This window comes from Cibotium barometz, chromosome 36 (assembly GCF_041138505.1).
Source record: "Cibotium barometz isolate CiBa-2024 chromosome 36, ASM4113850v1, whole genome shotgun sequence".
NCBI classification, from domain to species: domain Eukaryota; kingdom Viridiplantae; phylum Streptophyta; class Polypodiopsida; order Cyatheales; family Cibotiaceae; genus Cibotium; species Cibotium barometz.
In genome coordinates this window covers 19,117,622-19,189,710 of record NC_141081.1, presented here as the reverse complement: position 1 = coordinate 19,189,710, position 72,089 = coordinate 19,117,622, and positions in this window count along the sequence as shown.

Genomic DNA, 72,089 nt, shown 5'->3' with positions numbered 1-72,089 from the left:
AAGCTTTTGAATATCATCACAAAAGATGGTGATGATGAAGGAAGCTCAGATCAAACAATTAAATGCTTGACGGTCTAACAGCAGAATAAATACAATGAGTTGGTAGAAGTTTTTCATGCTTAGCATTTGCAAAACCATGAATTGGAACAAAAAGCAAAGGATCTAGAGGCCAAGAAAAAAAAATTAGAAGGGGTATTAGAGAAGACAGTCAAACATAGGCCCACCTCTAATTTGGATGCACGTGAATGAGTAAGAGAAGAAAGACCACTTACTACATTGTCAAAAAATAGTGCAAACTACAAACATCGTATACATGCCCAGACTGATAAGCTGAAGAACCTTAAACAAGACAATGGAGCACTCTCACAAGTCTTGTCAAGACAGATGGTGAAGTCTACACTATCTCATTCAAAGTTCAGAACAATTACTAATGATCATGTGCATGCAGGATTGCAAGATGTGAAGAATGCATTTACTACTGCTGAAGGTCAAGGTATTTGTGACAAAGTTGGTTTAAGTAGAGAATCCCGCAATGATCTATAGACAAATGGATGCAGGTTTTAAGTCTGTGTTGTAAAACAAAAGGGTAACTCCGTTGTCGTGTCCTTTTAATATCAGAAAATTAAGGCAAGAACTGAATAACAATGTCCTTGAGAACTCATTGGTGAGCCTAAACACATAGTTCACTCGCGTGTATTCAAGCATTGTTCTAAACAAGTGACCTTTGATCTGAATGCAAATGACAATTATGTCTTGAATGTGTGTAAATTGAAAGCTGCAATGGTGAAGTTCTATGATCTGTCTGCTCAAAAATGTGGTGGCACACTGAAATTTGTCTTGAAGTTTGTACTAAAACTTGATGAGAGTTAAATTGTGAAGAATCAAAAGATAGAAAGAGTAAATTTGATATTGATGAACAGGGCATTGGATCCTTCCATAAAGCCAGGTGATCCTAAGTACTCAGTGTTAAAGCTAAAAATGAAATTTGGTGGTTCACAACATTTGAGGTTCCAAAAGAGGACCATGAAATCCTAAAGATGTTTTTCAATCTAAAAAAGATTCCTACTATAGTTAAAGGTGAAAAAGCAAGTGAAATTCTACATGTGGATGGTTTTGGAGACTACTCAATGGAATGGCATCTTATAGGTGAGCTAAAGACACTAAAGTACATGTTTGGTGTCTCAAATGCTGCAAATGCAGAGTTTGCTTGTTTGTATTTCATGCACTCAAGAAAAGAGGGTAAGAATGAAAAAAAGAAGTGTAATATAAATACTGGGAAGAATGGTGCACCGACTCGTGATTGATCAATTCATATGGGATGGTAGAACAATGGTTAGGATGGATCCAAAGTGGGACCCTATACTTGGCATTCCTTTAGCATGAGTCCATCCTTGTATACTACATGCTGTCTGTAGAATTGTGAAAATTTTGGTTTATGAATATATATGTTTTGCATATCAGATACAACCAATGTTAGAGACCCAAGCATTGTGTAAGAGAGTGGAGGAGGTTCTTTCATGCATGGTTCTACACAAAGGGAAAGTGGAAATGAAGAAAGACAAGAAGTGGTCAGGTGCAAGTGGAAATGTGCCATGCAAACCAAGCTTAGGTGGAGCCAAGGCTAAAAAATGTTTGTCACCACCAAGGAACCATGAAGGCCATTTATTTGTTCTTCAACCATATGGAAGTATGAGGCATGGAAAAAGTTACAGTTGGTTGTCCCCAGATTGTAATAGTAATAATGGCAAGACTAGAATTGCAAAGGCTAATGTATGGATTACCTTTAATAAGGTTACTACCCTTCTACAAAAATTAACATCTAACGAAGAAGATGCCAATGACTTTAAACAAGCTATGACCACGTTTTACAAGAACATGGTGGAAGCATGAACATCAAGTAACATAACACATTATATGGTAAGATCCCCAATTTTGTATCTTCCTATGTTGTTTAGTGATTCTTATTGAAAATAACCAATGTGCATATGCTGTTGTCATTTTTATTTCGGCACATTTTGGAGGCTCGTGGTCCCTACTTTGCAAATCAGGGAAGCTTAGCTATCTGGACTACCCAAGGCATGGAGCACTCACATTGGCAAGCTCGTTATGGGTTTCAGAAGGCCACCTCGCATGGTGGTGGAATCCATGAAGTCAGTGCATTGATTAAATTACTCATGTGATGGTATAGGAGGATTGCAGTTATAATAGAGGAGAAAGAAGCCAAAGCCATAGAACACATTGAATTCATGGGGCTTAATGCTTTGGATATTGAAATTTTAATTCTTCAATAAACTTCACAATTATAAATCAGTGACTTGAATAAAATTTTGATTCGTTTCAATTTATGCTTCACTATATTCACCACCTCCCATGGATACTTTCAAACTTTTAGACATTCAAAACATGGATATAACAATAGAGCCAAATCAAAAATCCCATACTCTAGAAGTGTCATTGCATTACATTAAAAAACTAATTTTTTACAATGGATGGGAGTGTAGTACTACTCCTAATCCTACCGACTAGCATCCTCTAGTGCGTGAAGTTTTGCCCTCTTTACAGATGGCTTGACATCATCCTACAATCATAAAACTGACGGAACTCTTGGTCTTTTGAATCTGAGAAGCTCCCTTTTGCCATATTCACTTAGCATCTTGGGATCCCTGATCCCACATGTTAATCCATATGCAGTATAGGCTAAGTAATATTTGAGCATACACTTTGGGGCCCTGCCTGAAGACTCGCATTGCTACCTACTTCTCCAAGAGCATGATTTTGTCTGTATTCGACCTGATGAGGTATTCCCCAAGATATCTAGATAATGTTTTGATTGCAAATAATGGGAATTCAACTTTATCCTTTGAAAACTTTTTGTGGAATATAATGACGTGTGGAAATTTTAGCTAGTTAATGTACTCTCCTAGTGCTGAGTCCTTTTCGAGTCCTCCCACTCATGATCCTGATGCGCGCATGAGAAAATCATCGTCATACACCACCTACAAAATAAAGTTGTCCATAAGCAACAAAACAAATGTAATATGAAGCTTCATCCCATGATATTCAAAATTATTATAATTAGACCTTCTTATTCTCATCATTCATTAACAAGTAAATCATTTGTCCATAAGTTGATTGATGACTCGATATCCTAGACAGATGAAGACTCCTCTTTACTTTATGTACTATTGAGTATTCACTGAATTTCTTGGGAAGGTTGGTTTCATAGTGAAGAGCATCCTTGTACATCGTTGATAATATCTGTGGTACTCACTGTCCTTGACATTTGAATCCAATAGAAGATACTTATCTATACTTGGATCGACAAAATCATCATCTTCTTCAAGATTCTAAGTGATGATGGTGAGACGATAGTCCTCCCTGATAATGGTGAGATTGTAGCCCTCCCTTATGTTAAATGCTTGACATCTACGATGATGGTGGGATAAAAGTCCTCCTTGATGTCAAACAATGCTTGAATATCTGTTAAAAGGACATACTGGTTGTCACCTATTGAATAAACAAGGAGGACTGAGGTTTGAATGTGCTTTGTTTCCTCTACCACAGCGGGGTCCTCTCATCAGCTGTAATAAATTGGGTGTCTTCTCTTCTGAGGGCATCAATATCAAGCTACTCTCACTAACTTCCCTCTTTGTTGGTGCAGCCAAGTTTATCTTCTCTTCTGCAACCTCGTGAACCTCATCATCTTTTGCTCTTAAAGGTTCCTTTGACCTCTCCTCAACTCCTTCTATTTAAAGCAGTAGATGCAAATAGCAAATAAACCCGTAGTGGTAGTCAACAAGTTGACATTTATACTTGTGTACTGGGCACTTACTATTATGTGTCTTCATCTTATCCTTCGGCACCTTTGAAATATCCATGTTTACCTTATCTCTTGAGGATAGCTGACTTTGTGAAAGAAATCCAACAATTTCTCATTAGGCATTTCTTCAAACCCAATATCGAGTTCGACCTCGATCTCAAAAGGATGCATCTACAAGTAGAAAAAAGATGTCGAAATGATTGTTAACTACACAGCACAATGAAATAATCATGGAGATTTGGAGTTACAGTGCAAACGTCAGTATAACGCAATTTACAGTGAATGTTGGCGAGTGGAGCTTGATATCGCGTTGTGCTAAATCAAAATATACATGGTCTACATTGCACAAATATGCATCAGAAGCTAGCGATACTATAACTTTTCATTACAACACAACTATGGGCCAGTGATCCCTTGTAAGGTTCCATATTCAAACTATACTAAGTTTACATTGTTAGTAGGGTTCCATATTCGAGCTAAAAAGACCTTATATATTGCAAGTTAGTACAATGCAATTTAGGTTGGATGTTGGTGAGTGAAGTTTGATATCATGTTATGTTGAATCAAAATATACATGGTCTACATTGCACAAATGTGTATCAAAAGCTAGCGATACTACAAATTATTATTACAATACAACTATGGGCCAGCCCCAGTGATCCCTCGTAAGGTTCCATATTCAAGCTATACTAAGTTTGCATTGTTAAAATTTCACCAAACATGACTATGAGACAGAGATATGGAGTAGGGTTCCATATTCGAGCTAAAAAGACCTTGTATATTACAAGTTAATACAACACAATTTAGGTTAGACATTGGCGAGGAGAAGCCTTATATCGTGTTGTACTAACTTGCAATATATAAGGTCTATATTGCACTAATATGTCGAGGAGAAGCCTTATATCACGTTACACTAACTTGCAATATACAAGGTCTATACTGCACTAATATGTAACAACAAACATGCCTCTAAAGCTCACGAAACTACAGGTTTTCATTACAACGTAGGGTTCAGCCATATGGTTTCATGTTGGACAAATATGCAACGTAAGCAATCAGACGTAGGGTTCCATATTCATGCTATACTGACCACGTATATTGCAACTTAGTACAACATGATATAGGGTGGACATCACCGGCGACTAAAGCCTTATATCGCGTTATACTGAATTATAATACCCTAGGTCTATATTGCATAAATATGTAACAAACACTAAAAAGTGACTTCTAAAGCTCGCAAATGTAGCCTATTTTTATTAAAAACGTGAGTATGGGCCAGCGACGATCCCCCATAGGGTTCCAAATTCACACTATACTGACCTTGTATTAGCGCAAGTCAATACATCGCAATTTAGGGTGGACGTTCTTGAGTGAAGCCCTGCATCACGTTGTACTGACGCTCAAAATCATCAATTATACATGATTTGCATAGGTAAAGGAATGACGCTTACAATCATTTTTCAATTATGAAAAAGAACATTCTAAGACCTATAAGACTTAAGAACTCGCCTTAAAATTGCCTTAGGGTTGGAGACTATCATGGATCAATATCGGGAAGATTATATCACCTAGGAGAATTGCCAACAAAGGTCACACCATCTCACACAGAGGAGAAAGCAATAGCAAGAAAATAGTTGCACGGAAAAAAAGCCGAGAGTTTCTAAAACTAATGTAGTACAATGCAATCTATGGAGTTGAATGTGTTGGTTGTCTACATATCACGTTGTAGTGATTTTTACCCAAAAAAATTTCTAGTTAGTCATTTGAGCCATCCATTAGATTTTGTTATAGATTGCACGAACAAAGGAAGACTGTAAGGGCCTCCTCATCAGGATCCTAAAATAGGTCAGAAAGCTACACTAGGTGTAAGATTCCTCCCTCCGGCTTTTGAGGTGTGCAGGTGTAAGAACCTCCCCTTCTGATCTTATAATTATTCCCCTCTCTGAAATAAAAGAAAGATCCTGTTTTACCCTTTTTTGGCCTAGAGAGAGAAAATGTTCTAGAGAGAGGTTTTTAAATTCTTAGATATTTTTAGATGGAAAAATATCTCTTCTTATTAAAATAAATTCCCCCAAAATATAAGCTCAAAAAGAAATTCAGAAGGTGCATTAGAAATAAATTATAATCTGTTCAAAAGGCCTTAGCCTAAGGGTCTTAGCCTAAGGGTCCAAATTTTCTAAAAATTTTAGATTAAGGTTCTGAGGGGCCAATTAGATTAATCCAAATGTAGGGAGGAGATAAATTAAAGAAATAAAGAAAATCCTCCCAAAAATGAGTAAATACTTACATAAGATGAAGAGTTGACTAAGGACAAGGTTATTAGTTAAAAAAGAAGAGATATTTAGAGGAAATGATGCATTTTTTACACCTCAGTGCGGGGGAATTCCCCTCATGAAGGAGGCGCCTATTTCACATGTGAGGTTGAGTTTTAAACTCACATATAATGAGATATTTTCATCTCTCCTCTCTCTTGCTTCGACTAGATCCAAAAAGTAAGCTAAACTAACCTAAAAATGGTTAAAAATTGACCAAACTGATCTGGAAAATTCTAGAATCAGTTTGCTTGGTTAGAGGCTCACTTTTTCCTATAAAAGAAGCCTCCCCCTTTGTAAATGGTTAATAGTGTTTTATGCACTGTTACTCTACTCCCCAGAGCCAAAATTAGTGAATTCATTGATAATTCATTTGTTTTTGACCATTTCCTCTTCAAAAGAATTGGTGGCCACTCTTGTTGCAAACAAGAGTAGATCCCTCAAACCATCAAGCCAAAGGAAAGCTCACAAAACTCCTAGTAAGTTAGAAATACTACTTTTTCTTATTCTATTTTATGGTTTTCTGATTTTTGCTTTCTTTAAAATGAAAATGGATGTTATGCCTTGCTTGAAAGGCTTTTCCCCTTCTCTTCATTATTGAATTCAGCCTTTATTTATCTTAGATGTGTATTCAAATTGATGGAATTAAACTTTTCATATTGTTTACTCTAAATAAAGTAGAAATTGATTAGATTAGAATGATTTAAATCATCTTGGATAATTTCTAGTAAATTTTAGAGTGAAAATTTTGATCAGCCATACAAAGGAGGTTATGGCAAAATTTTCTTAAATTTGGTGAAATAAGTTTTATCTTTTTATTATTCAAAAAGAGTAATCCCCACCGCTTGTGTATTCTAAAAGTGTTATTTTTATTCTATGCATAGAAAAATGCATATTAGAAATATTTTTATTATAAAAGTGTTATTTTCATTAGAATTAATTTCTATGCATAGAAAGATGCATATTGGGAATATTTTGATTATAAAAGTGTTACTTTCATCAAAATTGATTTTTATGCATAAATAGATGCATAAAAGAATTTTTTTATTATAAAAGTGTTACTTTCATTAAAATTGAATTTATGCATAAATAGATGCATTAAAGAATTTTTTTAAATTATAAAAGCGTTAATTTCATCAAATTTTGATTTTATGCATAGAAAGATGTATAAAGAAAATTTTATTTATTTCAAAAGAGATTCTCATCAATTTTGATTTTATGCATAGAAAGATACATAAAGAAATTTATTTTTATTTCAAAAGAGTTATTCTCATCAATTTTGATTTTATGCATAGAAAGATGCATAAAGAAATTTATTTTTATTTCAAAAGAGTTATTCTCATTAAAATTGATTTTATGCATAAAAGATTTTTTTTATTTCGAAAGTGTTATTCTCCTTGAAATTGAATCTATGCATAAATAGATACATAAACAGATTTTTATAAAAGTGTTATTTCCCATTGAAGTGGTTCTTATGTATCAATAGATGCGTAAAGAATCTGTATATCAAAAATAAGAATTCTCTTACATTCTATAAATAGATGTGATGATATGTGATGCAAATTAGATAAATGAGAATGAATGGATGGATGGATGTGATGAGAATGAGAGGTAAATAGATGTGATGAGAATGGATGGATGGATGGATGTGATGAGAATGAGAGGTAAATAGATGTGATGAGATGGGATGCGAATCAGATAGATGGGAAAGAATGGATGGATGGATGTGATGAGAATAGAAGTGATGAGAATGAGAGGTAAATAGATGTGATAAGATGGGATGTGAATCAGATAGATGGGAAAGAATGGATGGATGGATGTGATGAGAATGAGAGGTAAATAGATGTGATGAGATGGGATGCGAATCAGATAGATGGGAAAGAATGGATGGATGGATGTGATGAGAATAGAAGTGATGAGAACGAGAGGTAAATAGATGTGATGAGATGGGATGCGAAATCAGATAGATGGGAAAGAATGGATGGATGAATGTGATGAGAATAGAAGTGATGGGAATGAGAGGTAAATAGATGTGATGAGATGTGATGCGAATCAGATAGATGGGAAAGAATGGAGGGATGGATGTGATGAGAATAGAAATGATGAGAATGAGAGGTAAATAGATGTGATGATATGTGATGCGAATCAAATAGATGGGAATGAATGGATGGATGGATGTGATGAGAATAGATGTGATGAGAATGAGAGGTAAATAGATGTGACGGTACGTGATGCGAATCAGAGAGATGGGAATGAATGGATGGATGTGATGAGAATAGATGTGATGAGAATGAGAGGTAAATAGATGTGATGAGATGGGATGCGAATCAGATAGATGGGAAAGAATGGGATGAGATGGGATGCGAATCACATAGATGGATGTGATGAGATGGGATGCGAATCAGATAGATGGGAAAGAATGGATGGATGGATGTGATGAGAATAGATGTGATGAGAATGAGAGGTAAATAGATGTGATGAGATGTGATGTCATGTGAATCGGGATGTGAATAAATGATAAGAGATGTGAATTAATGTGATAGCATGTGAATTGGGAAGTGAATGAATGATAAGGGATGTGAATGGACGTGATGTGATGTGAATTGGGATGTGAATGAATGATAAAGGACGTAAATGAATGTGTTAGCATGTGAATCGGGATGTGAATGAATGAGATGTGATGTTAAATGGATGTGATAAGATGCGATGTAAACTGGATAGATGTTAATGTATGTGAAGTGATGAGATGTATGGGTAGATGCAAGTGGATGAGATCTGATGAGGATAAATGAGGAAATAAGTGATGAGATAGAAAAAGATGTGCTTAAATGAGAATGGGAATACTTATGAATTTAATGTGGATTGACGTGAATGGATGTATAGATGATGAGGGTTGATGTGTGGATAATGTGGATTGATGTGAATGGATGTATGGGTAATGTGGATTGATGTGGATGACATGGATGGATGTATGGATGATGTGGATGACGTGGATGGATGTGGATGATGTGGATTGATGTGGATGACATGGATGGATGTATGGATGATGTGGATTGATGTGTGGATGATGCGATCGTTGTGGAAGTGAATTGATGTGGGAATGATGTGATGTGATAGGGATCGATGAAGAAAAAAAATATTGTGGGAAGATGAGAAAAGATGGGGACTAATGTGAAAGGATGTGGAGTGATGAGAAAGATGAAATATTGTTGGAATTGTATTTGTATGTAAAATCTGTTTTTAAATGACTGTTTTATGTCAAGAATGCTGGGGAAGCATTTTGACCGTCTTGTGAATGAGGTCATGGAGACCTATCTGTTAAAATTGCAACTGCTGAACGGAGAGTCAACGGAGGACGTCTCACGTAGCAAGGTCCGTCGAGGTCTTGACCAGCCTCAGTTTGATTTAAATGGTGAGCTTCCGATACGGTCGATGAGGGACCAAGGAAGCGGCCTATGAGTGAAGCGCTAGGTCACCTGTGCGAAGGATCCTAGAGGGTGCTAACCATACGGTTGCTCGGGCTCTGGGTCACGCCGACGATACCCACACGTGCATCATGGAAGATATTGGAACAAGGAGTAAGAGTTGTTTTCTTAATTCGGGCATGGATCTGGTTGATTGACCTTGCTGGTCCTCAACGGATGAGTCTATGGCTCTTTTATATGGATCCGTTGATTGATCTTGCTGATCTTCAACGGAGATTCCATTTTGATATGTGAATATATTGCCGGTTACTATGAGCTAGGAACTATTGGACAAGTGGTGGTGAGCGTTCTAGTTGCCAATGATGCCATAGGTACACCAATGAAGGAATGATTGGAAATAAGGATTCAACCAAAGATTTGACGATTATGATTGGAAATAAGGATTCAACCGAAGATTTTGACGATTATGATCAGTGACACAATGGTTTCATTAAAAGATTATTTTTAGAAGATGCTGATTTTGTGAAAAAGGCAATTTCATATTGGGTCTGTAAGTGGTGTGACTAGTTTTAAATTTGCATGAATTTTTGGCTAGGGGGCCTGGGAACTCTTTTCCCTGGTACCCAGGACAAAACCTAACCAAATTCCTAGTTGGATCCCATCACTATAGTGGTTGGGTGGTTGGCTAACCCGTGGGGTTGGCTACACTGATGGATCCCTAAAATGAGACTAAATTTCTGTTGGTACGATAGATGAAGTAAATCCCAGATAAAAATTGTTCTATAGAATCAACGACTGTGCCTCTCAATGAGGAAAAAAGCGTTGGTCTCTGTGACCCAAGTGCAATCTTTCCCTTGATCTGACTATGGGACTTACGGGTTCGGTCAGATGAGTTCAGTTAGTTAAGGCTTTTGACTACGTTAGAGAAAAGTTATCTTGGAGGAATCGCCCGTGCTTTCCGGGCAAGGGACGTTTTTTTCGAGTTTGGTTTTGGAAGAATCGATGGATTAGTCTCTTATCTGGATATTCGTGGGCGAGGCCCCGAGTGTGGGACCCTGCCTCGTGCAAGAAGTGCTACTTTCGCTGCTAGCACCCCAGAATTCGTTGCGCAGCGGGGTTAAGGATCTTACAACTGGTATCAGAGCAATTTGGCTAAATTGGATCAATCGAGAAGCCAAGAATGTCATAAATTTATGAAGTAGCAGTAAAAGGTTGGAATTGTGTGATGAAACTCATACAAATTGGTATTCAGAATGAAATTCCTAATTTGATAATTGGGTCTTCAGATGGAAGTGCTGCAATTGTATGGAGTCCCTGACTTGCTTGAGACCTAGAGATGATGGTATTTACCTTATAATTTGAAGGACTATGACTACCCGTATATACCGAGGGTATAACTGCAGCTCTTTACTAGCAGTATATACGAGTAAATCTAAGATCTTGCTTGAGGCCTAGAGATGATGGTATTTACCTTATAATTCGAAGGACTATGACTACCCGTATATACCGAGGGTATAACTGCAGCTCTTTACTAGCAGTATATACGAGTAAATCTAAGATCTTGAAATTATAAGCTAAAATGCTATCCAGATGATGAATTCGAATGTGGTTGATATGATTTTAAAATTCTGGTTGAAAACTGATGAGTTGAATTGGATTCTGATCGAAAAATGATGATTCCTGAATTTTTGGTTGAAAAGCGATAAACTAAGCAAAACCACAATGAGGATGAATGGGACGAGTCCTTGTGTGATGATGTTCGTAGCTGGAATGACGTTAATGACTTTAGCAAATCACTATGAGATTAGTGGATTGTGCTGGCAGATTGTTGCTGTTAACACTTGACCCAGTGGATCAAGTTAAGGGATGTCAAATTAAAAATCTGTATAATTGAAAATTTCCATGAAGGATTGTTCAGATAGAAATTTCGGTCTAATGGACCATTATTGTGATAAGGATTTGAATGTTACGATCTGAGTAAATTATTATCTGATGATGAGTTTTATATAAGGGATCTTTATCCCAGGATTCTGTTAGGTTCACCACACTATAAGGAACCCCAGAATCAAATAGATATTAAGGAAAAGAGTTCTCCTCTAATTTAGCGAGATGAGGACATCTCGCGTTTTTTAAGTGGGGTAGGATGTAAGATTCCTCCCTCCGGCTTTTGAGGTGTGCAGGTGTAAGAACCTCCCATCCTGATCTTATAATTATTCCCCTCTCTCTGAAATAAAAGAAAGATCCTGTTTTGGCCTAGAGAGAGGTTATTCAATTCTTAGATATTTTTGGATGGAAAAATATCTCTTCTTATAAAATAAATTCCCCCGAAATAGAAGTTCAAAAAGAAATTCAGAAGGTGCATTAGAAATAAATTATAATCTGTTCAAAAGGCCTTAGCCTAAGGGTCCAAATTTTTTTAAAATTTTAGATTAAGGTTCTGAGGGACCAATTAGATTAATCCAAATGTAGGGAGGAGATAAATTGAAGAAATAAAGAAAATCCCCCCAAAAATGAGTACTCACATAAGATGAAGAGTTGACTAAGGACAAGGTTATTAGTTAAAAAAGAAGAGATATTTAGAGGAAATGATGCATTTTTGACACCTTGGTGTGGGGAAATTCCCCTCATGAAGGAGGCACCTATTTCACATGTGTGGTTGAGTTTTAAACTCACAAATAATGAGATATTTTCATTTCTCCTCTCTCTTGCTTCAACTAGATCCAAAAAGTAAGCTAAATTGACCTTTTCTGATTTTTGCTTTCTTTAAAATGAAAATGGATGTTATGCCTTGCTAGAAAGGCTTTCCCCCTTCTCTTCATTATTGAATTCAGCCTTTCTTTATCTTAGATGTGTATTCAAATTGATGGAATTAAACTTTTCATATTGTTTACTCTAAATAAAGTGGAAATTGATTAGATTAGAATGATTTAAATCATCTTGGATAATTTCTAGTAATATTTAAAGTGAAAAATTCTAAAAATGGTCAGCCATACAAAGGAGGTTATGGCAAAATTTTCTTAACTTTGGTGAAATAATTTTTATCTTTTTATTATTCAAAAAGAGTAATCCCCACCGCTTGTGTATTCTAAAAGTGTTATTTTTATTCTATGCATAGAAAAATACATATTAGAAATATTTCTATTACAAAAGTGTTATTTTCATTAGAATTAATTTCTATGCATAGAAAGATGCATATTGGGAATATTTTGATTATAAAAGTGTTACTTTCATCAAAATTGATTTTTATGCATAAATAGATGCATAAAAGAATTTTTTTATTATAAAAGTGTTACTTTCATTAAAATTGAATATATGCATAAAAGAATTTTTATTATTATAAAAGCGTTACTTTCATCAAATTTTGATTTTATGCATAGAAAGATGCATAAAGAAATTTATTTTTATTTCAAAAGAGTTATTCTCATCAATTTTGATTTTATGCATAGAAAGATGCATAAGGAAATTTATTTTTATTTCAAAAGAGTTATTCTCATCAATTTTGATTTTATGCATAGAAAGATGCATAAAGAAATTTATTTTTATTTCAAAAGAGTTATTCTCATTAAAATTGATTTTATGCATAGAAATATGCATAAAAGATTTACTTTTATTTCGAAAGTGTTATTTTCCTTAAAATTGAATTTATGCATAAATAGATCCAGTAGACATAAAGGCATTCAAGGATTGGAACCAGGGCGCAAGGAAAGTCATGTATTGGCTTTCAGTTAGTGTCATAGACACGATGATAGGACACACACAGGATTGGCAGAACCTCTTGTGCAGATGTTTCAAACCAACATAAATAAGGAAATTGCAGCTAACACAAGAGCTGCATACTATAGAAAAGAAAACCATGTCTACCACAATGAGTATGCTTTAAAGATCAAGGGAATTATTGAATCCCTTGGGTCTATCAATGTATCGGTGGAAGATGATGACTTGGTAAGTGTCTGTTTGAATGGGCTTGGCAAAGAGTACAAGCCATTCAAGACGTCCATTGCAGTCAGGGAGAATATTCCCAACTTTTGGGACTTGGTGTCTATGATGCTGATCATAGAAGAAAAGTCTGTAGGTGAGGACTCTTCTTCACAAAGAAAGAACACATTAGAACATGCCTTCTACTTCAATTTAGGTAGAGGAAGAGGTAGAGGTTGTGGTCGAGGCCAAGATGGTGCCGATAAAGAAATCATAATTCTAGACAACAATAGTCCAATGATTTGCAGAGCAACAATCATACACAGGTGGAAGAGGCCATTCTAGAGGAAGGGGGAGTCAAAGAGACCGAGGTGGTTGGCAAAGAAATCAGAATGCAAATAACATAGAGTGCTATTATTGTGGAAAACGAGGGCACATGACAAAGGACTGCTATAAAAAACAGAATGACATTAAAAGTTATAAGTTGCACGGTAGGGCAACTATGCATGATCTAGTAAACAGGAAGGTGATGACACACATATGTGAGCAATTGTTTACGATGCAACACATGCGCAGTTCCATAACAAGAGATGTGTCAAGATCTCAAGATACATAGTATGTAGATTTTGGTGCCTCTAACCACATGACCAGTCATGCTGAGTGGTTTAGATACATGAAAAAAATGGAAAACCCAGGTTATGTAAAAACAGGTGGTGATACTGCACATCCCATTGTGCATGTTGGTAAATTGCCATTGTCTATGTAGGATGGCAAAATGAAGTACTTGGCAGATGTACTTCATGTTTTAAATATTACAAAGAACCTGGTTTTTGTTGGACATATGGTTGAGTAGGGTCTATAAGTAAGGTTTAATCCTCAAGGATGTTTTGTGGAAGACTTCAAAAATCAGTGTCGCTTGGTTGTAAAGGGTAGCAGAAATGGAAGGATGTTTACTTTGGATGTGAATATGCCTGAAGTAAAGGAAGCCATATTTGCACATGGAACAGGTGTCATTGGCAGATATTGACATATGGCACAAGTGCATTAGTCATGTGAATGTACAACGACTGAAGTCTATGTAGGCCCAAAATATTGTTCCAGGTTTGCCAAAGTTTAAGGTTGATGGTATGCACAAAGTATGTGAAGCATTCCAGCTTGGTAAGCAGGCCAAACATGCTTTCCCACATGAAAAGCATGTCAGTGCAAGGCCATTAGATGTCATACATTCAGATGTATGGGGACCAACCAAGACTACAACAATTGTACGCTGTAGGTATTATGTTACATTTATTTATGACCACACTAGGAAAGTGTGGGTTTACTTCATGAAGAAGAAAAGTGAGGTTTTTGCTCACTTTCAGAGATTTAAAGCCTTGGTCGAGAAGGAAAAAGGCATGCAAATAAAATGCTCGAGATCAGATGGTGGGGGAGAATGTTTCTCCAATGAGTTCAACGATTTCCTGAGGAAGCAGGGAATCAAGAGACAGTTTACATGCATATACACTCTGCAACAAAATGGTGTTGTAGAAAGGAAAAACAAGCACATTGCAGAAGTGGCATGTGCCTTGATGTGGCTAAAAAGGATATGCCACATTATTTTTGGGCAGAAGCAGTAGCAACTGTTGTGTACATTATGAATAGGACACCCACTGGCAATTGTTCATGGTATGACGTCTAAAAAGAAGTTTAGAGGCATAAGACCGGGATGTGTCTCACTTGAAAGTGTTTGGGTGTATTGCATATGAGAACAAAGTTGGACCCAAAGGCAGAGAAATGCATCTTTATTGATTATGCTATTGAGCAGAAAGATTATAGATGTTATAACCCTACCACATCGTGAGATGCAAGTAAGCAGAGATGTTGTTTTTGACGAGATGAGTATATGGTATGCACCAATAGTGAAGGAAACAGAAGATGCGGATGTAAGAAGTGCTGATGCTGTACCACATTTAGAGTAGCAATCACAGGTGCTTAGTGGACCTGGAGAGTCCTCTAGCAGTGGATCCAATGTTAGCCCATGATCAAGTGGGTTGAGGATCGATGTAGGTACACATGTATCATGCAAAGGGAAGGAAAAGGTAGATCAACCCTTTGTGCTTGATCTGTCAATAGGTCACTCTTATGTGGATGGTGACTCTAGTAATTCTAAGCAGAGCCTTGATGAGGAGCTTGGCATTCCATCTGTGGTCACTTCTGGTGTAAGGAGAATGAGGCCTATTTTTAGGACACCTGGGAGTGATCCAGGTGTATGCAAGTATACGAGGGTTAGGTACCCTATTGACACGTTGAGATATGATGAATATACAACCCATCATATCCCTTACATGGTTAAAACAATAAAGGAATTGGAGCCCACTTGTTTTGAGCAGGCACTTGGGAAATAAGAAACGGGAAGATGCCATGAATGAGGAGATGGTAGCATTGGATACAAATGCAACATGGGAGTTAGTGCCTTTGCCTAAAGAAAATAAGGCAATTGGATGTAAGTGGGTGTATAAAGTCAAGCATAACGCTGATGTGGTTCAATGAGCAGGTATAAGGCAAGATTGGTGGCCAAAGGCAATGTGCAAAGTTATGGCATTGACTATGAAGAGACATTCAACCAGGTTGCAAGAATGGCAACTGTGAGAGCTATTATTGCTATGGTTGCAGCAAAGGGTTGGTCTTTACATCAGATGGATGTAAAGAATGCCTTCTTGCAAGGTGATTTGCAAGAAGAATTTTACATGATGAAACCACTAGGTTATGAGAGTGATGCACACCCAGATTTTGTGTGCAGGTTATGCAAAGCTTTGTATGGCTTGAAGCAGGCACCCAGAGCATGGTCAAACAAGATCAGGGAGTATCTTGTTACCATTGGATTTTAGATATCCAATGCAGATTTTTTACTTTATGTCAAAAAGGCAGATAGAGGGATCGTGTTATTAGTCATCTATGTGGATGATTTGATTATCACTGGTGATAGTGACGTTGACATACATGATGTCAGGAAGCTTTTGAAGCAAAAGTTTGAGATGAAGTATTTAGATGAGCTGGGATATTTTTTGGGCATAGAGGTGGTGAGATCACCTCATGGCATTTTGTCATTGTAGAGGAAATATGGCTTGGACATGTCCAATTACGGTATGACATGATGTAAGCCTATTTCTATGCCATTGGAGAAGAATGCAAAGCTTTTCATAGATACATGTGAGCTTTTGGAGGACCCCACTACATATAGGCACATAGTGGGTAGCTTGATCTACATGACCATTACTAGTCTAGACTTGAGTTACATGTAGCTTGATCTACATGACCATTACGAGTCTAGACTTGAGTTATGCTGTTGGACTTGTGAGTTAGTTTATGTAGGCCCCTAGGAAGCCACACTTGGATGAGGCTAGATGGATTCTTAGGTACATAAAGTCCAAAGTTGATTATGGAATTTTCTATGAGGTTGGTATAGAGATACAACTACATGGGTACACAAATGATGATTGGGCTGGTAGTGTTGCAGACAGGAGATCTACCAGTGGTTTTATGTTCTCATTTAGGAGTGCTGCTCTGAATTGGAGCAGTAAGAAGCAGTCAATAGTTGCCTTGTCGAGTACAAATGCAGAGTATAGGGGTGCTACTATGGCATCTTGTGAGGTAGCTTGGTCTCAGAAGCTACTTGGTGATATGGGTGAGCCCATGGATAGAGCAGTTGTCATTTATTGTGACAAGATGAGGAGAATATAATTGGCTAGTAACCCAGTATACCATGCTAGAATGAAGCACATTGAGGTGCACTATCACTTTGTGAAGGAGAAGGTTCTATAGCAGGTGATGTAGATTTGGTATATATCAGCACCATAGAGGCTCAGGTGGTTGACATCTTCCTTGGAGTGCCGTGTGTGGAGTTGAGCTCGAGGGAGAGTGTTGAGATATCCACCTCAACTAGTGCTACTGGACATTGATGACCCGCCTAGGTGATAGCTTCCACACTTATGCCACTGGCATGGTTGGTGAGATTATGGTCGATATGCCACCAATGGATGACAGGTTGTGTGACAGCCACTTTGGAGTACTAGAGTTATGGCATAGTTATAGCGCCAGCTCATATAGTCGGGTTCACACTATAGACTGACTACTTTGTATATGTTGTTGTAGGAGAGTACTTTCCCTTTATGTATGTACTCTTATCTTTTAGTTATATGGACATAGAGAAGAGAAGAAGATAGAAGAAAATTCAGCCATCCATCCCTCTTGTGTCTTGCACTCTTTTGTGTGTGTGTGTGTGTGTGTTTGCTTGCAACAAGGAACTCAAGCTCTCTCTCTCTCTCTCTCTCTCCCCCGCATTCTCTTTAGCTCCATCACCCAAAAGCCACACTGAAAGCCAACCCATCTCAGGCCCACCTGACGTTATGGCTAGTGAGGAGCCCCCGATTCTTGTAGAGGAACTACCCCCATCTTGGACAAAGGAGCAGTTTGGTGACTTCCCCAACAACCAGCACATGACCTTGGCATCCTCTCTAACTTGGAAGCCACCACTGGAGAGCCCCTCTCGCTTCCTTCCTATCAAGACCCCCTAAAGGAATTCAATCTAGGCACCCATGAGTATCCATGTCCCATTCTCTTGGCCTCCTGGTTATGGGATCACCCCAAATTACTCGAATAGGCCACCACATTTTTCCACTCCTACAAAGATGTTTTCACCTCGACCTACAAGGATCTAGATGATGTGTCGGCCGACATAGGCGTGTACACCATCCCTCTCCAGGAGGGTACTAGACTATAGTGTCTGGGAAGTAGAGCCTACACAACACTAAAAACCAAGTATGCAGAAGTAGTGAAGGTGGAGCTGGAGAAAATGGAGGCTACCCGCATCATTGCCCCGATAAACACACAGAGTGTCTCTCACCCATGGTGATTACCTTGAAGAAGAAAACCAACAAAAAATCCGAGTCTGTGTCGACTTCCGTGCTCTTAACAAGGCCATAATTAAAGATGGATTTCCGATCCCCTTCATGAACAGGGTGCTGGAAGATGTGGCTAGTCATGCTCTGTACAATTTCATGGATGGTTTCAGTGGCTACAACCAAGTGGCCATCCATTTGGATGACTGTTGAAATATACAAGTGAATAGGGTGTGTGCGGGAACAAGCCCTTGGCTAGAGGCTGTAAAAGAGAATCTATAAATGTGAGAGAACCTGTGAAAAGGTGAGAAGAATCTATTGGGAGAGAATAAAGGGTAGGATGAGGAGATTTAGGAGGTGTGGAGGTATTCTGGGAGAGGTGGAGAGAATCAAGCAAAAGAGGTGGAGTGAATCAAGGAGAAATCAGTGGGATTAGATGCTTGGATGTAAACTCTATAAATTTAGGCATTGGCCTAATGAGAATTTGCTAGTTTTTGATTATCCATGCCTACATTAAGCTATTAGTTAATTGCTCACTAATCATGTCTTAATTATCATCTAATCTCTTTGTTAATGATGTTGATTCTAGCATTTGATCCACCATAGCTCATCACATTGCTGTAATTTTAACATGGTATCAGAGCCTAGCCTAGAATCCATCAATTTGTGAGCCCATTATCTTGCTAATTACTTGGCTGATTAGGATTAGTAGAAAATTAATATTTTCACCTCTTTTTCAACTAACCTTTGCACCCCCAGCCAGTGGAGGAGCTCCCTCTCCTTGTAGGCTCAACATTAGCTCAAATGCTTCTAACCCAACATAGCTAACTCAGTGGTGCTCTAGCCAAGTGAATCAGCACAACAAACCGCCAACCACAGCTCTCGATTTTTGTAGATTTGCAGGCATCATTTTTTCTGAGGAAAAATGAGATCTTGTCTTCTCCAATTGCAGTGGGTCTAATTCCTCTTGGCCCCAGGGGTTTTCAAGCATGCTCTACAAGCTGGTGAAGTCAGAATTTGATTTGATCACGTCTATAGTGAGATCCAAGCTCTTCATCAAATCTGCAGGTGACTTTGGTAAAATAGAGATTAAGCATTCAATGTTTGGTCAAATCTTGTGTTTCTTGGCTTAATCCTCTACTATACTAATTGCTATTTATGGCCTTGAAAGGATTTGAGCTCATTTGAACTCTAAGGCCTCAGATCTGGGCTCCCCGCATACTCTGTTTTTTGCACATAAAACAGAGGATTAATTTGTTAATCAATGATTAATCAATACTAATCACTATATTTTGGTGCAATTGAGGATTCAAATTAACCATTAGGTATCTGATATAGATCCCTATAACTTCAGATTGAAATTCGGAGATGGTTTGATACTCCAACCATTCCGTACAAATTGGTTACCCTTGATTTAATGTAATTTCTGGTAAAATTATGCTGATAAATTTGTGGTAATCATTATTTTGCATTTAACCCTTGGTGAATGCCTGCAAATCACACTCAAATTCAAGATTATTCACACCCAGAGTTGCATTTGGGAATGTGCATAAGAATGAATGCTATATGCATTATGTATTGGGCACATTACATCAATGTAAAAATGGGATCAAACACTGCCCTTGTCCAGAATAAGGCAAGAGGTAAGACCTCCCACATAGATTTGGGTTTGCATTGCATAATGACACAAGATAAACATCAAAAGCCCCAAAGAACTGTCAACAAAACATTTAAACATGTTGCTCACACATGGAGCAAGAACTGACGGACAAGCTCAAGGCCCCAGCCATGAAAGATGAAGAACATCTCTTTCCAAGAGGAAGATCCACACCAAGAAGAAAAGCTAAAGGAAGCATTGAAGGAAGACATGGACGCGTGAAGAAAAGCTGCCACAACAAGAAGACTGAAAGAAGAGGAAGACACGGATGCGTGAAGAAAAGCTGCCACAACAAGAAGACTGAAAGAAGAGGAAGACACGGACGCGTGAAGAGAAGCTGCCACGACAAGAAGACTGAAGACAAGAGAAGATGTGAGGCTCCAAGAAGTGAGGAGCCATGTGAAAATCTCTGAGAAAGAGAGAGAGAGAGAGAGAGAGAGAGAGAGAGAGAGAGAGAGAGAGAGAGAGAGAGAGAGAGAGAGAGACCCCACAACCCAATGTAACCTACCCCAACAGAGTAAAACCACCTCTGAGCCACCAATGATGTAGGCCATGTGGTAGATGTATGTGTGAGCACTTTAGTCAAGGTCGCGGGCACTTGTAGTAGCCTTGGACACATAGAGAGAGAGAGAGTGTCAAGGACTATGAGTTTAGGGACTTGAGGCACTAGTCGCGGACTATTAAGTAAGAGGGAAACTTGGTATAGGGTCCAGGTGTGCTAAGATTGTTCACTTGAAGGGAGGTGTGCTAGTAGGCACTGGTCGCGGACTATCAAGTAAGAGGGAAACTTGGTATAGGGTCCAGCTGTGCTAGGAGTATTCACTTTAGGGGAGGTGTTGAAATATACAAGTGAATAGGGTGTGTGTGGGAACAAGCCCTTGGCTAGAGGCTGTAAAAGAGAATCTGTAAATGTGAGAGAACCTATGAAAAGGTGAAAAGAATCTACTGGGAGAGAATAAAGGGTAGCATGAGGAGATTTAGGAGGTGTGGAGATATTCTGGGAGAGGTGGAGAGAATCAAGCAAAAGAGGTGGAGTGAATCAAGGAGAAATCAGTGGGATTAGATGCTTGGATGTAAACTCTATAAATTGAGGCATTGGCCTAATGAGAATTTGCTGGTTTTTGATTATCCATGCCTACATTAAGCTATTAGTTAATTGCTCACTAATCACATCTTAATTATCATCTAATCTCTTTGTTAATGATGTTGATTCTAGCATTTGATCCACCATAGCTCATCACATTGCTGTAATTTTAACAATGACCTATCAAAAATAACCTTTGTCACCCAATGGGGCACCTACCTCTACAACAAAATGCCATTTAAGTTGTGCAATTCCCCAACCACTTTCCAACCTGACCAACATTTTTCAGGAATTTCTCATGAGCTTCGTCAAAGCATTTGTGGATGATTTCTCCAACTTCATCGGCACACATCTTGCAATGTGTTTGGAAGCCTTTGCTGACCACCTCCACTAATTAGCCTTGGTCTTTGGTAAGTGTCGCTTCTATCATCTCTGACTCAACCCCTTCAAATATCACTTCTTAGTTGTGTAGGGCACACTTTTGGGCCACATAGTCTTAGCCCAAGGCCTCGCTCCAAATCCAGATAAGATAGTTGCCATCTTGAGGTTACCCCCTCCCATCACTCCTAAGGGCACTCATGTCTTTGTTGGGCACACTGGCTATCACGGTCGCTTTATCCGCATGTATGCTGCCCCTCACCCGCCTTGTTAGTCCCACCACCCCATTCCTCTGGTCCACCCCTGAGTCCGTAGCCTTCTCCTATCTTAAGCATTGTCTCACTCAAGCACCCATCCTCATACCTCCCAATTGGTCCATCATCTTTCACATGCATGCAGATGCCAGCATCACTTCTTGTGGGTGTAGTGCTAGCCCAGCCCAATAAGAAGTACTAGATTGACCGTCCCATCTACTATGCTAGTCGCCTCCTCAACTCTGTAGAAAGAAACTACAACATTATAGAAAGGGAGGCTCTAGCCATAGTGTATTCCTGTCAAAAGTTTCGCCACTACTTACTGGGTGTGCACTTCATCGTCCATCACCGATCATCACGCTCTCAAGTACCTCCTCAACAAACCCCAAGTGGCGGGCCGCGTGTGGAGATGGCTTCTCTTATTCCAAGAGTTTGATTTTGAGATCATTTTGCGGCTAGACACCATGTGATGGCGGATCATCTCTTATGCATCGACTCCGACGAGCCTGCCACCCCTTCAGATATCAATGATGATCTTCTTGATAGTGTGCTTTTCAAGGTAGATGCTTCCCTAGCTTGGTATGGGGATGTGGTTGCTCTTTTGTCCACATGAAAATTTCTGTATAGTCTCTCTCCAAAGGATAAGCATCGGCTCTTGCTGAAAAGACATCCATTTCAACTAGTGGGCTGGCTAACTCTACAAAGCCGGTGAGGATGGTTTCCTCCATCGGTGTGTCAACCCACATGAATTCCATTACCTTGTGGAGGATTCCCATGATGGTCCATCTGGGGGTCACTATCCTGGTCACACCACTCCTGAACGCCTTTTGCACTTAGGACTCTAGAGGCCCACCATGTTCAAGGATTTTCAGGTTTATGCCCAATCTTGTGACATTTGTTAAAGGTGTGTCCCCAAGCCGATCAAGTAGGACAACAGACCTCTCCACATCTCCTTGGGATGGTCTCCATTTAAAAAATGGGGACTGGACTTTGTGGGACCCATTGAACCCATGGCCCACCCTAGTCGCACTGCAGGTACATACTTGTGGCCACCACTGACTATGCCACTAAGTGGGCTGAGGCCATAGCCACCACCAAGGACTGCACATCTCAGATAGTTGCAAAATTTTTGTGCGAGCACATCTTCGCTCAATTTGGTTGTCCCTTGTGTTGAAATATGCAAGTGAATGGGTGTGTGCAGGAATAAGCCCTTAGCTAGAGATTGTAAAAGGGAGTCCGTAATTGAGTGGGTAACAGTGAAAAGGTGAGAAGAATCTACTGAATGAGAGAATCAAGGGTAGCATGAGTGAATATAGGGGTGTGGAAAGATTCTAGGAAAAGGTGCCCCAGATGTAGGAGAGGTGGCACAAATCAAGGAGAAATCAGTGGAGTGGGTGTTTGGCACCTTGTGGATGTAAAAGCTATAAATTGAGGCATTGGCCTAATGAGAATTTGCTAGTTTTGGAGTATCCATGCCTACATTATACTATTAGATTATTTGTGCACTATTCTTGCTTTAATCACTCTCTAATTTCTTGCTAATCATGTTGATTCTGGCATTTGATCCACCATAGCCCTTCACATTGCTGAAAATTCAACTTGGTATCAGAGCCTAGCTTAGGATTTAGCTAATTTTTTAAGCCTAATCACCTTGCTAATCATGGATTAGGAGTTAAACTTTTTCTTTAGTTATTTTCAACTAATCTTCTGCACCCCCAGCTGGTGGAGGGGCTTGATCTCCCTCCAATCTTTAAATTAGCTATAACAATCTCTTAGACACATCTAGGTAACATCCCCACGCATCGGCCTACCACAACAGTTCCTCAAACCGTCGATGGATGCAGCCGGGAAAGAAACCATTTGTTTGTGAGATCCCTCTGCCCCCTTCGCGCACCGGATTCCTGGTTGCTAGCAGAGCGGAAGTAGCTTCTTCTTGTGTGGGGCAGGGTTTCCCACTTGGGGCCTCGCTCTCTCGAATGTCCAGACACGAGACTAATCTGGTGGTCATTCCGAAACCAGAACCGGAAAAATTTCCCTTGCCCGGAAAACGAGGACGATTCCACCTTTTTTGATTTCCTTAATGAATTTTCTAACGGGGTCAAGAGACTAAACTAACCTTCACCTGATTAAAACCAAATAGAAGGAAAACTATTACAGACTTAACTTAAAGAAATCAATGCTTTTTTCCTAACTGAATCAGACACAGCCATTGATCTATTCATTTGAGAGTTTTTCAGATTTTTATTTTACTACTCGAGTTCTAAGCGTATTTCTATTATTCAATTTCATTATTAAAACTCTACTGATTCCATCCTAACCCCATCCGGCCCATGGGTTAGCCACTGCCCAACCACTGGAATTGGTAGAACCAGACAATTACTCACCCACCCATAATTGAATGCATTTCTTAACTTTTGCTTTTCGAATACAGATACGCACACACTCCTCTTTAAACTTTAACTTATAAAACAATCCATAGACAAACAATTATTGATTACAGATGTCATAACTCAAAATTTCCATCCAATCCTTGTTTCTTAAAAAAAACACTATCACTTTGGACTCTCCGTTGAGACTAGCTGGTCAGCAACAACGAGATCTAGTAACAGAATACAATAGTCATTGGTCCATCATACAATATCTTCCACGATATATGCATGGGTGTCCTCGGCACTGCGAGCCCGTGCATCACCTTGTCAGAACCCTCCAAGATCCTCCTTAGGTGTCTTGGCACTTCACTCAGGGACCGCTTCGTCGTCCCTCATCCAGAAGTGCACCATTTTAATCGTACAGGTCAAGGCTTTGCCGCGTGAGTTGTCCTTTGAACACTCCTCGCCAGCTGTTGCAACCGAACTTCCCTTAGAAAAACACATATACCAAATGCTCCCTCCAGCATTCTGGCGTAAGACAATCCTTTAAGAAAACAGGGTTTCTATGCAAGTTTTCAGTTTGAATTTTTTTAAATACAATGAGTATATCTTAAATCAGTATCCCCAAAACTTCATAATCGTAATACTGAATTTCAAACAAAATTCCTCGAATTCTATAACCTTGATCCTCAGATCAATTCAAAAGGTCTCAACTTAGTTTCAGATTTGGTGGGAGATTTGAGTGTATTTTCCTGAACTGGTCACATCTTCTTTCCTCGAAACTGACGAAGAAGTTTTTTTTATAACAAAAAAATTTCCAATATGCATCTTTCTATGCATAGAATTTAAATCTAATGAAAATAACACTTTTATAATAAATTTTTTTTCCAATATGCATCCTTCTATGCATAGAATTTAAATCTAATGAAAATAACACTTTTATAATATATTTTTTTTCTAGTATGCATCCTTCTATGCATAGAATTTAAATCTAATGAAAATAACACTTTTATAATAAAAAATTTCCAATATGCATTCTTCTATGCATAGAATTTAAATCTAATGAAAATAACACTTTAATAATAAAAAAAATTTCAGTATGCATCTTTCTATGCATCTCTCTATGCATAGAAATTAAATCAATAATTATATCAATGATATCCATGCATATTCCTAGATAAATATGTACATGGGGTAGATAAAAATATTTCTTTTAGAATGCACAATTGGTGGGGATTACTCTTTTAGAATAACATAAGATAAACTTTATTTCCACAAAATTTAAGAAAATTTTGCCATAACCTCCTTTGTATGGCTGACCATTTCTCAATTTTTACATTCTAATAACACTTTAAAATTAATCCCAATTTGAAGTAAAGTACTCTAATCTACTCCATTATAACTTTCTAAAGAGTAAACAATAAGAAAAGTTTAAATCAATTTTTTTTGTTACACTTATTAGGATAAAGAAGGGCTGAATTCTTAAGGAAGAGAAGGGGGCAGCCTTTTCATCAAGGCATTATCATCAAGATTCACTAAAAAAGCAAAGAAATCAAAAAAACATAAATTAGAAATTAAAAAAGTAGAGTTTTTAGCTTACATGGAGTTTTGTGAGCTTTCCTTTGGCTTGAGGGATTGAGGATTCTACTCTTGTTTAGATCAAGAGTGGCCACCAATTCTTTTGGAGAGGATTTATTCAAAAACAATTGAATTATCAAAATGTATTTGACTTTGGGGAGGAGTAGAGTAACAGTGCATAAACACTATTAAGCTTTTACAAAGGGGGAGGCTTCTTTTTTTAGGAAAAAGTGAGCCTCAAACCAAGCAAACTGATTCTACAATTTTCCAGATCAGTTTGGTCAATTTTTGACCATTTTTGGGTTAGTTCAGCTTACTTTTTGAAACTAGACTTGAAATAGGAGAGAGGAGAGATGAAATATCTCATTTTATTGATTTAAAATGGAAAGCAATGATGAGAAAAAAGGCACCTCCTTCATGAGGGGGAATCCCCACTCTGAGGTGTCAAAAATTCATTTTTTAATATTTCCTTTGGTCCTTAGTCCACTCTTTATCTTATGTGAGCATTTACTCATTTTTGGGAGATTTGTCTTTATTTCTTCAATTTATCTCCTCTTTACATTTGGATTAATCTTATTGGCCCCTCAGAACCTTAATCCAAAATTTTTAGAAAATCTGGACCCTTAGGCTAAGGTCTTTTGAGCATATTATAATTTATTTCTAATGCACCTTAGGAAATTCTTTTTAAACTTCTATTTTGGGGGAATTTAATTTAATAAGAAAGGATATTTTTCCATCCAAAAATATCTAAAATCTGAGTTATCTCTCTCTAGAACATTTTCTCTCTCTAGGCCAAAACAGGTAGAAACAAGATCTTTTATTATTCTGAAAAGGGGATTGATTACTGGGGAAGAAACTGGACATCTTGAGGAGTTGGGGAGGAGTCTTACATTCTCTCCCACTTGAAAAATGCGAGATTTCCTCATCTCGCAAACTGGAGGTAATCCCGCAACAGTCTGGCTTCTTTCTCCTAGGTGGCGTCTTCAAAAGGATAGAACTTTAATTTGACTAATAATTCTTAGAATTCTGTTCTTGAGAACCTTTTCTCGAACATCAAGGATTTCTTCAGATTGGAGTTCCATCAGCCCTTGGGTTGAAGAAGTTAAGAGTTCATCAAAAGCACATGATTCGGGCTTGGTACATACTTTTTAAGTAGGCTGACATGAAATACATTATGTACTTTGAGATGAGGAGGCAGAAGAAGTTCATATGCTAAGTCACCTACTTTCTTTGTAACTAGATATGGCCCACAGTATTTGGGGGATAACTTCTTGTACTTCTCAAGAGATAGAGAACTTCTTTTGGGACGTACTTGAATGAAGACCATATTTGCTTCTTTGAACTTTCTGTTTGACCTCTTCTTATCTGCATACTGCTTCTGTCTATCCTAGGCAGCTCTTAAATCTTTGCGGATTGACTGCATCTGCTGCTCCATGTCGTCAAGCATCTCTCTGGACATCTCGACCCTAATCAATGGGTCGGCGGACCAAGTTAATGGTGTTAGGCAGTCTTGTCCATACAGATCTTTGAAAGGGCTCATCTCGATGCTTCGGTGATAAGAGGCATTGCAGGCAAACTCAACTAGGTGCAGATAGCTTAGCCACTTCTTGGGTTCCTTGCCACAGCATGACCGAAGTATATCTTCGATTACTTGGTTTACCCTTTCAGTTTGACCATTAGTCTCGAGGTGGTAAGCTATGCTGAGATCCAAGAAAGTTCCTACTGCTTTGAAAAATGCACTCCAGAATCTTGACGTGAACTTGGGATCTCGATCATTCTTTTACTGGAATCAGATGGGTAACTTTGGTTCGTCTATCAACTACCACGAAGATGGAGTTGTAACTTGATAGTCCAGTAATAAAATCCATACTGATACATTCCCACTTCATCTGGGGGATGTCTAATGGATGTAACTTCCCAGGCATTTTTTCTCTTTCTGCTTTGACTTTCTGACAAATCAAGCATTGACATACATGATTAAGTACATCCTTTTTTAGTCCAGGCCAAAAGAAGCTTTTCTTTTATAGACATGTAGGCCTTGATGAAACCTGGATGTCCTGCAATAAGGCTGTCATGGGCTTTATTTAGAATTTGACCCTTAGTTTCCTCATCATTTTAGGAATGCAGAGCCTGCTATTATAATACATAATTCCATCATCCAGACTGTACCCTTGAACTCGGTTCAACTCCTGAGGAGTTTTGCTTTCCTGCATAAGTAGGGTAGCAATAGGGCCAAAGAATCTATCCTGCATGATCTTCTCTCTTGCTTCATTAATCAATGGATTTGACACCACTGTGATTGCGAGCAAGGAGGCTTTTCTGCTGAGAGCATCTACTACCACATTTTCTTTGCCTGGGTGGTACTTGATTTCAAAATCAAATTCCTGCAGGGTTTGCATCCACCTTCTTTGGTGCATGTTGAGATCCTTCTGAGTGAAGATCCACTTTAAGCTCTGATCTGTCATCAAAGTGAATCTTTGACCCAGTAGGTAATGTCTCCACAACTTCAGGGCATATACTACTGAAAGTAGCTCCAGGTCGTGGACAACATAATTTCTCTCATGCATTTTGAGTTTTCGGGATTCATAAGCCACTGCATGACCTTCCTACATGAGTGCACCTCCCAAGGCAAAACCACTGGCATCAGTTATTACTACCTCAAAGGGTAGAGAGAAATCTAGAAATTTTAGAACAGGATTGGTTACCAAGGTGGTCTTCAGCTTATAAAAAGCGCTCTAACACCTAGCAGACCATTGGAACGGGATATTCTTCTTGAGAAGATTAGTCAGGGGGGAAGCTATGAGAGAATACTTAAGTATAAAAATTCTATACCAACCAATTAATTCCAAGAATCCTCTGACTTCTTTCACTGTCTTTGGTTCAGGCCAATCTATGACTGCTTGGACTTTTGCAAAATCTAGAGAAATTCCGTCTTTGGATACCAGAAAGCCCAAGTATTCAACATGGTCGACAGAGAAAGTGCATTTGCTCTTTTTTGCAAAGAGTTGGTGCTTCCTTAGAATCTCAAGAACTTTTCGGATGTGAGCTTCAAGATCAGCTGCATTCTTTGAGTAAATCAGAATATCATCAAAGAAAACAAGAACAAAATCATCCAAGTATTCTCTGAGAATGTCCTGCATTAGGCGATTGAATGTAGCTAGGGCATTTGTCAATCCAAACAGCATAACTGTAAATTCATAGTGCCCATATCGAGTATTGATGGCTGTCTTCAGGATATCTTGCTCATTAATCCTGATCTGATAATACCATGATTTGAGATCTATCTTTGTGAAGATCTGGGCTCCACTTAGCCTGTCCAGAAGCTCATCAATTCTGGGGATAGGATACTTATTCTTAACTGTCAGTTGATTGAGACCTTTGTAATCCACACAAAGTCTTAGCGTTCCATCTTTCTTTTTCTGAAAGAGAACTGGTGCTCCCTAAGGTGAAACACTGGGCCTTAGAAACCCTTGTTCCAACAACTACCTAAGTTGTTTCTTGAGTTCAATGGCTTCAGGGACTGGCATTCTGTACATGCACTGGGCTATTGGCTGAGCTTCGGGGGTCAATTCTATCACATGTCCTACTTCCCGAATTGGAGGCATCTCTGTTAGCTCTGTTGGGAATAAATCATCATACTCACTTAACCATTCTGGTTCTTTAGCCTTTAACTTTGTGTCTATTGGATTCATTTTGACAACATAAATGAGTTGCTTCTTTCTTCTAAGTCCTTTTAGTAATTTAGAAGCTTTTACTAATTGCAGACGGGATCCTAAAATTCTGGTTCCTTGAACTTTGTTTCCGTGAAAGTCATAGAAGGAAATGGTTCCATTATGACAGTGAATGTCAGCTTGATTTTTGTGGAGCCAATCCATTCCAAGGATTCCATTGAAAACTCCCAAAGGTAGGACTTTGAACTGACTGAATACGATCTGTCTCATGGTGAGTGAAAAGGATCTTCCCACTGGCCAATTCAACTTGCATAGGTTTCCTTGATTTCTGTTTTAAGACTAGCTTACGCAAGCATCCAGGGAAAATAAATGAATGAGTACTGCTGCCTGAATCAATCAAAAGTTTGAATGACTTACACTTATACTCGGCTGGAGTATGGATGACAAAGAATTGATGATTTGGCCCTTGGTTTTCAATTGCGGCATAAATCTAGCCTCTTTCCTCTTCCACTACTTCTGCTATTGTAACTCCTCTGGCTCCTGTGCAGACTGGGATGGAACTCTTTGTCTTTGGTTCCTCCCCTTAGAAAAACATCTACCAAATGCTCCCTCCAGTATTCTGGCGTAAGACAGTTCTTTAAGAAAACAAGGTTTTTATGCAAGTTTTCAGTTTGATTTTCTTTTGAATACAAGGAGTATTTCATGAGTCACTATCTCCAAAACTTCTTGATCAGTATTCTGAATTTCATACCAGAATTCCTTGAATTCTGTAACCTTGATTCACAGATCAATTCAAAGGGTCTCAAACTTAGTCTCAAATTTGGCAAGAGTTTTGAGTGTATTTTTCTAAACAGGTCACATCTTCTTTCCTCGAAACTGACGAAAGAGTTTGGTCTTAGTCATAGTCTGATAAGATTTTTCCTAAACTATCTTTCTTAAAAAGGTTTGATAATTCAATTACTATATTACTGAATTTCTTTCTTTGAATATTCACTTAACTGATTTCTAAATTAGTTACGAATTCCAATGAGAAATAAAATAATCATTTACCTGAATATTTCAATCTCAATACATTTCTTGAATTTTCTTTTTACAATCCGTGTGAATATAAAACGATAGAAATATCTCTCTTAGAGTATTTAATTATTCATTTATCAAATACTCATAGAATTTAAGAGAATTCTAATTTTGATATAAAAATTCTTTATGCATCTATTTATGCATAAAAATCAACTTCAATGGGAATAACACTTTTATTAAAAAATCCTTTTATGCATCTATTTTTATGCATAAAATCAATTTTAATAGGAATAACACTTTTAAAATAAAAAGAATTTCTTTATGCATCTATTTATGCATAAAAATCAATTTATAAGAATAAAACTTTTATAATAAAATTTCCTTTATGCATCTTTCTATGCATAAAAATCAAATTTAATAAGAATAACACTTTTGTAAAAAAAAAATCATTTATGCATTTTTCTATGCATAAAAATTAAATTTAATGAGAATAACACTTTTATAATAAAAAATTTCCATTATGCATCTTTTTATGCATAAAAATCAAATTTAATGAGAATAACACTTTTATAATAAAAAAGTTTCCATTATGCATCTTTCTATGCATAAAATTTAAATTTAATGAGAATAACACTTTTATAATAAAAAAATCCATTATGCATCTTTCTATGCATAGAAATCAATTTTAATAATTAATATCAGCGTTATCCATGCATATTCATAGGTGACTATGTACATGGAGCAATTAGAATATTTCTTTTAGATGCAAAAATGGTGGGAATTACTCTTTTGGAATAACATAAAAACAAACTTTCTTTTCCACAAAATTTTAGAAAATTTTGCTATAACCTCCTTTGTATGGCTGACCATTTCTCATTTTTATCATTCTTTAATTGACTTAAATTAACCCAAATTAGATTTATAGAACTCTAATCTACACAATTTTCTAAAATTCAAGAGAGTAAACAATAAGAAAAGTTTAATTAATCTCTTAGTTAATCTTTCTAGGATTAAGAAAGGCTAGAATGTAAAGAAGAGAAGGGGGTGGCCTTTTCCTCAAAGGCATAGCATTTGAATTTAAAACATGAAAATCAAGAAAACCATAGATTTAAAATCAAACAAGTAAGAAAATTAGCTTACATGGAGCTTGTAAGCTCTCCTTTGGCTTGAGGGATTGAGGGTTCTACTCTTGTTTGAAGCAAGAGTGGCCACCAATTTACTTTGGAGAGGATTAGGCGAAAAATAATTAAATTATTAAAGAAATTCAATGTAGATGGCTCAGGGCAGGAGTAGAGTAACAGTGCATAAACACCATTAAGCTTTTACAAAGGGGGAGGCTTCTATTTATAGGAAAAAGTGAGCCTCTAACAAAGCAAATGGATTCTAGAATTTTCCAGATTAGTTTGGTCAATTTTTGACCATTTTTGGGTCAATTCAGCTTACTTTTTGGATCTAGTTTTGAGATAGGAGAGAGGAGCTATGAAAATATCTCATTTAATTGATTAAAAATTGATAAGAAAAATGTGCCTACATCATGAGGGGAGATTCCCACTCTGAGGTGTCAAAATTCAGTTTTTTAATCCTTTTCTTTGGTCCTTAGTCCACTCTTCATCTTATGTGAGCATTTACTCATTTTTGGGAGGTTTTTCTTTTATTCTTCAATTTATCTCCTCCCTACATTTGGATTAATCTTATTGGTCCATAAGAACCTTAATCCAAAAATTTTTAAAAATATGGACCCTTAGGCTAAGGTCTTTTGTGCACATTATAATTTATTTCTAATGCACCTTAGGAATTTCTTTTTAAACTTCTGTTTCGAGGGAATTTATTTTAATAAGAAGGGATATTTTTCCATCCAAAGATATCTAAAAACTGAATTATCTCTCTCTAGAATATTTTCTCTCTCTAGGCCAAAACAGGTAGAAATAAGATCTTTTATTATTCTAAAAAGAGGATTGATTACAGGCGAAGAAATTGGACATCTCTTGAGGGGCTGGGGAGAAATCTTACATTCTCTCTCACTTGAAAAATGCGAGATGTCGTCATCTCGCAAACTGGGGGTAATTCTGCATCAGTTCAGCTTCCTTCTCCTCTCCCAGGTGGCGTCTTCAAAAGAATAGAACTTCCATTTGACTAATAATTCTCTCAGAATTCTGTTCCTGAGAACCTTCCCTCAGACATCAAGGATTTCTTTAGGTTGGAGTTCCATCTGCCCTTAGTTTGAAGAAGCTAAGAGTTCATCACCATTAAGCACATGATTCAGGCTCAGTACATACTTCTTAAGTAGGCTGACATGAAATACATTATGTACTTTGAGATGAGGAGGCAGAAGAAGTTCATAGGCTAAGTCACCTATTTTCTTTGTAATCAGATATGGCCCACAGTATTTGGGGGATAACTTCTTGTACTTCCCAAGAGATAGAGAACTTCTTTTGGGGCGTACTCGTCGAGAAGACCATATCTGCTTCTTCGAATTTTCTATGTGACCTCTTCTGATCTGCATACTGCTTTTGTCTATCTTGGGTAGCTTTTATATCCTTGCAAATTGACTGCATCAGTAGCTATGCTCCATGTCATCAAGCATCTATCTAGACATCTCACCCCTAATCAATGGGTCGACGAATCAAGTTAATGATGTTAGGCATGCTTGTCCATACAAAGCTTTGAAAGGGCTCATCCCGATACGTCCGTGATAAGAAGCATTGTAGGCAAATTCGACTAGGTGCAGATAGCTTAGCCACTTCTTGGGTTCCCTGCCCACAGCATGACCGAAGTATATCTTCAATTACTTGGTTCACCCTTTCTGTTTGACCATCGATCTCGGGGTGGTAAGCTGTGCTGAGATCCAAGAAAGTTCCTACTGCTTCGAAGAATGCAGTCCAGAATCTTGACGTGAATTTGGGATCTCGATCACTTACTATTCTCCTGGGTAGGCCATGCAATCTGAAGATTTCCTTGAGGAACACTCTGGCCACATCCACTGCAGTAGTGTAGGTTTCTTTTACTAGAATTAGATGGCCAACTTTGGTTAATCTGTCAACTACCACGAAGATGGAGTTGTAACTTGATTGCACTGAAGGTAGTCCAGTAATAAAATCCATACTGATACATTCCCACTTCATCTGGGGGGGATGTCTAACGGCCGGATGTAACTTCCCAGGCATTTTTACTCTTTCGGCTTTGACTTTCTGACATATCAAGCATTGACGTACATGATTAAGTACATCCTTTTTTAGTCCAGGCCAAAAGAAGCTTTCTTTATAGACATGTAGGTCTTGATGAAACCTGGATGTCCTCCTATAAGGCTATCATGGGCCTCATTCAGAATTTGACCCTTAGTTCCCTCATCATTGGGAATGCATAGCCTGCTATTATAATACATAATTCCTTCATCTAGACTATACCCTTGAACTTGGTTCAACTCCTGAGGAGTTTTACTTTCCTGCATAAGTAGGGAAGCAATAGGGCCAAAGAATCTATCCTGCATGATCTTCTCTCTTGCTTCATTAATCAATGGATTTGACACCATTGTGATTGTAAGCAAGGAGGTTTTTTTACTGAGGGCATCTGCTACCACATTTTCTTTGCCTGGGCGGTACTTGATTTCAAAATTGAATTCTTGCAAGGGGTCTACATCCACCTTCTTTGGTGCATGCTGAGATCCTTCTGAGTGAAGATCCACTTTAGGCTCTGATGATCTGTCATCAAAGTGAATCTTTGACCCAATAGGTAATGTCTCCACACAACTTCAGGCATAGACTACTGAAAGTAGCTCCAGGTCATGGATAGCATAATTTCTTTCATGTGTTCTGAGTTTTCAGGATTCATAGGCCACTGCATAACCTTCTTGCATGAGCGCACCTCTTGTGAGGTCCTTGCCCCCTCTGGTTTCCATGCTGGCGGGCAGAAGCAGTGTTGGCCTCCCACGCGGGGTCGGGATGCACACTCGGGGCCTCTCTCGCAGATGTCTGGGGGACGAGAGGCTAGCCCGGGCGGTCCCTCCAAGACCGGGCCCGGAAGACTCCCCTCGCCCGGAAGGCACGGGCGAGTCCGCCATGGGAAAAATCTTCTAATGGGGGAATTACTCTAACGAGTCAAAGTCTTAACTACTTAAACTGATCTGACCGAGCCTGAAGTCACATAGTCAGATCAAGAAGAGACTTACACTGTGTCCATGGAATCATCGCTTTTTTCCTCATTTACGAGGCACAGCCCGCTGATCCCCTCCCATGGAACAAGGTCTTCTCAGGATTTAAACTAATTAACATAACTAATCGTATCTAGTTGTTTCCCAGGAATCCTCTTATCCAGCCTGACCCCATCTTGCCCATGGGTTAGCCAACCACCCGTCAACCAGTGTATTGGTGGTGGAATTCCTTTATAAAGATTTGGTTGTGTTTTTTGCCCGTGTACCGAGGAAAAGAGTTCCCAGGCCCCCTAGCCGCGCGACGATTCATGCAAAAATTAAGGTGGGCATACCATGTACACACCTAATATGAAATTACCATTTATAACACATTCGACTGGCTTTAAAATAATCCTTCAATAGAAATCATAATATTTCTGATCATCATTTTCCCAAAATTTTGAGTCCATTGTATTACAATAATATCCATTGGACTCTTCGTTGAAGACCAGCTGGCCAACCAACGAGATCCAGTATCAAAATTTGGTTCCCAAAAATCTTTCCTTTTAGTCCATCTGAAATCTTCCTCGATGTATGCATGGGTGTCCTAGCAACCGCGAGCCCATGCATCGCCTGGTCAGAACCCTCTAGGATCCTCCTTAGGTATCCTAGCACTTCACTCAGGGACCACTTCGTCGGTCCTCGTCCATCGTACTGGAAGCACACCATTTTAACCATACCGAGGCTGGTCAAGACCTCGACAGGCTTTGCCGCGAGCGACGTCCCTTGACGACTCCCCACCAGCCGTTCCAACGAACCTCCTCTTAGAAAAACATAAGCCAAATGCTTCCTACAGCATTCTGGCGTAAAATAGTCCTTTGAATTAAAAAAAAACAGAGGTTCCAATGCAAGTAAAATTCCAATTTGAGATTTGTTCCGAAAACCCTTTTTCCATAATTCCCAGTTTCATGAGATGAGAATCCTTGATCTCTCATTAGGGTAATCTACCCATCATTCAGTCTAATTGTCCAACTAGATTCTTGGTGAGTTCGGTCACGAAAAACTAGTTTAGTTCCGGTAGTCTATTCTTTGTTCCGGTAGTCCATTCTTTGTGATTAAAAAGTGGAATTGGTCACGAAGTTTTGACTTGATTTAGATCGAGATATGGACAAGTAGGTTTACTGTCTGTCCTTCTCGTAGTCTAACCAAATTCATTCGGTTTAGTTCTACAAGGATTCCCTTCAGATAAACATCTAGTTTTGGGTAAATATCCATTTAGTGATTTTACCAATTAAAATATCCAAAGATATTCCTTCTATCATATAATTTCTCAACCTTAATTCATTAGGTAGAATTATGGTGGAAATTCATCTTTTGACACTAAAATTTAATTTAAATCCATCTTTTCTTAATTATCATAAATATCATACCTTTTTTTTGTAAACTTGAAATCCCTCTTTTTCTCATTTTAATGAGTGCAATCCAATTATCATGGGAATTTCTCTTTTTACCATAAATTAAATCTATTTAAAATTCTTCTTAAAAATTACATAAAAATATCCATTACTTCCATTAAGCTAAAAATTCCACTTTTCTCATTTAAATATTTGAATTCCAATATGGTGGGAATTCCTCTTTCATCATTTAAACTTATCTATGCAAACTTATCTATGCAAAAAGATAAATTTAACTAAATTTTCTCTTAAAATTTAAATAAAAATCTCCATTAATTCCTTTACACTAGGAATTACACTTTTCTCATTTAAATATTTGAATTCCAATATGGTGGGGTTCCTCTTTCATCATTTAAACTTATCTATACAAAAAGATAAATTTAACTAGAATCTTTCTTTAATTTTTAAATAAAATATACATTATTTTAGCATCACAATTTTTCTCCTACTTCATTGGAATACATGGATTTCCATTGTTATGGGGATTACTCTTTTAACATAAAAATGGATTGCTAGAAATTTCTCTTTTTCCTAATTAACTATTTATGCATAAACATAAAAGTCAACTTTTCCATGATTATAATGAGAATCATTCAATTAGTCTAGGATGATTAATCCTAGAATATGGTAGGAAGTCCTCTTTTCATATTATGAATGAAAATGATTTATGTGTTAATTTTTTAAAAATTTTACGGGCATTTGTCAATCCAAACGGCATGACAGTAAATTCATAGTACCCATAGCAATTATTGATGGCTATCTTCAGGATATCTTGCTCATTAATCCTGATCTGGTAATATCCTGATTTGAGATCTATCTTTGTGAAGATCTGGGCTCCATTTAGCCTGTCCAGAAGCTCATCAATTCTGGGGATAGGATACTTATTCTTAACTTTCAGCTGATTGAGGCCTCTGTAATCCACACTGAGTCTTAACATTCCATCCTTCTTTTTCTGAAAGAGAACTGGCGCTCCCCAAGGTGAAACACTGGGTCTTATAAGCCCTTGTTCTAACAGCTGCCTAAGCTGTTCCTTGAGTTCAATGGCTTCAAGGACTGGCATTTTGTACGTGCGCTGGGCTACTGGCTGAGCTCCGGGGGTCAATTCTATCTCATGATCTACTTCCCGAATCGGAGGCATCTCAGTAAGCTCTGCTCGGAATAAATCATCATACTCACTTAACCATTCTGGCTCTTAAGCCTTTAACTTTGTGTCTACCAGATTCATTTTGACAACATAAATGAGTTGCTTCTTTCTAAGTCCTTCAGTAACCTAGAAGCTTTTTCTAATTGCAGATCTAGGGATCCGAAAATTCCAGTTCCTTGAACTTTGTTCCCATGAAGGTCACGGAAGGAAATGGTTCCATTGTGACAGTGAATGTCAGCTTGATTTTGTGGAGCCAATCCATTCCAAGGATTCCATCAAAAACTCCCAAAGGTAAGACTCTGAATTGGTAGTCAGTTACATTCCCATCTAGATTAAACTGAATATGATTTGTCTCATGGTGAGTGAAAAGAATCTTCCCACCCACTGGCCAATTCAACTTGCATAGGTTTCCTTGATTTCTATTCTAATACTAGCTTACGCAAGCATCTTGGGGAAATAAATGAATGAGTACTGCCTGAATCAATCAAAAGCTTAAATTGCTTACCCTTATACTCAGTTGGAGCATGGATGACAAAGAATTGACGATTTGGCCCTTGGTTTTCAATTGCGGCATAAATCTGACCTCTTTCCTCTTCTACTTCTTCTTCTATCGTAACTGCTCTGGTTGCTGCAGATTGGGGTGGAACTCTTTCTCTTTGGTTACCCCAGTTTTGGGAGGGAGTTCTCAGATTACTCTAAATAGAGGCAGATGGTTCAGCTCGAGTCCTCCTGGGATTGCCCTGATTTTGGCGAGACGGGGACCCTAATTTGACTGATATGAAGGGGCTAGTCTCTGCACTCTGGGTCCTTGACTTCCCTGTCCTCTTGAAATGGCAGGAGTCGGGCAGTCTTTAAGCTGGTGACCGAAACCCTCACACCCTCACACCTATTACAAAAGTGTTATTCTTATTAAGTTTGATTTTTATACATAGAAAGATGCATAAAGGAATTTTTTTATTATAAAAGCGTTATTCTTATCAAATTTGATTTTTATGCATAAATAGATGCATAAAGAAATTCTTTTTATTTTAAAAGTGTTATTCCTATTAAATTTGATTTTATGCATAAAAGGATTTTTTTAAATAAAGTGTTATTCCCATCAAAGTTGATTTTTATGCATAAATAGATGCATAAAGAATTTTTATATCAAAATTAGAATTCTCTTAAATTCTATGTTTAAAGTCTATGAGTATTTGATAAATGAATAATTAAATACTCTAAGAGAGAAATTTCTATCGTTTTATATTCACACAGATTGTAAAAAGAAAATTCAGGAAATCTATCGAGATCAAAATTTTCAGATAAATGATTAATTTATTCCTCATTGGAATTTGTAACTAATTTAGAAATCAGTTAAGTGAATATTCAAAGAAAGAAATTCAGTAAAATAGTAACTGAATTATTAAACCTTTTCGAGAAAGATAGTTCAGGAAAAATCTTATCCGACTCAAACCTTGAATCAGACTATGACCAAGACCAAACTCTTTCGTCAGTTTCAAGGAAAGAAGGTGTGACCAGTTTAGAAAAATACACTCAAAACTCCCGCCAAATATGAAACTAAGTTTGAGACCCTTCGAATTGATCTGTGGATCAAGGTTATAGAATTGGAGGAATTCTAGTATGAAATTCAGAATTCTGATAAAGAAGTTTTGGGGATATTGATTCAAGAAATACTCCTTGTATTCAAAAGAAAATCAAACTGAAAACTTGCACAGAAACCTTGTTTTCTTAAAGGACTGTCTTACTCCAGAATGCTGGAGGGAGAATTTGGTATATGTTTTTCTAAGGGAAGTTCGGTTACAACAACTAGCGGGGAGTGTTCAAAGGACGGATCACGTGGCAAAGCCTACCCAGGTCTTGACCAACCTCGGTATGGTTGAAAAATGGTGCGCTTCCAGTACAATGGGCGAGGGCCGACGAAGCGGTCCCCTGAGTGAAGTGCTAGGACACCTAAGGAGGATCCTGGAGGGTTCTGACTAGGAGATGCACGGGCTTGTGGTGCCTATGACACCCATGCGTATGTCATGGAAGATATGTATAATGGATGAAATGATTATTGTAATCTGTTTACTTGATCTTGTTTTGCTGACCAGTTGGTCTCAACGGAGAGTCCAGAGTGAAACTGTTTTTTGAGAAACAAGGGATTGGATGGAATTTTCAAGTTACGACATCTGTAACCAATAACTGTTTATCAATGGATTATTTTACATGTTAAAGTTTTAAAGAGGAGTGTGTGTGTATCTGTATTCGAAAGAAAAAGTTAAGAAAGGCATTCAATTATGGGTGGGTGAGTAATTGTCTGGTTCTATCGATTCTAGTGGTTGGGTGGTGGCTAACCCATGGGCCGAATGGGGTTAGGCTGGAACTAGTGGAGTTTTAATAATTAAATTGAAATAATAGGAATACGCTTAGAACTCGAGTAGTTAAATAAAAACCTGAAGAATTTCTCAAATGAGTAGATCAATGGCTGTTTGCCTGACTTTGGTTAGGAAAAAGGCATTGATTTCCTCAAATGATTAGATCAACAGCTGTGCTTGATTTCGGTTAGAAAAAAAGCGTTGATTTCTTCAAATTAAGTCAGTGATAGTTTTCCTTCTATCTGGTTTAATCATGTGAAGGATAGTTTTCCTTCTATCTGGTTTCATCAAGTGAAGGATAGTTTTCCTTCTATCTAGTTTCATCAGGTGAAGGATAGTTTAGTCTCTTGACCCCATTAGAAAATTCGTTTAAGAAAATAAAAAAGGTGGAATCGTCCCCGTTTTCCGAGCAAGGAAAATTTTCCCGGTTTCGGTTTCGGAATGACCACCAAATTGGTCTCATGTTTGGACATTTGAGGGCGAGGCCCTGAGTGGGGAACCCTGCCCCATGCAAGAGGAAGCTACTTCCGCTGTTGCTAGCAACCAGGAATCTGGTGCGCGGAGGGGGCAGAGGGGTCTCACAGCTGGTATCAGAGCGCTGTTGTAAACTTATGAAACAGCAGCAAAAATTGAATAAAATTTTAAAGTAAATATGGGAAATAATGTTTTCACTTGTTAAGATTATGTTTGAAATGAACTTCATAAATTGAAAACTCAAAAATTGAACTAGATTTTTAGATGGATACCCCAAATCTTGTTGGAATTAGGGTTGTAGGAAAGCACACAAAGCTTGGAGAAGAAGAAGCAAGAATGCACACAACACAAAGTGTATTGGATTGTGTCAATGTACAAAGATAAGTTAGCCCTAGAAGGATGGGCGTATATACAAGCCGAGGGAAAAAAAACCTCCTAAAGAGGAAAAAAGTGCCCCGGCGGTCCTAAGTGTGTTCACACACATCACTGCCTATATAAATATATGGCAACAAATCCCCCCTGGGAGTGATGGTGTGAACGAGAGCTGGCACTCATGTATAGGGGAGTGCCATGCCCGAAGTAGATCAGTCCACAAAGGGGAGCAAGACCAAAGCTTTGCAGAAAGCTTCGAACTTCTCACGAGGAAGTGCTTTTGTGAAAAGATCGGCGAGGTTGTCCTGTGTTGGCACATAGGCCAAGCTGATCTCTCCTGCTGAGAGTCTCTCCCTGACATAGTGATAATGCACCTCAACGTGCTTCGTGCGAGCATGAAAAACTGGGTTTTTCACAACTGCCAATGCGCTCTGACTGTCAGTGAAGATAGAGGTGGCAGACTCCTGTCCAACACCCAAGTCAGCCATAAGCCGTCTGAGCCACACACACTCAACCATAGCTGTGAAAGCTGCCCTGTACTCAGCTTCACAACTAGAAGTGGCCACAGTAGGTTGCTTCTTGCTCAACCAAGATATGCATGAGCTACCGAGCATGAAATAAAAACCACTTGTGGACACTCTTGTGTCATAGCAACCAGCCCAATCTGAGTCCGAAAAAGCATGTAAATCTGGCGGCAACGATCCCCCCTTGGGATAAAACAACCCAAGATGTATGGTGCCACTCAAGTAGCGAAAGATGCGTTTAACTGCCTTCCAATGCTGAGACCTTGGGCTATGCATAAACCTACTCACCTGTGAGACTACAAACTGAATGTCCGGCCTCGTAATGCATACATAAATGAGGCAACCAACAGCTGTCTGATAGAGTGTGACATCAAAGTGATCTCCAGCATCATGAAGACTCAACTTCAAACCTGTCTCCATTGGAGTAGCAATAGGCTTGCAGTCTTCAAGGTCAAATCTCTGCAATAATGTCTCAATATACTTTGTCTGACACAAAGCAATACCTCCATCACACTGCTTAAATTGTATCCCCAAATAATGATGCAAATGCCCCAAATCTGACATCTCAAAAGAGGCATTCAAATCAGCCTTAAAATCAGCAATATGACTCTCATTTGGTCCTGTGAGCAGCATGTCATCGACATAGAGAGAAATGATTAGATGTACACCATCCACACGTTTAACATACAAAGTGCTTTCTGTTGGACTATTCTGAAACCCATGTGTAGTCAAATATGCATGTATCTTTTCATACCAAGCTCGTGGAGCTTGCTTTAAACCATATAAAGCCTTTTTCAACCTGCACACTTTGTTTTCCTGCCCTCTTTGAACAAAACCACGAGGCTGCGATACATACACCTCCTCATGCAAATCTCCATTCAAGAACGCAGTCTTTATGTCCAGCTGATGTACATTCCAACCATTATGAGCTGCCAATGCACAAATGCTATGAATGGTAGTCATACGACAAGTGGGAGCAAAGGTCTCATCAAAATCAATGCCCTTTTCTTGAGCATAACCCTTTGCAACAAGTCTAGCTTTATAGCGATCAACACTGCCATCTGGCTTTCGTTTCAACTTAAAAACCCACTTACATCCTATGGCCTTTTTACCAATAGGCAAATCACACAAAGACCATGTACCATTCTTCATTATAGCATCATATTCACTTTGCATTGCAGCCAACCAATTTTCTGAATTTTGTGCCTCATCAAATGAAAGAGGTTCTTCCTCTTCACACATACTAGACACAGCCAAAGCATAACAATCTGATGCATAAGAGGCATGCTGAAATCCTGAACGAGTACGACTAGACATAGGTGCATCAATTTTACTATCACGCAAGGTTTGCACCAGCCATTTAGGCATACCTCTAGCCTGCTCATTTTCAGCCCTATCCTCATGAATTATATTTTGTAAATCTGCATCAGAAATAGGCTGATCTATGATGTCGTTTGAAATCTGCATAGGCTGAATATTTGCCTCATTAGGACTTACATTTGAATTCCCACCTGTAAATAGAGGCAATAACGTATCAAATACATCCCGTGAGCTCACACCTGTCTCTTTGGTACATGATAACAAAGGCTGCACAGCATCTTCCACAAAAACAACATCTCGACTAATCAAGATACGCTTTGACTGCGGACGATACAATCTGTAACCCTTGCTCTCAGCACTATAACCAACAAAAATGCATTTGACAGCCTTATCATCCAATTTTCTGCGTTGTTGCACAGGCACTAAAGCATAGGCCAAGCAACCAAAGACACGCAAGGGACCAATAGAAGGCTTCCTGCCATGCCAAGCTTCGTATGGAGTAATAGACTGCAAGGCCTTAGTGGGACACCTGTTGAGTACATATGCAGCACACATGACAGCCTCAAGCCAAAAGGCATGTGGCAAAGCTTGGCTCTTGACCATACATCGTGCCATCTCCATAAGTGACCTGTTTTTTCTCTCAGCAACACCATTTTGCTGAGGGGTATACGGCACTGTACATTGGTGTTTTATCCCACGACTAGCCAGAAATGCATCAAACTCTTTAGACATGTACTCCCCCCCTTGATCAGAACGGAGGGTGCCCATATTACAATTGGATACATTTTCAACCATAAGCAAAAACTGTTTGAAACACAAAAACACTTCGGACTTTGCCTTCAGTGGATATACCCATGCATGCCTTGAGTAATCATCAATGAAAGTCACGAAGTACAAGTGTTTACCAAATAACGGAGTTTGCATAGGCCCACATATATCACTATGTACAAGTTGTAATTTGCGAGTGGCCCGCACAGAACCATCCTTTGGAAATGCAGAACGCTACATTTTGCCCAAAATATAGCCTTCACAAACATGCTTCAATGGTGCCTCAAGAGGGGGCAATGAAGCAACCATATCAAATTTCTGCAAACGCAGCAAACTAGCAAAGTTCAGATGACCAAAACGAGCGTGCCATAGTTTTGCATCTGAAACTGCCTTTTCATCAGAAACTGCATTTGCTGAATCTTCCACACACTTGTCATAAGAATTGAGCCTATACAGCCCACGAAACAAGGTGCCAGATACAACAATCGTATCACCAGAAGTCAAATCATGAACAGTACATCTGTCATCCACAAATTTGACTACAAGTCCAAGTCTAGCAAGTGCAGAGATAGACAATAGATTCTTCTTTATCCCTGGCACATACAAAGCATCTGAAAGTGTGAAAGCGCTGCCATTTGCAGCAGTAAGCATAATTTTACCAATTCCCTTCACTGGGTAAGAAGCATTATTGGCACATGTGACAGTATTCCCATTAGGGATAGCCTCTAGAGAAGTGAACATATCACGATGCGAGGTAATGTGCTTTGTAGCACCATTGTCAAAATACCAAACATGAGAGTCAACAAAAACTGCCAAACATGCATCATGTACAGATGGGTCATACTGGCAATACACGCTAAACACCCATTCTGTATCCTGCACAACATTTGCAGAATCTGCATTTGTAGAAGCATCCGCTATTGTGGCTGCATTTGACTCTTTCTTCTTTGCCTCTTTAGCCTTTAGCTTAGGGCAATTCTTAATGACATGATCATTTGCCTTACAATAGTTGCACCTGGTCTTTTTCTTGCCTTTATCAAGAGTCTTCTCAGACTTATTGTTGCTACCTGTGGAAGGAGAAGAAGTTGCAGACCTACTAATAGGAGAAGAAACAGTGGAAGGGGCTGCCTTACCACTTCTTCTCTGCTCTGCTGGGCAGCAATAAATGCTTGATCAACTGCACGCTGCCTGGCCCTGTTTTGCCTGGACTACGCTTCTTGCAAGAGCTTGTTGACTAAAGTATCATACTTGACAGCATCAGGTCTGTCCTCATTAAGAAGTCTCCACGTGGAAGCAAAAGTCTGATATGTCTCAGGTAAAGCATCAAGAACAGTTTGCACAAGAGAATGATCAGGAATAATCTCACCTGCAGAAATCAATTGTTCTTTGAGATCTTTAATCTCAGCAAGAAAAACATTCATGTCATCATCTTCTTGCATAATCTTCAATTCTAGCTCTTTACACAGGTAAGCGATTTTTGCCTCATTACGACCTGCATACAAACCAGCTAGAATATCCCAAGCCTGTTTTGCTGTTTTAGCTGAACGAATATGTGGGGTGATGTTACGTTTGACAGAAAGTGCAATCAAGGCATGAGCCTGTGCATCTTTACCATCCCAACGAGCTTGTTCAGCAGTGGGTAAAACAGCAGCAACAGTAGAGCTACTAGAACTTGCAACATCCTCAACAGATCCTACATCCATAGAACCTAGACGTACATCCATACCCTACACAATGTTCCACACTCCTTTTGCAACCAAAACATGCTGCATCATGTATGCCCAAAGTGGGTAGTTGCTATCTCCATCCAATTTGTCATCAGCAGATAACATGCGAAATACATCGTTGTTGTTATCAGCCATGACCACTGACTGAAACTGATGCAAAAGCTACCTGTAATGAAGCAAAGACTGAACAGAGAACAACTCGTGCTATGTAGCATGGTCCACAATAGAATACGTATGCCTGTTTTGCAGAAAACTGCACTGTTGAAATTTCTGCAGAAAATGACGAAAATACCTGTGCAGAACTTGAAATGCAAAAACGGAGCCCGAAACGACCTCAGATGCAAATTCTGGAGGACTCCAGCTCAACCATCTACCTCTATTCAGAGTAATCTTAGAACTCCCTCCCACAACTGGGGTAACCAAAGAGAAAGAGTTCTGTCCCAATCTGTATAGCAGCCAGAGCAGTTACGATAGCAGAAGTAGTGGAAGAGGAAAGACGTCAGATTTATGCCGCAATTGAAAACCAAGGGCCAAATCGTCAATTCTCTGTCATCCATGCTCTAGCTGAGTATAACAGTAAGCCATTTAAGCTTTTGATTGATTCAGGTAGTACTCATTCATTTATTTCCTCAGGATGCTTGCGTAAGCTAATCTTAGAACATAAATAAGGGAAACCTATGCAAGTTGAATTGGCCAGTGGGAAGATTCTTTTCACTCACCATGAGAGATCATATTCAGTTTAATCTAGATGGGAATGTAACTGACTGTGAGTTCAGAGTCTTACCTTTGGGAGTTTTTGACGGAATCCTTGGAATGGATTAGCTCCACAAAAATCAAGCTGACATTCATTGTCACAATGGAACCATTTCCTTCCGTGACCTTCACGGGAACCAAGTTCAAGGAACTGGAATTTTTGGATCCCCATATCTGCAATTAGTAAAAGCTTCTAGGATACTGAAAGGACTTAGAAAGAAGCAACTCATTTATGTTATCAAAATGAATCCGGTAGACACAAAGTTAAAGGCTAAAGAACCAGAATGGTTGTGAGTATGATGATTTATTCCCAGTAGAGCTAACTGAGATACCTCCAATTTGGGAAGTAGATCATGAGATAGAATTGACCCCCGAAGCTCAGCCAGTAGCCCAACACACGTATAAAATGCCAGCCCCTGAAGCCATTGAACTCAAGGAACAACTTAGGCAGCTATTAGAACAATGGTTTGTAAGACCCAGTGTTTCACCTTGGGGAGCGCCGGTTCTCTTTCAGAAAAAGAAGGATGGAACGTTAAGACTCTATGTGGATTACAGAGGTCTCAATCAGCTAACAGTTTAGAATAAGTATCCTATCCCAGAATTGATGAGCTTCTGGACAGACTAAATGGAGCCTAGATCTTCACAAAGATAGATCTCAAATTAGGGTATTACCAGATCAGGATTAATGATCAAGATATCCCGAAGACAGCCATCAATACTTACTATGGGAAATATGAATTTACTGTCATGCTGTGAGATCCCACTGCCCCCTTTGCACACTAGATTCCCGGTACTGGCAGAGCGAAAGCAGCTCCCTCATGCACGGGGCAAGGTTTCCTACTCGGGGCCTCGCCCTCGAATGTCTGGGCACGAGACTAAGCTGGTGGTCATTCCAAAGACCGAAACCGGGAAAATTTCCCATGCCCAGAAAACGGGGACAATTCCACCATTTTTATTTTCTTAACAAATTTTTCTAACGAGGTCAAGATACTGAACTAATCTTCATCTGAATAAACCAGATAGAAGGGAAACTATTACAGACTTAACTTGAAGGGATCAACGCTTTTTTCCTAATTGAATCAGGCACAGCGGTTGATCTATTTATTAGAGAAGTCTTCAGGCTTTTATTTAACTTCTCGAGTTCTAAACGTATTCCTATTAATCAATTTTATTATTAAAACTCTACTGATTCTAGCCTAACCCCATCTGGCCCATGGGTTGGGTTGGGTTAGCCACCTCCCAACCCCACTAGAATTGGTAGAACCAGACAAGTACTCACCCACCCATAATTGAATGCCTTTCTTAACTTTTACTTTAGAATACAGATAGATATGCACACACTCCTCTTTAAACTTTAACTTTTAAAACAATCCATTGACAAACAATTATTGGTTACAGATGTCATAACTCAAAATTTCCATTCAATCCTTGTTTCTCACAAAAAATAGTATCACTATGGACTCTCCGTTGAGACCAGCTGGTCAATAACGAGATCTAGTAAACAAATTACAATAAACATTGGTCCATCATATAATATATATCTTCCACGACATACGCATGGGTGTCCTAACCACCGCGAGCCCATGCATTGCCTGGTTAGAACCCTCCAAGATTCTCCTTAGGTGTCCTGGCACTTCACTCAGGGACTGCTTTGTCGGCCCTTGCCTATCGTACCGGAAGCACACCATTTTTCACCATACCAAGGCTGGTCAAGACCTGGGCAGGTTTTTGTCGCGTGAGCGGTCCTTTGAACACTCACCGCCGCTAGCTGTTGCAACCGAAATTCCCTTAGAAAAACACATACCAAATGCTCCCTCCCCAGCATTCTGGCATAAGACAGCCCTTTAAGAAAACAAGGTTTCTATGCAAGTTTTCAATTTTGATTTTCTTTTGAATACAATGAGTATATCTTAAATCCGTATCCTAATACTTCTAGATCGCAGGTCTAAAATTCTAATAGAGTTTCCTGAATTCTGTAACCTTGATCCTCATATCAGAATTAAAGGATCTTAATTTGATTTCAGATTCGGTGGATGATTTGAGTGAGTTTTCCTGAACTGGTCACATCGTCTTTTCTTGAAACTGACGAAGGAGTTATGTCTTGGTCATAGTCTGATTTAGGGTTTGAGTCTGGAAAGGTTCTCCCTGAACTATCTTTTCGAAGGGTAATATTTCAATTACTACTTTACTGAATTTCATTCATTGAATATTTGCTTAACTGAATTCAAAACTAATCACGAATTCCTATGAGGAATAAATTAATCATTTATCTAAAATTTTGACTTTGATAGTTTTTCTGAATTTTCTCATTACCATCCTAGAGAATATGAAACGGTAGAATTTTCTCTCATAGAGTATTTACTCATTCATTTATCAATATTCATGGGATTTAAACATAGGATTAAAGAGAACTCTTATTTTGGTATAAAAATTCTGTATGCATCTATTTATGCATAAAATCAAACTTCTATGGAGATAACACTTTTATATAAAAGAAAATCCTTTTATGCATCTATTTATGCATAAAAATCAAATTTGATGAAAGAAACTTTTATAATAAAAAAATCTTTTATGCATCTATTTATGCATAAAAATCAATTTTGATGAAAGTAACACTTTTATAATAAAAAAATTCTTTTATGCATCTATTTATGCATAAAAATCAATTTTGATGAAAGTAACACTTTTATAATAAAAAAATTCTTTTATGCATCTATTTATGCATAAAAATCAATTTTGATGAAGGTAACACTTTTATAATAATAAAAATTCTTTTATGCATCTATTTATGCATTAAAATCAATTTTGATGAAAGTAACACTTTTATAATAAAAAATTTCTTTTATGCATCATTTTATGCATAAAAATCAATATTTGTGGAAGTAACACTTTTGCAATTAAAAAAATTCTTTTATGCATCATTTTATGCATAAAAATCAATATTGATGAAAGTAAAACTTTTAATAAAAAAATTTATTTCAATATGCATCTTTCTATGCATAGAATTTAAATCTAATGAAAATCACACTTTTATAATTAAAAAAATATCCAATATGCATCTTTCTATGCATAGAATTTGAATCTAATGAAAATCACACTTTTATAATTAAAAAAAATATCCAATATGCATCTTTCTATGCATAGAATTTAAATCTAATGAAAATCACACTTTTATAATAAAAGAAATATCCAATATGCATCTTTCTATGCATAGAATTTAAATCTAATGAAAATCACACTTTTATAAAAATAACATCCAATATGCATCTTTCTATGCATAGAATTTAAATTTATTGAAAATCACACTTTTATAATAAAAAGAAATGATCCAATATGCATCTTTCTATGTATAGAATTTAATTCTAATGGAAATAACGCTTTTATAATAAAACTATTTCTAATATGCATTTTTTTATGCATATAATGAAAATAACACTTTTAGAATATACAAATGGTGGGGATTACTCTTTTTGAATAATAAAAGATAAAACTTATTTCACAAAATTTAAGAAAATTTTGCTATAACCTCCTTTGTATGACTGACCATTTTTCAATTTTTTTCATTCTCAAGTTACTTAGAAATTATCCCAAATGGTTTAAAGCATTCTAAACTAATCAAATTCCACTTTTTAAAGAGAAACAATATGAAAAGTTTAATTCTAACAATTTGATTACATATCTAGGATAAAGAAGGGTTGAATTCAAGAATGAAGAGAGGGGGAAAGCCTTTCCAACAAGGCATAACATCATTTTTCATTTTAAAGAAAACAAAAATTAGAAAACCATTAAATGGAATAAAGAAAAAGTAGGATTTCTAGCTTACATGAACTTTTGTGAGCTTTCCTTTGGCTTGATGGTTTGAGGGATCTACTCTTGTTTGCAACAAGAGTGGCCACCAATTCTTTTGAAGAGAAAATGGTCAAAAACTAATGAATTATTAATAAATTCACTAATTTTGGGTATGGGGAGGAGTAGAGTAACAGTGCATAAAACACTATTAAGCTTCTACAAAGGGGGAGGTTTCTATTTATAGGAAAAAGTGAGCTTCTAACCAAGCAAACTAGTTCTAGAATTTTTCACATCAGTTTGGTCAATTTTTTTACCATTTTTGGGTCAGTTTAGTTCACTTTTTGGATCCAGTTTTGAATTAGGAGAGAGGAGAGATGAAATGTCTAATTTTATTGATTTAAAATTCAAAAGAAATGATGAAAAAAAGGCACCTACTTCATGAGGGGAAATCCCTATCCTCAGGTGTCAAAAATCAGTTTTTTAACTATTTTCCTTGGTCCTTAGTCCACTCTTCATCTTATGTGAACATTTACTCATTTTTAGGGGGTTTTTCTTTTATTTTTCAATTTATCTCAATCCATACATTTGGATTAATCTTATTGGTCCATAGGAACCTTAATTTAAAATTTTCAAAAAATCTGGACCCTTAGGATAAGGCCTTTTGAACAGATTATAATTTATTTCTAATGCACCTTTCGAAAATCTTTTTGAACTTCTATGTCGGGGGAATTAATTTTAATAAGAAGAGATATTTTTCCATCCAAAAATATCTAAAATCTGAATAATCTCTCTCTAGAATATTTTCTCTCTCTAAGCCAAAATAGGTAGAAACAAAATCTTTTATTAATCTGAAGAGGGGATTGATTATAGGGGAAGATACTGGACATCTTGAGGGGTTGGGGAGGAATCTTACATTCTCTCCCACTTGTAAAACGCGAGATGTGCTCATCTCGTAAACTGGGGGTAATCCCGCAACAGTTCGGCTTCTTTCTCCCAAGTGGCATCTTCAAAAGGATAGAACTTCCATTTGACCAATAATTCACTCAGAATTCTATTCCTGAGAACCTTTTCTCAAACATCAAGGATTTCTTCAGGTTGGAGTTCCATCTGCCTTTGGGTTGAAGAAGTTAAGATTTCATCATCAAGCACATGATTCGGGCTTGGTACATACTTTTTAAGAAGGCTGACATGAAATACATTATTCACTTTGAGATGAGGAGGCAGAAGAAGCTCGTAGGCTAAGTCACCTACTTTGTTTGTAATCAGATATGGCCCACAATATCTGGGGGATAACTTCTTGTACTTCCCAAGAGATAGAGAACTTCTTTTGGGGCGTACTCGAATGAAGACCATATCTGCTTATTCGAATTTTCTGTCTGTCCTCTTCTTATCTGCATACTGTTTCTGTCTACCCTGGGCAGCTTTTATATCTTTGCAAGTTGACTGCATCTGCTGCTCCATGTCATCAAGCATCTATCTGGACATCTTGACCCTAATCAATGGGTCGGACCAAGTTACTGGAGTTAAGCAATCTTGTCCATACAGAGCTTTGAAAGGGCTCATCCCAATACTTCGGTGATAAGAAGCATTGTAGGCAAACTCGACTAGATGCAGATAACTTAGCCACTTCTTGGGTTCCCTGCCACAACATGACCAAAGTATATCTTCGATTACTACCCTTTCTATTTGACTGTCGATCTCGGGGTGGTAAGCTGTGCTGAGATCCAAGAAAGTTCCTACTGCTTCGAAAAATGCAGTCCAAAATCTTGACTTGAATTTGGGGTCTCGATCACTTACTATTCTTCTGGGTAGGCCATGCAATCTAAAGATTTCTTTGAGGAACACTCTGGCCACATCCACTGCAGTGTAGGTTTCTTTTACTGGAATCAGATGGGTAACTTTGGTTAGTCTATCACAACTACCACGAAGATGGAGTTGTAACCTGATTGCACTGAAGGTAATCTAGGAAAAAATAAAATCCATACTGATGCATTCCCACTTCATTTGGGGGATGTCTAATGGATGTAACTTCCCAGGCATTTTTACTCTCTCGACCTTGACTTTCTGACATGTCAGACATTGATGTACATGATTAAGTACATCCTTTTTTAGTCCAGGCCAAAAGAAGCTTTTCTTCATAGACATGTAGGTTTTGATGAAACCTGGATGTCCTGCAATAAGGCTGTCATGGGCTTCATTCAGAATTTGACCCTTAGTCTCCTCATCTTTGGGAATGCATAGCCTGCGATTATAATACATAATTCCATCATCCAAGCTGTACCCTTGAACTCGGTTCAACTCCTGTGGAGTTTTGCTTTCCTGCATAAATAGGGTAGCAATAGGGCCAAAGAATCTATCCTGCATGATCTTCTCTCTTGCTTCAATAATCAAAGTATTTGACACTACAGTAATTGAAAGCAAGGAGGCCTTACTGCTGAGGGGTTCTAATTACTCCATGTACATGAATATGCTTGGATATCACTGATATTAATTATTTCCCATGGCGGAATCGCCCGTGCCTTCCGGACGAGGGGAGTCTACCGGGCTCGGTCTCGGAGGGGGACCGCGCCCGGCGGGCTAGCCTCTTGTCTCGGACATCCGCGGGCGAGGCCGCAAGTGTGGATCCCCGCCCCGCATGGGAGGCCGACGTCGCTTCCGCCGGCGGCGGCGGCAGGGCACCGCGGAGGGGGCAGGGACCTCACAGCTGGTATCAGAGCTTTGTTGAATTGTTGAAAGCTAATAAGGATAAACGAATTCTTATCAGAAATTGATAATAAAAAACTCAGAAAAGACATTTTTCACAATGTATTTTCATTTCGCAAGTCTCATTAATAAAGAATTTTTAATCAAAGAAATTATTTTTTTATATGGAAGTTCCATACTTATTCGGTGTTCCCGACCTCACCCAGTCCACAAGACATGACTGTGTTCGCCTTCGAGCATCTCATCTCTTCCGCTCTGCAACTCAAACAAGCCGAGTCAGAGACTCGCCCGCCCGCCATTTTGAGGATATATATTTTCCTGACCTAGCGGAGAGACGACAGCATAAGTGGTTTGCAGGGCAGTATGTCCACGCCTTTGCGACCACAGCGTGCAATGCTAAGGCAAAACCTCTCATTGGCCATGATTCTGATGAAGCTGAAAGTGGTACATGGTGTCATTCTATATCATTCAATGCCTTGGAATTTCAGACTTTCATGCCAAATCTACAGACTCCTTAGTCGCTTTATCCTAAGGAGAAGATAATAGCTCCCTTGGTAGTAAGAGAACGTTTATATCAGGGCATGGCTATGGCCCAATACCGTCGTCTTATGCATCTCGCGAGGAGATTTTGATTTCTAGAGCCGAGCTGCTCTATGTACATATTGCAAGTTTTATATAAATAAAGAAATGTTTTCTGGAGAAAAATTCCCTGTTGTATAAGTGATTATTTAATGGACGAATTGATAAAGAAAAATCTGTTTACCGGACATATGTCATAGATCTCCAATAAGATCATTTATCTTGTTTAAGAAATTGTTTTTCCTTAAGTCTTAGGATCTCGTGGATGATATCAAAAATATAATTTAATAATATATCATTTTTGGCAGAATCATGAGACGAGGAAACCGTGGCCGTCAGCCAGGCCCTCTCTCTAAAGATGATGAGCTTGACCCCGACCTTCACAAGGCTCTTCATAGAACTCAACCAGGACCCTTCAAAGGAGAAGGGGAGAACCTGGGCGAGGCTGTGGAGAAATGGATGGAAGCTATGAAAGAATATTTTGATATCACAGGCTACAATGAGCGAAGCAAAATGGTCTTGCCAGGCTAAAAAAAGTGGAATCAACCAGGGCAGCATGGAGGAACCATTGTGACACCAATCGTCTGGACAGGAATACTCAGTCCTCGAACGACCTTAAAACCTATTTGAGGAAGATATTTTGTCCCCCTGGGTTTTTGGAAACCAAAATGAACGAATTCTTAGAGCTAAAGTAGGGGAGCAAAACCATCAAGGAATATCACGAGGCCTTCGCTCTTCTACTCAAATATTCACCACCTCTAGATGAAGATCAACTCATGGCCAAGTTCATTTGGGGAATGAACGAACCCTTGGACACACTGGTCAAGAATGCCAAGCCAGTGTCCATGGCAGAAGTTGTCAGAATGGTGAAGTACTTTGTCAAAGCCTTCATCGCATAAAAGTCCCGCCAAAGCCAACTACCTCATCCTTTAAAAGATTTCAAACCGAGAAGTTCTTCCAACTTTCCACCTCCAAAGAGACACCAAGGTCCTAACCAGAATGTGGAGACGGGAAGCTTCAGAAATGAAGGAAGACCTTTCCCCCGAAGTACATTCTCAGGAACTCTGGCTCGCGTGAGGCCTTTAAAATAGGAATGGAAGATTGCATGGGCACGACGATGTGCCCCTGACTTTGATAGTTCTTTCCTATCCACACGATGGGCGCCCAAAGGAGGGGGGTGGGTTCTTGTAGAAGAGAAGGGGACTCAGGAAGGGCGAGTTCATGTGGATTATCTAAACTAAGGGGTAGTGGGGGGGAAGAGGGTGGAGAGAGAGAAAGTGGAAGAGGAGGAGCAAGGCTTGGATCATCGCCAATGGAAGGTGTTGCTCGTTGACATGCTCTCCACTCTCTCTTTCTCTCACGAGCTACCCTTTTCCTCTCCTCCTCTTGAACTTGGTGGACGGGGGGAAGTCTAGTCCTATCACGTTTTCGACTCCTACGACTTTGAGAACCCATTCTCAAGGAAGCTAAGAGAGGAAAAATTATAAAGGCTCAATGATGGGATAGTACTAGAGATAAGTGTGGGATAGTACTAGAGATGTGTGATTATATAGGAAAAAATAGGTTATCCACTTCAAATCTCATTGGATTTCCTATCTAATATTGATTGGATAATTAAGATAAACATAAAGATAATTAAAGATAAACTATTATCCACTTAAAAATTAATATTATTAATAATATTTATTAATAAGTCTAAATAATTATCATTACTAGATATATAAATACATCTTTATATTTATCTTTTATTTTATAATTATATAACTACTTTTTTTTAATAATGTATTTTTTTCAAATTTTATTCAAAGGTTTATTCTACACAAAATATTTTTAAGAAATATTAAACTTAAAAATTTATTTTTTAAAATTGAATAATATGAACTTTAAAAATAATATTATTGATCTAATTCTAAAATATAATCCTTTAAAATTAGTGATTTTAAATTCTTTTATTTAATAAGTTATATATATTTTATTATTTAAAATTCTATATTCTATTTCTCTAAATTACTAAATTAACTTTTCAAAAATATGTGTTTGAAAAAAAAGGGGAGGTGGGAAGGAGGTGTCACGTGTCACATGCGTGCATGACACGTAGCATTCTCTTGACATCATGTGGCACTATTATGGTTGATGTGGCAATTCCATGATGTAGCATGCCATGTCACCAAGTGCGAGGTGGCATGTAAAGGTGGCAAGAAGATGTGGCATTAATGATGACTAGGATGATGAGGTGGGGAGTCAACTAGGTTGACCATGTTGACATGGAGGGTGGAGGTGGCAAGGTGAGGTGGCAAGCTGCTTATGTGGATTCTCTCGAAGCTCATGTGGACATAAAGTGGCATGCATATATAAGATTTGTGCCTACCCAAGCCTCACACATGGAATGATATCTAAGCTTTGAAGTTTACCAAGCCTAGATTTCCACACCTAACTAGGATTGGTTTTAGACTTGAAAAGGGGAGAGTGGACACAATATGGGAATTTTCACTTGGGAGGATTGAAAATGGACCTTCCCATACTCAAATTAAGCTAATTTTTTTTAATAAATTCATGGTAACAAGCGTATTGATCCCTAGAGTTTTTAGATTGAAAGATTCAATATTTAATTTTCTAGAATTAAATTACAATTGATTTAATGGGTCTCTAACAGTCATAACAAATTTTTCAAAGTAAATCTACAAAAATCCAACCATTAGATGTGATGTAAATGCAACTTTATCAGTTAGGTCTCCCACGACCTCATTCTCAAGACGGTCAAAATGCTTCCCTAGCATTATTGACATAAAACAGTCATTTAAAAATAGGTCATAAATACAGTTTCTATAATGAATTGTCGTCTTTCACATTGTTCCATATCTGTCCACATTACTTAATCCATATCCAATTCATATGTATTCCTATTCTCATCCAATCACATCATTTTTCATCTCATCACATCTTTCCTCATTTATCCTCATCACATCTCATCCACTCGCATCTACCCATATTCACATTACTTAATCCACATCTGTCCACATTACTTAATCCATATCCAATTCATATGTATTCCTATTCTCATCCAATCACATCATTTTTCATTCACTTTTACCCACATTATACCCACATCATTTTTCATTCACTTTTACCCACCTTATACCCACATTATACTAATCTTTCCCAATCTAATCATCACTAGATCCATACAATTTGAGCATTTTAAATGGTAGATGTGGTGGGAGGATAAAATAGTATATTTTTTTAACAATTCTAATACATTTAAATAATATAGAAAATAGTAAAACACATCAAAAATTAATCGATAAATCAAGTTAAGCTCTATGTTATTTGTATTTGTGATATGCAAAGTGGGAACATCATATGATAGGCAATTTACTCACATTCACTGTACCTGTCTAAACCTTTGATAGGGCCTGTATATAATTTTGGTTCCCAAAGAAAAGGGAATTTGCAATTATTGGATATTCGATCAGATTATAGTTTTAGGTGCCCAACTTTGCATATGATGTTTCATTAGAAGACCTTGAAGTGAAACTCCTTGGCTAACTAGGAGAGATTGGCTATTCTTCTTGAAAAAATGCATGTTTTTCGGCTAAAGCCAAGGGCGCCCACTATATGAAACTAGATAACCTCATCTTGCAACCACCCTAGGATCCTTCGCAGGTCACCTAGCGCTTCACTCATAGGCCGCTTCCTTGGTCCCTCATCCACCGTACCGGAAGCTCACCATTTAGATCTAAATTAGATGTGATGTAAATGAATGATATGTGATGTAAATGAACCGAGGCTGGTCAAGACCTCGGCCGACCTTGCTACGCGAGATGTCCTCCGTTGACTCTCCGTCAGCTATTGCAACTTTATGAGTTAGGTCTCCACGACCTCATTCTCAAGACGGTCAAAATGCTTCCCCAGTATTATTGACATAAAACAGTCATTTAAAAATAGGTCATAAATACAGTTTCTATAATGAACTCTCGTCTTTCACATTGTTCCACATCTATCCACATTACTTAATCCATATCCAATTCATATGTATTCCTATTCTCATCCAATCACATCATTTTTCATCTTATCACATCTTTCCTCATTTATCCTCATCACATATATTCAACTCGCATCTACCCATATTCACATTACTTAATCCACATCTCTCCACATTACTTAATCCATATCCAATTCATATGTATTCCTATTCTCATCCAATCACATCATTTTTCATCTCATCACATGTTTCCTCATTTATCCTCATCACATCTTATCCACTCACATCTACCCATATTCACATCCCATAACACCTCATTCATTTACATCACATATCATTCATTCACATCTATCTCAATTTACATCACATCTCATCACATTCAATTCACATCTCATGTCATTCATTCTTATCCCGATTCACATCACATCACATCTCATTCATTCACATCCCATATCATTCATTTATATCCGATTTACATGACGTCACATCTCATTCATTCACATCTTGATTCACATCACATTACATCTCATCCATTCACTCACATCGACATCACATCCTTTCACACATCCATTCTTGTCGTGGGTGGCAACTTCTCTCCACGCGTCCGTCTCTTCTTTCAGTCTTCTTGGGTCAGCTTCTCTTCTTGTGGCAGCTTCTCTTCTCGTGTCCATATCTTCCTTTAGATCTTCTTGGTGTGGAACCTCTTCTTGGAAGAAATATTCTTCTTCTTTCATGGTTGGAGCCATGAGCTTGTCCGTCAGGTCTTTTTGCTCCATGTGAGCAACATGTTTCAATGTTTTGCTGACAAATTCTTTGGGCTTTTGATGTTCATCTTGTGTCATTATGCAATGCAAACCCAAATTTATGCGGGAGGTCTTACCTCTTGCCTTAATCTGGACAAGGGCAGTGTCTGTTCCCATTTTTACACTGATGCAATGTGCCCAATACATAATGCGTATAGCATTCATTCTCATGCACATTCCAAATGCAACTCTGGCTGTGAATAATCTTGATTTTGAGTGAGATTTACAGGCATTAACCAAGGGTTAAATGCAAAATGATAATTTTCACAAATTTATCAGCATAATTTTCCCAGAAATTACATTAAATCAAGGGTAACCAATTTGTACGAAATGGTTGGAGTATCAAACCAACTCCGATTTGCAATCTGAAGTTATAGGGATCTGTATCAGATACTAATGGTTAATTTGAACCCTCAATTGCACCAAAATATAGTGATTAGCATTGATTAATCACTGATTAGCAAATTAATGCTCTGTTTTATGTGCAGAAAATAGAGTATGCGGGGAGTCCAGATCTGGTGCCTTACACTTCAAATGAGCTCAAATGCTTTCAAAGGCATCAATAGCAATGAGTCTAGTAGAGGATTAAGCCAAGAAATACAAGATTTGACCAAATATTGAAAGCTTAATCTCTGTTTTACCAAAGTCACCTGCAGATTTGATGAAGAGCTTGGATCTCACTGTAGACTTGATGAAATTGAATTCTGTCTTCACCAGCTTGTAGAGCATGCTTGAATACACCTTGGGCTAAGAGAAATTAGAGAGATTTGACTTGAGCAAGAAGAAATCTCCAATCTGCTTCAGAAAAACGGTACCTGATAAAATGACGATTTTGGCTTTCTTTGCTGGCGGTTTGCTACGCCGTCTTGATAGGCTTGAAGCCAAGGATATTGACTATGTTGGGCTAGAAGCAGAAGACCTAATTTAGAGTGTACAAGCTGAATGGAGTCCTCCACTGGCTGGGGGTGAAGGGGTGAAGTGAAAACTAACTAAAATTTTGATTATTTACTAATTATCTACTAATCCTAATTAATTAGATAATGGACTCATAAATCTGATGGATTCTAGGCATGGCTCTGATACCATGTTGAAATTTGAGCATAATGATGAGCTATGGTGGATCAAATTTGAGCTATGGTGGATCAAACACTAGAATCAACATCATTAACAAAGTGAGCAAATAATTAAGACGTAATTAGTGGGTAATTAGCAAATAGATTAATGTAGGCATGGATACTCAAAAACCAACAAATTCTCATGAGGGCTATGCCTCAATTTATAGAGTTTACATCAAGCATCAAATCCCATTGATTTCTCCATGATTCACTCCCAGAATATCTCCACCTCTTGCCTTAATCTCTCCACCTCTTCTCTTTTCCCTGAATATCTCCCAGAATAACTCCACACTCCTAAATTCTCTCATGCTACCCTTTATTCTCTCCCAGTAGCTTCTTCTCACCTTTTCACAGGTTCTTTCACAATTACATCTTCTCTTTTACAGCCTCTAACCAAGGGCTTGTTCCCGCACACACCCTATTCACTTGTATTTTCAACAATCCACATCCATTCTTCCACATACACATCCACATCAATCCTTTCACATACACATCCACATCCACATCCATTCTTTTAGATACACATTCACATCCATTCATCCACATACACATCCATTCTTTCACATACACATCCACATCCATTCTTTCACATACACATCCACATCCATTTCCATTACATCACATCTTCTCACATCTTATTTTCATCTTATCACATCCATCCCGGGTAATAGGAAAAATGTTGAGATATCGAGCTCGTCTAGTGAGGCGGTGGACACTGATGACCCGCCTGGGGGATAGGCCCCACATTTACACCACTGGCATGGTTGGTGAGATCATGGGAGATATGCGGCCACAGTGGGATGACAGGCTGTGTGACAGCTATTCTAGAGACTGGCATAGTTATAGCGCCAGTTCATTTAGTCGGGTTCACACTATAGAGAACCCGTGTATGTATTTGGTTGAGTACCTTTCATACTGTGTGTACTCTTATTCTTGTATATGGTGTGTTGAGTGTTGAGTAGAGAAGAAGAAGATTTTCAGCCTCTCACCTTGTGTGTTCTCTATTAGGGTTTTGTGAGTGTGTGTGTGTGCTTGCAAGAGCTCAAGCTCTCTTCCCCCCTGCATCTTTTCATGGTATCAGAGCCTGGTTCGTGCTAAGGGCTGAGCTGCAAGCAAGAGAACCACAGGAAGCGGTACGAGGGTAAGAGCTTCAACTACTCTTCCCTATTGTGTTGGTGACTACACCCTTGTCGGGAGCTCTACGGGAGGCACCGGCAAACGGTCTCTGATTGAGGAGCTATCTTCGCGGGAGTAAAGCTATAGGGCAACTATATAGTCCTATTGGACTACGACTTTCGGGTCGAAAACGCGTTTCGGGTGCGTCTGGACCTCCGTTTTTCAGAAAGCAGGCAATTTCGAGCACTGCGGGTAAGTCATCGATTCTCTGCAGAACTCTGTTTTAAGAACTGCAGGAAGACAGATTGGCTGTGCAGACACTGTGGGTGCTGCAAAGAGGTCTACAGTTGCCATTGGGTGTATGTATGCACATTAAAGTCACTGGTTGTGACATTTGAGAGTACTACAGTACCGCTGTGCAGAAAATACAGCAGTTTGTACAGAAAAACCAGAGTGCAGTTTCTGGTAAAATTGTGTGTTTGGCAAGATGTCTAATGATGGCATAACACAGATTGTGGCTGAGAAGCTGGATAAGAATAACTTCCATGCTTGGAGGTTCAGGTTGACGAATTTCCTGATGGGAAAAGGCTATTGGGACTACATAGAAGGTGAGCATGAAGAGGCACCAGAGATACCGGATATAAATCCGACTGCTGCAGATGTGAAAGAGTTTAAAGACTGGAACCAAGGAGCCAGGAAGGTTATGTATTGGCTTTCCATTAGTATACAGGACACCATGATTGGGCACATTCAGGATGCCAAGTCCCCCAAGGAGGCATGGGACACCTTGGTAAAGCTCTATGAAACAAATACCAAGGCACGTAAGATACAGTTGAAGAATGAACTTCATACTGTGGAGAAAAAGAGCATGTCTGTGAATGACTGCGCTGAAGATAAAGGGTATTGTGGAATCCCTTGCATCTATTGGTGTGTCAGTAGATGATCATGACAAGGTGGAAGTCTGTCTACGTGGTCTCGGGCCACAATACAAGGCGTTCAAGACATCCATTCAGACTCGGGAAAACATTCCCAACTTTACAGATTTGGTGTCTATGCTGATTATCGAAGAGAAGAGCTTGGGTGAAGACCAACAGTCTTCACAAAGCAAAAACAGTTCAGAGCAACAGGCCTTCTACACGAGTTGAGGAAGAGGACGAGGTAGAGGAGGCCGTGGACGCGGTCAAGGAGGTGGCCGAACAGGTAATCAGAATTATGGCCAGCAGCAGCAGCAGCAACAAACAGTCCCAGAATCAACAACAACAACAACAACACGCAGGTGGAAGAGGCAAATTCAAAGGCAGGGGGAGTCAAAGAGGCCGTGGAAATTGGCAAAGGCAATATAATGATGCACGTGAATGCTATTATTGTGGTAAGCCTGGACATGTGCAGTCGGAATGTTATAAGAAGCAGGCTGACATGCAAAATGGGAAAGTGCAGCAAAACAACTATGCATCCTCAAGCAGAAATAATGAGGATAATGAAAGGTTGTTTGTTATGCAGCATGTTGTGAATGCCATGTCTGAAAATGTTGATGCAGCACAAAAAGATAATGTATGGTATGTGGATTCAGGCGCTTCGAACCACATGATGAGTCATAGGGAGTGGTTCGAACCACATGACGAGTCATGGGGAGTGGTTCAAGGAGATGAAAAACCCGGAAAGACCAGGTTTTGTGGAAACAGGGGATGACACTGCTCATCCAATTGCCCACGTTGGAGATGTGCCATTGTCTATGCAGGATGGCAAAGTGAAGTACCTTGCAGATGTACTTCATGTACCGAACATAACAAAGAATCTAGTTTCAGTTGGCCAGATGATTGAGCAGGGTTTGCAGGTTCGGTTTAACCCTGATGGGTGTTATGTTGAAGATTTCAAAGACAAGTGCAGGTTGGTTGCAAAAGGCAACAGAGTGGGTAGAATGTTTACGTTGAATATAGACATGCCTGAAATGAGTGCTGCGATGTTTGCAAATGGTTCAGGAATTGTTGCAGACACAGACATATGGCATAAAAGAATTGGACATGTGAATGTGCAGAGATTGAATTCTATGCAGACAAAAGGAATTGTGACAGGGCTGCCAAAATTTAAAGTGGAAGGTATGCATAAAATCCGTGAAGCATGCCAATTTGGGAAGCAAACAAAGCATGTGTTTCCACGTAACAGATATGTGAGCAGAAATGCACTAGATGTTGTGCATTCAGATGTATGGGGTCCTACGAAGACCATATCTATGGGAGGCTGCAGGTATTATGTGACTTTCATTGATGACCACACAAGGAAAGTGTGGGTATATTTCATGAAAGAGAGTGAGGTGTTCACTCACTTTCAGAATTTCAGAGTTTTGGTTGAAAAGCAAACAGGGAAATATGTCAAGTGCCTAAGGTCAGATGGAGGGGGAGAATACTTCTCCAATGAGTTCTCTGAATTTTTGAAGAAGAATGGTATTCGGAGACAGTTCACATGCAGATACACTCCGCAGCAAAATGGAGTTGCTGAGCGAAAAAACAGGCACATTGCTGAGATTGCGCGAGCATTGATGGAAGAGAAGAATATGCCGCATTGCTATTGGGCTGAGGGTGTTTCTACAGCAGTATACATCATGAACAGGACTCCAACTGCAGCCATACATGATGTAACTCCAGAGGAGAGGTTTACTGGCAGAAAACTAGATTTGTCTCATATGAAAGTCTTTGGATGCATTGCATATGTGCATGTGCCAGATGAGCTGAGAACTAAGCTGGACCCGAAAGCTGAAAAATGTGTGTTTATTGGATATTCCCTTGAGCAAAAGGGATACAGGTGTTATAACCCTGCTACACGTGAGCTGAGGGTAAGCAGGGATGTTGTGTTTGATGAGATGAGCAGCTGGTATGTTGCTGAAAAAGAAGCTGTTGGGGCTAATGTGAGTGGAAGTGTGGTTGCACAGAATGCAGGTCAGCAATCACAGTCTTTGAGTGGACCAAGAGAGTCCTCATCTAGTGGGTCTGTTGATAGACCATGGAGTGGCAGGCTGCGTCATAATACCAGTCCTGCAAATGTGATTACTACATCACGTAAAGGAAAAGAGAAAGTGGTTGAGCCCCTTGGTATGCCTGACATTTCTGTAGGGCATTCTCATGTTGATGGAGAATCTAGTGGCTCAGATATGAGCCTTGATGAGGAGCTTGGGATCCCAGCTATGAGAACACCTGGTGTAAAGAAGGCTATGGAAGCCATGAATGAAAAGCTGCGAAGATCTGGGAGAGTGAGAAATCCTGTGCAAAGATTTACCTATGATGGTTATGTGGCACATCACTATGCATATATGGCAAAGGTTGTGCAGGTTGTTGAGCCCACATGCATTGATGAGGCTGTTGGAAATATGTGTTGGGAGAAAGCTATGGACGAGGAGATGGATGCACTATATGGAAATGAGACTTGGGATTTAGTGCAATTGCCTGAAGGCAAGAAAGCCATTGGATGCAAGTGGGTGTACAAAGTTAAACATAACAGTGATGGAAGCATAAACAGGTACAAGGCTAGATTGGTAGCCAAAGGATATGCGCAGACATATGGCATTCTTGAAGGGACTCCCCTTCCTTACACATGTGTCAAAATGGAATCATTATACCCAAAATATCTCATATTTTTAGTAATACTCATAAACTTTTACTAATAAACCTTGTACATAGTCAACTCTTCATCTTATGTGGGCATTCACTCATTTTTGGGTATCTTCTTTTACAAATTGAATTTATCTCCTCCCCACACATGGATTGATCCTATTGGCCCATAGGAACCTTAATTGGACCATAATTCAAAAATTTCTAAAAATCTAGACTCTTAGGCTAAGGTCCTTTTCCAATTAATTCCAATTGCACATTGGAATTAGGCTAAGGTCCTTTTCCAATTAATTCCAATTGCACATTGGAAAGTTCTTTTTGAATTTCTGTTTCAAGGGAATTCATTTTAGACACTAGGAGGATTTTTATATCCAAAAATATCTCAATTTTGGACTACCTCTCTCTAGATATTTTCTCTCTCTAAGTCAAAACAGGGTAAAACAGAATCTTTCTTTTATTTCAGAGAGGGGAATAATTATAAGATCAGAAGGGGAGGTTCTTACACCTGCACACCTCAAAAAGCTGGAGGGAGAAATCTTACAAAAGGCCACATAATGATGTATCTTGTAAGATTCCTCCCTCCAGCTTTTGAGGTGTAAAGGTGTAAGAACCTCCCCTTCTGTTCTTGAAATTATTCCCCTCTCTGAAACAAAAGAAAGATCTTATTTTACCATGTTTTGGCCTAGAGAGAGATAGTCTTAAATTGAGATATCTTTGGATATAAAAATCCTCCTAGTGTCTAAAATGGATTCCCCTGAAATAGAAATTCAAAAAGAACTTTCCAATGTGCATTTGGAATTAATTGAAAATGTGAATAAAGGACCTTAGCCTAAGGGTCTACATTTTCAGAAATTTTTAGATTATGGTCCAATTAAGGTTCCAATGGGCCAATTGGATTAATCCAAGTGTTGGCATGAAATAAATCCAAAGAATAAAAGAAAATACCCAAAAATGAGTAAATGCTCACATAAGATGAAGAGTTGACTGAGTACAAGGTTTATTAGTTAAAAACTATGAGATATTTTGGAATAATGATGCATTTTTGACACCTTGGTAAGGAGAGAGGGACTCTGGAGTTAGGCACCTATTTCATGCATGTGGAAGGGTTTTTAATTCAAAAAATTTGTGATATTTTTATCTCTCCTCTCTCCTGGATCAAACCAAATCAAAAAGGGAGCCAAACTAGTCCAAATCTTGTCCAAATTGAGTCAAACTGAACCTGGAAAATTCTAGAACCCAGTTGGACTTGGTTAGTGGCTTCCCTCACCTATAAATAGATCCTTAGTCTTTTGTAAAAAAATCTGTAAACTATACCATGCCAGTATTACATTAAAATAATGATATTTTCTATTATCCTTTAAAAATCCTCTACTTTTGGAGAGGTTGGAGCTTCTCTCTCTCTTCAATAATTCTTGGAGCTTTCTTCTCAACATACTAAACCAATTGATTGGTTGGGGGCTTCCTTCTAAGATAAAGAAGCAAGGTAAGAAGAATTTCATGGTTTTTGATTATATTCTCAATGATTTCATTTCTCAACCCCTCTCAAGCTTGAGAAGTTTCTAATTAATTGTTTTTAATGCAAATCAAGCTTTCTCTAAGAATTGTAATGAATAATTAAGAAAAAAGTTAATCTTTATGCTTAATTAGAATGCTTTTTATGTATATCTCTCTCTCCCAAAAGAATAATCATTCCTATGACTAATTCTTTAGCAAATGAATGCTTCTCATTGATAAATTCTTAATTCAAAACCAAACTCTAGGCTTGTGAAGCTAGAGGTTAAGAAAATGGCTTTTTTATGCTTTTATGATAATAAAATTATGTTAAATTCTTATAAGTAGTTAAAAAACTACTTTAAGTGATTCTAAATGTAAAAGAGATATTCCTATCATTTTGGGAAAAGAAGAATAGTAGAAATGGCCTAATCTAGTAGATTAATCATAATTAAGATTATAATTATGACTAAATTTATGTTTTAATTCCATAAATTGGATTTAAGTTTATGGATAGATCTTCTATAATTATATCGCAATGTCTTATTCATTTTAGAAAAAAAATGAAAATTATCAGTATAATAGCAGCGAAACTATGGTAAAATTTTTAGAAAATAATACATATCTTATTGCATAATGCTAAAAGAGGACCTCCTACCATATTCTAGGATTGAATATCCTATGCTAAAAGAATGATTTTCATCATATTCATGGAAAACAAAATTTTAGTGTTTATGCATAAATAATTGATTAAAGAAAAGAGAAATTTTAGATAAATTCATTTTATGCATGAGAAATTTTTAAATGATAAAAGATGAATTCCCTTGACATTTGGAATTCAATCATTTAAATGGTAAAAGTAAAATTCTTGCCATATTTTAAATAATGGATATTTTAATTAAAGAAAAGAGAAATTTTAGATAAACTTATTTTATGCATGAGAAATTTTTAAATGATAAAAGAGGAATTCCCATGACATTTGGAATTTAATCATTTAAATGGTAAAAGTAGAATTCTTGGCATATTTAAAATAATGGATATTTTTATTTTAAAAAAAGAAGAATTTTAGATAAATTTATTTTATGATAAAAGAGGAATTCCCATGACATTTGGAATTCAATCATTTAAATGCAAAAAGAGGAATTCCCGTGATATTTGAGATCCAAGAAATTAAATGGTAAAAGAAAATTTTTTAGCATAATTCAAATTATGAGTATTTATCAAAAGTGGAATTTTGAGCATTATTAATTTTATTGGGAAATATGGGTAGAATTTATTTTTGTAAATCCCATGAATCTTTTACTCAAAAGGAGAATATTGAATATATTTCACTTGAGAAATTTGAGAAAGAATATGAAAATATCCGTCGAGAAAAAGTACCTTTAACTAGGCCAAGCAATTGGCAGAAATTTAGAAAAGTCCCATTGGTATTGAAAATAGAAAAAGTTACTAAATGTGAATAGATGTGAATGCGATGTGAATAAGATGTGAATGCGATGTGATAAGATGTGAGTGGATGTGATAAGATGTGGTGTGATGTAAATGAATGTGGATGGGATGTGAGGTGATGTAAATGGATGTGGATGTGAATGAAGAGATGAGAATGAGATGTGAGGATATGTGAAAGGATGTGATGTGATGTAAATGGATGCGGATATGGATGTGATAAGATGCGGTGTGATGTAAATGAATGTGGATGTGGATGTGATAAGATATGATGTGGATGTGGATGTGGATGTGGATGTGGATGTGGATGTGGATGTGGATGTGGATGTGGATGTGGATGTGATGTGATGTAAAGGGATGTGGATGTGAATGTGATGAGATGTGGATGAAATGTGATATGATGTAAATATATGTGGATGTGAATGTGAAAAGATGTGAATGAGATGTGATGATATGTGAATGGGTGTGATGTGATATAAATGGATGAGAATGAGATGTGAAGTGATAGATGTACATGTGAATGAATGGATGGATGTGGATAGATGTGCATGTGAGTGAATGGATGGATGTGAGTAGATGTGTATGTGGATGAATGGATGGATATGAATAGATGTGCATGTGGATGAATGGATGGATATGAATAGATGTGCATATGGATGAATGAGGTGAGATGTGAATGGGTGTGATGAGATATAGATAGATGTGGATGTGATGTAATGTGGTTGGAATGAATGAGATGTGGTGTGGATGAGATGTGGACGGGATGTAGTGTGAATGGAATGAGATGTGATGTGGATGAGATGTGGACGGGATGTAATGTGGATGGAATGAATGAGATGTGATGTGGATAGATGTGAACGTGATGTAATGTGGATGGAATTTACGTGATGTGATGGGGATGCAATGAATGTGATGATATCCGAATGGATGCGATGTGATGTGAATGGATGTGAATGTGATATGTGTTAACAATCCAAAAATGGGATTGATCATGGTGATAGACATAGATTAAGCAACATAATTAAGGTGGATTAAACCACACTAAGAACTCCATAAGAGAGAGAGGAAGATTGCACACTCAACACAAGTTCTATTGCATATCTCAAATGAACCGTACAATGATATAGGCTCTCTAGCCTACTTTACATGTCATCATACATGTGGCATTCTTATCTTGCCACAATATCTTGCACCTCTTTAGGGTGCTTTCCCACATACACACAACACCGCGATTACATCTCTCAACACCCCCTCTTAATCGAGGTGTTCCACAACTCACCCATCACCCATATCAATGTAGCATTGTACAAACGCAATCGCTACCTCTCAACACTCCCCCTCAATGATACATTGGAGTGTCCATCAACTAATCATGTGTGTACGTGTCTACCATCTTAGACACCAAGTCCATTTTGAGTCGACTCGCTCACAATGGAACCACTGAGTCCAATTTGAATGTAGAAGTTCAAGTGGGAACCAACCCATGCGCATGCACCTCACACGTGCATCGCTCATGCACACATCACAATAACCATTTTGAGCTTCCTGGTGAGCTCGGGTAGGGCAACCCTCATACCAATGGGTGAGAACAAAAAAATACATATCTCGTTTTGAGCTTCAAGCTCGCGTACATTTACCAATCTCATAATCATGGGTGAAAAATACAATCATTTTGGCCGAAGCCGGGCGGCAATGAGCTTGTGTGTGTGTGATCATATTCTTAAAAAACTCTGAAATTTTTTTTATGAACAATAACTCCTTTTTTTTAATGGGTGTGAAAGACCCCTTACAACATTAAGGGTTAAACCTTCAATAAAATCCTTTTTTTAAACAAAATTTAAAGAATCGAGCTTCGCCTGGCATTCCTTCAATGCGCTGCACTGATTTGGCCATTTCTCTATGCGCCGAGTCTACAGGCTTTTGCTTTCTTTTGCAGACCTTGACCCCACCAAGGTCTTCTTCTTTGTGAGCTACCTGCGGTGCCGACCTTCCATGGAGACCTTCTACGTGTACTGCTTCTGCCTTGCTGTGCTTCAAGCCCTTTATCTCATGCTGCCTCTTCATGCTACTTGCTTTGTTGCTTCGTATCATGTAGTAGACTGTCTCACAACTGTGCTACTATCCCTCTCAAGCATTTGCTGGATCAGCTATATGATGACCTCATTACTTGTTGCTACTTGAGTTTTATCAGCAGATCATAGCACCCAACATTTCTCTTGTCCTTCATTCCTCTTTTCGGCTTCCGATTTCTATGTGGACCCTTCACCCATTTCTTTCCCTACCTTATCTTTTGCCTCTGCTTGGTCTGTTATCTTATCACTCTCTGTTTGAAGCTCTTTCTGTATAATCTCATCCTATGTTGATGATTCAGTCTTAGCAGCTTTGATAATCTGATTAACATCCCTTTTCCTTAGTCTATCTTGAGATCCAATCAGCCTGAAATGCTTAATTGACCCAGTTTTGAAGTTCCTTGCACTCTCTAGAAAACCTTCACAACTCTTGATTTGAAGATTAACGGTGGTTGACATTATACCTTTCATTAAGGTCCTGAATACAATATCCAATTGCTTGCCTCAAATATAGCTCATCATAGAGCTCCAAACATGCATGCTACCAAGGGTGCTTTCATTGGTTTCTCACAAGAAACCACTAGTGCAAAACCATTATGAAAGTCTCCATTGCTTCCACACAACTTGCTCCTCTTTGTTGAGCAAACTAACCAGCACTACCCCTTTTTGATGTGCTCAAACATGGGCTTCATTCCTTGCCCACACTACTTGTCCCTTACTTGGACAAGCTTGCACCTTCTCATGCTCTTTGCCTAAGTGCAAGAGCCATGGGATCCACTCATCCCATCACATAGCAACCCTAAAAAATGAGCTCATAGGCATGCAACTCTCTTGGGCAGCTTCTATGCAACCTCCTTTTGTTGCAAATCTCCTCTCAAACTTGAGAATGGCATCTCCAAATCTCTCTCAAATCCTCATAAATGCAAATCCAAATGATAATATGAGTGTGCATATTTTATTTTTCATAATAACTGAAAATAATACTTAATCAAAGAACTCAAAACCAAGAAATCTATACATAAATATTCACCTTGACCAAGAGTCCACCCAAGCTCTGATACCATGTTAACAATCCAAAAATGGGATTGATCATGGTGATAGACATAGATTAAGCAACATAATTAAGGTGGATTAAACCACACTAAGAACTCCATAAGAGAGAGAGGAAGATTACGCACTCAACACAAGTTCTATTGCATATCTCAAATGAACCATACAATGATATAGGCTCTCTAGCCTACTTTACATGTCATCATCCATGTGGCACTCCCTTTTCCACTTCTTTTGGTCAACACTCACACACCATTCAATATTACATGTAGCATTCTTATCTTGCCACAATATCTTGCACCTTTAGGGTGCTTTCCCACATACACACAGCACCGCAATTACATCTCTCAACAATATGATGATGATATGTGAATGGATGAGATGTGATGTGGATGGAATGTATGTGATGTGATGCGGATGTAATGAATGTGATGGATGTGAATGGATGCGATGAGATGTGAATGGATGTGAATGTGATGTGATGTAAATAGATGTGATTGGATGAGATGTGATGCGAATGGATGTGATGTGATGTGATGTGATGTGGATCGGGGTAGATGTGAATGGATGAGATGTGATGTGGATCAGGTTAGATATGAATGGATGAGATGTGATGCGAATGGATCAGGTTAGATATGAATGGATGAGATGTGATGCAAATGGATGTGATGTGATGTGGATCGGGGTAGATGTGAATGGATGAGATGTGATGTGAATAGATGTGATGTGATGTGATGTGGGTAGATGTGAATGGATGAGATGTGATGCGAATGGATGTGATGTGATGTGGATCGGGGTAGATGTGAATGGATGAGATGTGATGAGGGTAGATGTGAATGGATGAGATGTGATGAGGATAGGTGTGATGAGATGTATATGATGTGATTGGATGAGAATGGATGAAGGATGATGGGAATAGATATGACTGGATGTGGAATAAGCAAAGTGAATTGATTTAGAAGAATGTGGAATAACGAGAAATGATGTGGAACAATGTGGAACGATGAGAGTTCGTTAGAAACTGTTATTTATGACCTATTTTCAAATGACTATTTTATGTCAAGAATGCTAGGAAAGCATTTTGACCATCTTGTGAATGAGGTCGTGGAGACCTATGTGATAAAGTTGCAACATCTGATGGAGAGTCAATGGAGGACGTCTCGCGTAGCAAGGTCAACTGAGGTCTTGACCAGCCTCGGTTCAATTCAAATGGTGAGCTTCTGGTACGGTGGATGAGGGACCAAGGAAGCGGCCTATGAGTGAAGCGCTAGGTGACCTGCGAAGGAGCCTAGAGAGTGCTAACCATACGGTGCTCGGGCTCTGGGTCGTCGAAGATACCCACACATGCATCGAGGAAGAAAATGGAACAAGGTGTTAGAGTTGTTTTCTGAGCTCGGGCATGGATCTGGTTGATTGACCTTGCTGGTCCTCAACGAATAAGTCCATGCCCCTTTTATATGGATCTGTAAAAGGCCCCTGAGTGGACAGGTGGTGAGCGTTCTGGTTGCAAATGATGCCATAGGTACACCGATGAAGGAATGATTGGAAATTAGAATACCGAATATTTTGGAGGATTATGATCAGTAATACTATGGTGGTTTCATTAAAAGATTGTTTTAAAGTCACCTGAATCTATGAAACAGGCAATTTCATATTGGGTGTGTAAGTGGTGTGACTATCTTGAAGTTTGCTTGAAGCACCGGTGAGGGGGCCTGGGAACTCTTTTCCCTGGTACCCGAGATAAAACATAACCAAATTCCTAAAAGAATCCTATCACTACAGTGGTTGGGCGGTGGCTAACCCATGGGCTTGCTGGACTGATGGATCCCTAAAATGAGACTCAATTTTGTTATGTTACAATAGATGAAGTAAATCCCGAATAGTCCTTGTTCTATGGAAAAGAATCAACGGATGTGCCTCTTGACGAGGAAAAAAAAGAGTTGGTTTCTATGATCCAAGTGCAAGACTCTTCCTTGATCTGACCATGTGACTTACGGGTTCGGTCGGATCAGTTGGGTTAGTTAAGGCTCTTGACTTACGGGTTCGGTCGGATCAATTGGGTTAGTTAAGGCTCTTGACTACGTTAGAATAAAAATATCCTAGAGGAATCGCCCGTGCTTTCTGGGCGAGGGAAGTTTTTCCGTCTTCGATTTTGGAAGAACCGAGGGATTAGTCTCTTGTCCGGATATCCGTGGGCGAGGCCCCGAGTGAGAGGCTCTGTCTTGTGCAACAAGAAGTGCTACTTCCGCTGCTAGCACCCCCGATTTTGTTGCGTGGAGGGGGCAGGGATCTTTCATATCTTTTCTCTTACTCAATCTTTCAAGTTGGTATGCCATCTTGAAAAGACTCACTATTAAAGTGTGTGCAGGGGCTCTATGGACAGCACCAAGTAAAGAAAGGTCATTTTTGTGAGGGTATGTGAGGAGGGATGGATGCATGGACACATGTCCAACACTACCAAAAAAGGAAGATATAATAAATTTGATACTAATTTTTTTTAAATAAAAAACATAGCAAAATCCGTTGGAATCTTTATTTTTTCACGTTAGAAAGAGAGAGAAAAATTTGTAGAAGATAGAAGAATATTCATTCTTGTAACAAAATCAAACTCTGAATCTTGTGGCTTGGAAGCATTGCAAATATATTCATGGAATTGCATCAAGATTTAGGTCTTGCTTGCCCTACAAGCCAACCAGCCTAGCAGCTAACACCGCCTGTTATGTCAGACCCCTCCCTCCTCTGCCTTATGTCAGAGCCATCGCGCCTGGAAACTTCAAATTTGCACAGCCTTTGATGCGCATTTAAAAGAGCTCAATATACTAGCCAGTGGCCACATTAGAAATAACATGAGGCTAAAGAGACACACACATCCAAAATCTTGCAGTGCACACTGCAGCAGCAGCAGCAGCAGCAGCGAGTCAGACAACGGGCACAGAGGGTTTCTCTGCCAGATTTTTGATTGCAG